Raw genomic sequence first — 72,089 nt, forward strand, 5'->3', positions numbered from 1 at the left:
AAATGGATCTTTCTAGCCAATAAATATTTTCTTTAACCATATATATAATATTGCTGTGTCATGACAAAGTCCATGATTGAACAAACTTAAATCTATTGTTAAGTCCTTATCAAGTCAATCTCTACATGTTCTTTTTTATGATTATGATTTATTGAAATCTCTTAGGCTTTGACCTATTCCAAGAGAGAATATAGCAATGAAACTTAGGCCAAATTCAAGTGTAAAATTAGTTTAAAATGTTTAAGTTATTGTTAATTTTCAAGAAGGAATCCATTCCATGTGAATCCAAGGTCCAACATACTGGTCAATCAAATGGAATCAGATTGAACTAGGTTAAAGCCCTGTATCTTCTCACCTAACATGGGTCCAAATCTCTTATCACATATAAGTGTGAAAAACAGAATCATCACCACTGATGTGCATAGTAAGAAAACCAGCTAATCATTATTATCTCTATAATCCAGGTATTTGGTTCTACTTTTGATTATCGTTTTCCAAAATGTATTATTTAAAAAACAAAATTTTCACAACTTTTCTTAACGTTTATTGTCACTTCACAACTACTTTCCTCAGAAAGAACGGTTTAAGATCAACCCTATTCACAATAGTTACAAAAAATAAATATCTTGGAATAAATTCAACCAAGGATGCCAAAGATCTCTATGATGAAAATTACAAAACATTAAAAATGTAATAGAAAAAGACATAAAAAATGGAAAAAAAATTCCATGTTCATAGATTGGAAGAACTAACGTTACAAAAATTCCATACTACAAAAAGCAATTTACGGATTCATTGAGATCCCAATCAAAATACCGATGACATTCTTCTCTGATCTAGAAAAAAAAATGGTGCTACTCTGGCCTCAGAATCAGCCTTTAAGACATTCAGATCTGGCCAAAAAGCCCATGAGAGTTTCTCAGACATGGAAAGCCAAGACACTCTGGCAAAAAATAAAATGACCTAAATGAAAGAGCTCTGTGAGTGAGATCCCAGCAGAAAGAATGGGCCATCAAAGAAGGAGGTACCTTTCTCTGAAGGGAGGAGAGAACTTCCACTTTGACTATGGGCTTGTCTAAATAAGATCGGAGTTTGTGAACTCAAGAGGGTTCCATAGCCTTGGCAGCTCATGACAAGAGCCTTGGGTGATTACTGATGTCATAAATAAGGGTGTCAATTGTTAAATCAACAACGGGAGTCAATGTGCACCTATTCCCCATGTAGGATCTCTGTCCTTAATGTGTTGTACTATGTGAATTAACGGTACAACTACTACTCAAATAGTACTTTATACTTTGTGTTTCTGTATGGGTGCAAACTGTTGAAATCTTTACATATTATATATTAAGTTAATCTTCTGTATATAAAGATAATTGAAAATGAATCTTGATGAAGAATGGGATGGGAGGGAGTGGGAGATGGAATGGTTGCTGGTGGGAGAGAGGTTATGGGGGGAAAAACTGCTATAATCCAAAAGTTGTACTTTGGAAATTTATATTTATTAAATAAAAGTTGAAAAAAAAGAAAAAAATGGTGCTAAAAATCATATGGAAACACAAGAGACCCTGGATAGCTAAAGCAAATTTATATAACAAAAACAAAGCCAGATGTATCACAATACCTGATTGCAAGACATACTACAGGGCAGTTATAACCAAAATAGCCTGGTACTGACACAAAAACACATGTTTAGACATAAGAACAGTATAGAAACTCCACTTATCTATAACCAATTTATTTTGACAAAGGAACTACCATCAGTTCAGGGAAAGAAGACAGTCTCTTCAACAAATGGTGCTGGGTGACTAACTAGATGACTAACTTACACATTACACAAAAAAACACTCAAAATGCATCAAAGTAAAAAATCTGTGATGCATTGCCATCAAATTATTAAGGAAAACTGGAGAAATTCTGCAAGACATTGGAATAGGTAAATCTCCTTGTGAAAGAGCCCATAACCACAGGCAAGCAAAATGAAAATTGACAAGTGGGATTATATCAAGCTGAGAAACTTCTGCACGACAAAAGAAACACTCATCAAAGTAAAGAGGCAACTGACAGAATGGGAAAAAATAGTTGCAAACTAAACAACAGATAAAGGGATAATACACAGAATCTAAAGAGCTCAAGAATTTCAACAACAACAAAACAAACAATACAGGTAAGAAATGGGTAAAGGATGTGAACATTTTTAAAGAAAGAAAATACAAATGGCAAACAGACACTTCAAAACTGTTTAGGATCACTAGTCATCAGGGAAATGCAAAAAAAAAAAAAAAACAAAAAAACAAAAACAAAAAAAAACAAACACTGGTTTCACCTCATCCCAGTTAGAATGACTTTCACACAGAAATCAACAAACAACAAATGCAAGTGAGGATGTGGAGGAAAGGATACCATAATACACTGTTGGTAGGCATGTAAAATCAATACAGCCACCGTTGAAGACAGTATGGAGATACTTCAGAAATCTGAATATAGACCTACCCTATGATCCAGTCATCCCACTTCTGGGAATTTTCTCAAACTAAAGCAAATAAGCATATTAAATAGTTATGTGTATCCCTATGTTTATTGCAGCTCACTTCACAATAGCTAAGATATGGAATCAACCCAGATGCCCATCAACTGATGACTGGATAAAGAAATTATGGTATATATACACTATTGGATACTACTCAGCCGTGAGAAAAATGAAATCCTGCCTTTTGCAACAAAATGGATGCAACTGGAAACCATTATCCTCCGTGAAATAAGCCATTCCCCAAAAGACTAATATCATATGTTTTACCTGATCTGGGTTAACAAATAGAGTACCTAAAATATAATGTATTGGAATGAAATGGACATTTTGAGATTCGATAATTAAATGTTTACAGTCCTTGCCTCTCTATTGAGGAACAGTTTTTTTCATATTATTTATTGAGCTCTTTACTTAGTGTAAGGTTAGCCTTATGATCATTAAATGAAAATAGATCTCTGTAAAAATTGAGAGTGGGAATAGGAGAGTGAGGAGGAAGAAGGGATGGAGCATATGTGGGAGGAAGGGTAGAGTGGGAGAAATCAGTATGCTCCTAAATCTGTATTTATGAAATACGTGAAATTTGTATAACTTAAATAAAATTTTAAAATAAAATATAAAACAGAACATTGGTATTATCGCCAGTGTTCCCTTATGCTCAATCCCTATCACTCTGTCAATGCCACTGACATCCCCTCATCAGCATTGTCACTCTAAATTATATCGGTCACTTGTAGAGTTTCATTTAGATGAAATTATTCTGTTTTCAGTGATTTATTTCTGGTTACTTATAGCCACTCTGTATGATATATAAAGATTCACCAACCCACAGTGTTGTCTGTATCTATACTGATTCCTTCTTGAATTAAGTACTTTTACATTGCATGATAAGTTTATGTTAAGTTTTCACCTGATGATGGAAAATTACAAGTTTTAATTGCAAAAGTACATTTCATGTTACAGAAAATTGCCAAATAATTTTTCTGGAAGGTTACATTTTTAATTCCTATCATCAATGAGCAATGTTCCAGTTGCTGCTTCATGCCTTTGCCAAAAGCATATTATTTTCTCTTTATTGATATGAGTCATCATGATGGCCGTGTAGTGCTTTTTTTTATAATTTTCATTTTCCCTGTTTATCAGTTTCACATCATCATTGGCCACTTTGTATGTGTTCTTTCATGAGATGCCTTTTTGGATCTTTACATATTTTGATTTAGTAGTGATGAATATTCTTTGCTTAATTCTGCTTTTACTAAGAATACTAATAACTCATCTTGAATTTAATATTAGGTACTAATATGAGATATTTATTTCATGATGTTGATGTAGTATCCTATTTGTCTAACATTTTATGAAATATGGCAGTTGATTTTTATTATATTTTAGTTTAACATCAATGAGGACACAATTGGGAACTTATTGTATTAGTGGATTATATTATTAGATTTCATGTCATTATGGCAACTGTAATAGAGCAAAAAAATAGTGGATCAGACAGTTTTGTGTATCCTGTTCTGGTAGTCTGACTTGTGTTGATATGTTGTCTCTCAATGCATCAAGACTGTACTTTTTAATCTTATTATTTTGCTGTAATCAAGTAGCTGATTATTTTATATTCTCTAGTGTGTGCTGTTGATCATGCTGTCAGGTCTGTATTTGTATCATTATCTTCGTTGATTTGTGAGTTTTTAAAAATCTGTGTGATTGTTATCCTGGTATCTTGTTGTAGTTTGTGTTTTGAACTGTCTCATTTTATCACTTTAGCATTTTGCATTGCTGGCAAATAGCTCCTTATACTCAGTGGTGGTAGTAATGCTTGTTTTGAAATTTGTAATGTGCTTTTTTTAGTACTACGGTTGTTTCATTATGTAAGTCAATACTACAAAAACAATTGGTTCTAAAGATAGACTGTTGGCTGCAAGACATTCTAGCCATGTAACCTTGGCAAGTTACTTCACTTGGCCTTAATTATCACAGTTTATTTTCTTTAAATAAGTGAGATGGAAAGCAATAGCTACATCACATAATTATTGTCGAGATTACATGAGTGTTTTTGTGTAGGATTTTAAAGAGTGTGTAGTATCAAGTATACACTTTAATTGTTTTTGCTATTTGACTCAAATTATTTAACAATTTTGTTTCCACCTACCTTATATTATTTTGACTATCATCTTTCTTTAATTTTTTTCTGATACACTATTCTTTTCTTCAATATATGAAACTATTACATTCTCTTGTAAAATATTCAGTTTTATACTTAAAATATAAATTTATCATTATAATTGCTTTTATCACTATGTTAGGTATATTTCTCTTAGTTTCTTCTTATTTTTACATTCTATTCTTCTTTTAACTGCTATAAAATTATTCCTTAATATACGATCTTTATTTTCCTTGTTATGTATTGCCATGTTAATTATAATATACCAGATTTGCTATTATCCTTTATTACTTTTTCTAGTAAGTATAATAATAATTTCAACTTTATGTCACAGACTGACTAGTCTTCTGAAGATCATTTCCATTTCCATTCTATTGGCTATGATGACTTTCCAAAATATCTAATTTCTTGTATTTCTTTTTTTTTGTTCTTCTTGACTAATTAAATTTGCTCTTCATATTATGTCCTTGGATATTATGACTATCTTCACATTTCTTTTTTTATACATCTTTGCCTTGAATTATCAGATTTAAGTAAAATATTTATCTAGCACTGTAAGAATATTGAAAACCAATAGATAATATTTAAATAATTTTACAATTTCTTACTTTCTCAGTTTGTAGCATCATGTCATTTCTTTGTTATCATAGTTTATAGTACATTTAATTGAACTCAATGAACATCATGGGACATTTTTGATAACTTCTTGTTTTGTTTTTCAGTTTAATAAAACAAGTTGTCCTGATATTTTCTCAACATGAGGACAAAATTTACTAGAAATGTCAATTCTGAAAATATTTATCCTTAGCTGTTATAATCAGTCTAAATTTTTTATCATTTTTATTTCCTTTAAGCAATTTTTTTTCATTTTATCTTCCCTTCTAGCTCTGAATTTATGAAATAATTACCCAAGGACAGCTTCTTTTTCTAAAATAAGGACATATTTGTTGCTCTTACCATCAACCAAGCACTCTTCTATTCCCCAAAGAATACACTTTATCTTATAAACCTAGCATTATTTGGTATATGTTATATGTGGGATACTACGTGATACATAATGCTGTAGATTGAACCTTTTATTTTGGAAAGCTTTCTTATAGTAAATTTTTAATATTTCTCCAGTCACTGTTTCTTCTCTTCAGGAATACCAGTTACGGACATATAGAAATACGGGATGGATGGAATTGATACATTAGTGGAAGTCCCTTTCTCAGTTTCTTAATTTTTGCTTATTTCCCATTAATTTTGCTCATTTTCATGTCTGTATTCTTTGCCACTGGATCCATTTTATGTAGAGATAATGCCTTTTTGATGTTTTAAAATATATCTTTATTTCGGGGGGGCGCCGTGGCTCACTAGGCTAATCCTCTGCCTTGCAGCGCTGGTACACCAGGTTCTAGTCCCAGTCGGGGCGTCGGATTCTGTCCTGGTTGCCCCTCTTTCAGACCAGCTCTCTGCTGTGGCCAGGGAGTGCAGTGGAGGATGGCCCAAGTGCTTGGGCCCTGCACCCCATGGGAGACCAGGAGAAGCACCTGGGTCCCGCCATCGGATCAGTGCGGTGCGCTGGCCGCAGCGCGCCGGCCGCAGTGGCCATTGGAGGGTGAACCAATGGCAAAGGAAGACCTTTCTCTCTGTCACTCTCTCTAACTGTCCACTCTGCCTGTCAAAAATAAAAAAAAAAAAATCTTTATTTCTATAATAGTTTTATAGTCTTTATGAAGTTTTAGAACTCTATCAAATTTCATTCTCAAAAAAGGATGAAATATTTGTAGGTATATTTTTCTCTGGTAAATTAATAATCATTTATTATTATTCATTTTAAATTAACAGAATTTTCAATATCTTATATGATAGATCTCTTTCTATTATTACTTACATTAGATGAGAATAATTCTTCCTGTACCAACCAGGAATTTACAAGATTGTAATCTGAAAGGAAACCCTCCATTTTTTTAGATTTATTTTGTTTATTTGAAAGGTAATTTGACAGACTGAAGGAGGGAGAAACAGAGAAAAATAGGTCTTGTACCTGCTGATTCAGTCTCCAAATGACAGCTATGGTTGGGGCTGTGCCAGGTCAAAGCCAGGAGCAAGAAGTCCACCTGGGTCTCCCATGTGGGTGGTGATGTCCAGGTGTGTAGGCCATCTTCTTATGCATTCCAGGGAACATCAGCAGGGAAATGGATCAGAAGACAGACAGCTGGGACTCAAACTAGTGCTTCGTTTTGGGGTCTGCCATCACAGGAGTTGGCTTAATCTCCTGTACCGCAATGCAAGTGCAAGGAAGCTCTCTTTACTCAAATAAATGAATGATAGAGAATGAGGGAAGAGTGAGAAAGAGTTAGAGGTGTGAGTAAGAGGGACATCTAGGCAGAGACAGATAATTAAAAAATAGGTCATTAGCAGTTGTGTGAATGTTTATATAGTTTCATTTATGGCTCTTTTTATAAAACAGAGGAAGATGTGTGTTTAGTCACTGTACTATCGCTCTGATGGGTGAAATCATTGCATCCAAGAGAGTTAAAGTTTTCTCTGAAAAATCAAATTGCAATTTCAACACAGAGGATATAATATATTTAATGTATCATATGAGGACAAAGCATTACTTTTAAAATTGTGGAGCTATACATCATAACAGAATGACTTCAGAATTCATATTCATTTAAATGTTTACTTGCTTTTCAAATTTTTCACATTTCTAAAAATATTATTTTTATGATGAATAATAATTGTACAGATTTATGGAGAAGATTGTAACATCTCAATATATACATGGAATGTATAACCATCAGAGTTGGACATTGTGGTGTGTCAGGTAAAGCTGCTGCCTGTGATGCTGGCATTCCACACGGGCTCCAGTCCCTGTCCCAGCAGCTCCAGTTCCAATCCAGCTTCCTGTTAATGTGCATGGAAAAGCAGCAGCATATGGCCAAGTGCTTGGGCCCACACTACCCTTGTAGGAGACCTGAAAGAAGCTCCTGGGATCTGGCTTCAGCCTGGCCCAGCACTGGCCGTTATTTCATCTGAGCAGTAAACCAATGGATGGAAGAGTCTCTCTCTCTCTCTCTCTCTCTCTCTCTCTTTCTCTCTCCCCCCTTTTCTCTCTCTCTGTTCTCGCCCTTCCTCCCCCCTCCTCCCCATGACTCTGATTTTTGAAAAATTAAATAAATATTTTAACAAAGAAATTTTGCTAAATTAGGGGAATTAATATTTTCTACTTTTTGTCATTGATTTATGATGGAAGCCTTAGAGTTCTTTTCTTCCATTTGTTCTGAAAAATGCAGGCATGTATTGTGAACTATAGTCATCCCACTGTGCTATGGAATCCTCGGAAACTCTTCCTTCTATAACTTGAGACCTGTCATCCAAGTTCCATCTATACCCTCTCACAATTCCTAGGCAGGCTCTAAATTCCCTTTATATGTTCAGAGATCTTTTTAACTTCCAAATATGCAGGAGAATGTGTTGAATTTGTCTTTTTGTGCCTGGATTATTTCACAAAATGACATATCTTCCAGTTCTATTCATTTTATTGCAAATAATATACTTTTGCTCTTTTTTATTACTGAATAATATTCCAGTGTGTACATATGCCACATTTCCTTCATGTATTGATCTGTCAGTAGCCATCTTGGTTGATTCCTTATCTTGGTTGGGTTAGATAGTGCTAAAAATACATGCTAACATAAGTATTTTTGATATAATACTTTCATTTATTTTGCATAAATATCAATTAGTGGAATTCTGGGTCATACAACAGTACTACTGCTAGGTGTTTAAGAAATCTCCATAATTTTTCAATAGTGACTCTACTAATTTACATTTGTACAATAATGTATAAAAGATACTGTTTCTCCACATCCTCACTCATATTTATTCCATTTTAACTTTTTGATAATGATCATTCTAACTGGGAAAGATGATATCTCATTATAGTTTCAATCTACATTTTCCTATGTAACTAGTGTTACTGAGCATTTAACAAATATAGTTTCAGTCCATTTGTATTCTTTTGAGAAATGTTATTCAAATAATTTGTCCTTTTCTTACCTAAAATTAACTTTGCATTGCTTAGTAGTTTGCCCATTTACTAACTGAAATTAATTTTACAACGGTTAATTTTTTGTTACCTAGATTTTATGGATATTAATCGTTTGGTGGGTTAAGATTTCCAAAATTTTTCTCTCATTCTGTCAGTTGTTTCCTTTGCTGTGCAGAAGCTACTTAGATATAATCACATTTGTCTGATGTATCTTCAGTTGTCTTGTGATTTTGTGGTATTATTCAAAATCTCTATGCCTACCCAATGTCTTGAAGTTTTTCAGTTGTGATTTCTACTAGCAATTTTATAGTTGCTGTTCTTACATTTATATTGGATTCGACTTGAGTTGATTTTTGTGCATAAGCATGATAGGCATCTAATATTTTTCTACAAAAATAGATCCAGTTTTGCTGGTAAAATGTGTTAAATATATTCTCCTTTCTCCAATGCATGCTCTTGGATCTCTTTCCAAATTCAACTAATTCTGTTGACCTGATTTCACTTCTTCATACACTATTCTATTCCATCATTCTTTGTTAGCTTTTCTGCCATACATTGATGAAATTTTAATTGCTATAGTTTTGTAGCGTGTTTTGTGACCCAAATAATACATAAAATTTGTTATATCTATAATTGTTTATTCATTCTCATTAATAATAGCTTTGCAAAGTAGTGAGTAAAAGTTTCAAAAAGTGAAAGTTTTCTGAGTAGGATTTATAAAAGCAAGTACCCTTTATTATGTAACCTAACAACACCAAGAAAAAAATTTAAATAGTACACTAGTTTTATCAAGAAACAATAGCATACCCACAGTTCAGTGATTGCTTTCATGGTAAAATTTTGTATTGCTGCTTTTTAACTTATTTTTCATCTTTATCCCACTTAAACAACAATTTTGAGAAAAAAAAATCACTAACCCTTACATAAATGTGGTAATTCTCAACTGTTGTTCAATCTAGAAAAATAATATAAGATGATGTTAATCTAATTATGAAACAAAACTTGAGAACTGATCCTTGAGAATTAATGTTTTGTTATTTAAATATCATCTGGTAATTTCATATTTGGGAAAGTTACAAAAACTCATTATGTTGGTGTTCCTCCACTCAGATACTTAATTAAAGACACAAAAGAATGTCTGTGTATTCATAGCTAACTAAGCATTTAAAACTCAACATAGTAGAAAATGGATAATCAGTTTTAAATATGCATATATACTTGTGTCTTTCTGTTGCATCCACTTGTCAGCTAAAATAGAGTATTACTAAAACCAGTGACAGTCACACATGAAATTTATTGTAAATGAGAAGCAAATGAGAGACAAATGAGAGGCAAGGCAACCGACTGGGACTGGCCACCGACTGGAACCAATACTCCTTACCAAAGTGTGGCCCTCAACAGTATTCTGTCCACTAGGGCTCACAACTTCAAACTGGACCTCTGGTATGCAGTGAACAATAAAAAGGAAAAACAAAATATGGTTGTAAGATAACAAGTAAAAATAACAAACCCAATAACAGATCCAAGATATGGTTGTAAGATAACAGTGAAGGACACATATCTTTCAAACTAGTTCCTATTAATTTGGGCCCACGTAGTTTCAAAGATACACCCTTAGGCTTTAGCAAGCAAAGCTAATATGTACAGAAGCAAGAGATCTGCTTTTAGCCACACTTGCTACATTTTGATTCTGATTCCACATTTCTTTCAAATGATTTAAACATTTTCAGAGATGAAATTTTTGGATTTTAAAATGTCAGGGTTCCCTACTCTAAATAATGACAAAGTTTCCAATGAACTGTGAGTATTTAATAATAAATTTTTTTCTTTCATGATCAATGTTTTACAGTATATGAAACATTTAGGTTCATATTTTTTGTTTTGATTTGTTTTTAATTTATTTGGCAGGTAGAGTTATAGACAGAGAGAGAGAGAGACAGAGAGAAAGGTCTTCCTTCCGTTGGTTCACTCCCCAAATGGCCGCTAAGGCCGGAGCTACGCCAATCCGAAGCCAGGAGCCAGGTGCTTCCTCCTGGTCTCCCACGCAGGTGCAGGCGCCCAAACACATGGGCCATCCTCCACTGCCTTTCCCAGGCCACAGCAGAGAGATGGACTGGAAGAGGAGCAACCAGGACTAGAACCCGGCACCCATATGGGATGCTGATGCCGCAGGTGGAGGATTAACCAAGTGAGCCACGGCACTGGCCCCTAGGTTTGCTTTTACTAGAAAATTGCCACAAAAGTATCAATAATATATTTTTGTCACTCTCAGCTACAAATTAATGCTTTAAACATTCAAAATTAATGTATTGTAGACAGATGAAAATATGATCCATTGTCCACAATCTGCAGCTTCTGTTTTTCCACTCAACAATGTTGGTAATATGATGGAAAAAAAAATCATATAGTGATATTCAAATAATACAGAATCAATGCCATACAGAAACATTTTTCATTCCACTTTATTAACAATGGTTAAACAGTTATAAAATGAATGTGAGTTAAAATGATGGTCTGGATTTTATAAATTATGTTTACAAACACATCTAGCCTTAACAAAATGTAACAAATTCAATGTTTAATATGTACATGTGCCTATTTAATTTTGACACCCGCACATTTTAGAATGTATTTCTCATTTTATATATCACAGATAAGTCAATTACTTTATTCTGAACATAACAACATTGCATATAAAAACGTAAAGAAGTAAAGAAGTAATTGAGGGGCCGGCGCTGTGGCGCAGTGGGTTAAAGCTCTGGCCTGATGCGCCAGCATCCCATATGGGCACCAGTTTAGTCCCGGCTGCTCCTCTATGGATCCAACTCTCTGCTATGGCCCAAGAAAGCAGTAGAATATGGCCCACGTCCTTGGGCCCCTGCACCCGTGTGGGAGACCCAGAAAAATCTCCTGGTTCCTGGCTTCCAATCAGTGCAGCTCTGGCCTTTGCGGCCATCTGGGGAGTGATCCAGCAGATGGAAGACCTCGGTTTCTGTCTCTACTTCTCTCTGTAACTCTGTCTTTCAAATAAATAAAATACATTTTTAAAAAATCTCCATGATAAAAAAGGAAGTAACTGAACTTTAAACTTTTGTTTGAATAATCATGTAATTTGAATGCTAAATATACCTGTGATATGTGTTCTAGATTTAAAAAGCTTAAAAATATATTAAATAAATACCAGACTACCTCACAGGGTAGTTTGAATTAAAGGAATTAAAGTTAAATGATAAACAATCTGCTCTTAGGCAAAAGTATTGAGATATAATTTATTAATATAAATCTAATTAAATTTAATATGTATAATGATGGATTTTTAATTTTGAAATAAATAACATTTGAATCACATACCAAGGATATCACAATATTGCACATAAAGTGATTAAATTAAATTCTGACAAAATTAGGGTAAGTTGTGTGTTGGTTAAATATGAAACATGAACAGGATCTAGAGGATACCTCTTCAATCAGGAAATTAACTTTCAGGGTTGATGAATAATGTTTACAATTTAAAATTTTTATGAAATGCTAAGGTGAAAATTAAGAATACTCATGGGAATCATTCCACATGAAGCAACCTTGAAATTACATTCATTGTCTACTGCTATCTTAATATAAAATCCTTAAAGACAGCTCTTAAAATTCTCATATTGGATAATAGTAGAGTAGGCTGTAGAAAAATGAGCATGAGGGCAAAGAGGCCGACTAGGCCAAGCTGACATGTTTGCTTCATTTGGATCAGCTGATTTAAACTAGCAAGTGTTGGCCTGTGATATTAATTAATTTAGTTTTCTAGTTGTTAAATGTTCAAAATAAAGTTATTGATCCTCCTGTGAAGGGACATTAGAGGTGAGATAGACACATATAGACAGCAGGCAAAACAAGATATTTATAAATGTTGAACTTTCACAAGAATTACTTCCAAGGGATTGAATTTGTCTCATCCCTATTTATAGTTGAGATGATTGAAAGTAATCATTCTGGGGGTTGGCGCTGTGGCTCACTTGGTTAATCCTCCACCAGCGGCACCAGCATTCTATATGGGTGCTGATTCTAGTCCAGGCTGCTCCTCTTCCAGTCCAGCTCTTTGCTGTGGCCCAGGAGGGCAGTGGAGGATGGCCCAAGTGCTTGGGTCCCTGCACCTGCATGGGAGACTGGGAGGAGACACCTGGATCCCGGCTTCCGAATGGCACAGCGCCAGCCATGGCGGCCATTTGGAAAGTGAACCCACAGAAGGAAGACCTTTCTCTCTGTCTCTCTCAAGGTCTATAACTCTACCTGTCAAATAAATAAATAAATAAATAAGCGTTCCTAATTATAATAAACACTTTTTATTGTGATACCGAAATGTACTCCTTTATAATCTAACAGATGTAGTAAAATGTAGTATGCAAAGATAATTTTCCTGAGGTGGGTGTTTTTTGCAGTGCTAGGGCTACCCATATCCCATGTTGGGATGACTGGGTTTATGCCCAGATTCTGTGCAGATTTAGTTTTTATCTAATGTGCACTCTGGAAGGCATTAGGTCAATTAGGTTATATTCCAAGAACTTGAGGCCCTGACACCTAGCAGAGAGTCAGCCTGGCCTAAGCCTGGCTTCTGTGGTCATTTGCAGAATGAACAAATAGGATCTCTCTCTCTCATTCTTTCTCTCATTCTCTCTCTCTCTACCTATCTTTTTCCCTCTCAAAAAATAAGGTAAATACCAATTATTATAAATAATTTTCCATCAGGGAACAGGGCAAACATTTCAGAATATTGGCAGAAACTGTAAATTATATCTTGGAAGAGAGAGGTCATTAATTTTCATGAATAGGCTCTGGAAATATTGTATTAATCAATGCAAAGGTAAAGATAAAAGGTAAAGACAGAATTATGAAATAGAAAATATTATAAACTCATTCCTATTGTTGAGTATTATAATACTGTATGGATATACCACAATATTTTAATGGCTTATTATTAAACATTCAGGTTATTTCCATATCTAGGCCATTTCAACGAAATTTCCTCAGAATATTGATGAAAAGTATGAACTTCAGATGAGTTAACCTATAGTTATATACTGTAGCATAGAATGACTAAAAATGTGTTAATAGGTACAATTAGTAATCTTTAATAAAACTGCTATTTTCCAATGTGGATGTATCAGTGCTTGACAGTTTCAGTTCCTTCACATGCTTACCAACTTTTGGTGCACATCTAATGTTTAATTTTAGCACTTCTATGAGATATGTTGTGGTACCCCATTTAATTCGCATTATTTTAGTGCACATCAATTTTGAGCATCTTTTCAAATTCTTATTCATCATCTTATTTATCTTTTCAAATCTCTGGCCCATCTTAAATTGGCAATTTACTTTTCTATTATTGATTTTGAGAGCTTTTTATATGTCCTGAATCTTATTATTTTGTAATATTTATTATTGTAAATTTTTTCAGTTAATGGCTTCTTTTTTCATTTTTCTAATAGTGAATTTTGAAGAATGGTCATTTTACATTTTGATGAGGTATATTTATCAATTTTGTTTTATGGGCTGTCACTTTAGTGGAATATCAAAAAAAAATCCTTGTCATGCAAAGTAACAAAGATTTTCTCTCATGTTTTCTTATAGGAGTTTTACAATTTTAGGGCTTACATTTAGAGCTCTGATCCATTTTAGTCAACTTATATGAGGTGAGATATGGGTACTTTTTTTTGTGTATGGGTTTATTGCTATTCTGGCACCGTTTCTAAAGTGTGTCATTTTCCATTGAATTACCTTTACAACTGTATCACCATTCTGTCTTGTTCAGTTGCTTAATTAGTCTGAATTTTTGTCAATATTAGACATCTTAATTATTGTCATTTTATACTGTCATATAAAAATAGTGTTGGTACTATAAATTTGTCCTTTTTTTGCCAAAGATGTTTGGTCTGTCATATGTTTTCACATTTCTCTGTGTGTGTATATATATATACATATATACTTTTTTTTCAGAGCCTATGATGATTCTCACACTCTCTCCATCTTTCCCTCCCTCTTACCCACTTTCCTTCTTCTTTCCTTTATTGTTTTCTTTCAATTTTTGTGATGAAATACTATCACTTTACTTCATAATCACAAGCTTAATCATCCACTGAGTAACAAATTCAACAAATACTAAGTAAAGGTCACTGTTCCTCAAGAGTATAGACAGAAAATATAAACAACAATCAAATCTTAAGATTTCAATTTCACTCATATGCATTACATTTCAAAAATTATATAGTAGTTTAAAATACATATATTAGTTATCACAAATATGAGAAAAACACGATAATTTTCTTGTGGATAGGCTTATTTTACTAATTATAATGGTCTCCAATTACATCCATTTTGTTGTGAAATACATGATTTCATTCTTTTTCGTGTCTGAGTAGTATTCCATTGTATATTTATAGCACATTTCTTTATACAGTTTTGTAAAGTCGGTGTTGAGAGTTTGAGTGGAATTTGTTCATAAGTACATACCAATTGAGAACTAGTTTTAACAAGATAAAGTTTTTGATTCATGAATATGTTGTATCTCTTTATTTATTTAGATCTATCTAATTTTTTCACATAAACAATTTATCACTTATAAAGCATAGAGTTTTTACATCTTTTGATGGGTTTATGTATAAGCAGATCATATGTTTTGATGCTGTTATACATGGTGTTGAGCCTAATTTTAATTTCAGATTAATCATTGACATAATTTGGAAATGCAGTTGATTGTTGTATGACCATATTATTTTTGTCACTCCCTTATAGTTTTAGCATTCAATGAACTTATTGTTTCACCAATAAGTTCCATGGAACCAGTGCTCATGCCTTGTGTACAAAAAAGACACGTAAAATTATCAGACAGAAAAAAAAAAACACTTTCTTTTATATTGAAGGCATTTTCTTTATTTTTTTACCTTATTGTATTGACTCAACTCTCTAGTAAACATGAATGGATTTGATAAGAACAGCTAAGCTTGTTTTCTTTAACATGTTACTGTTAGGTATGATATTGTGTTTAGATTTTTGAGCAGATACTCTTTATCAAGTTGTAAACACTATTTTATTTTAGTCTCATATTTGATATTTTGGGAATTTCTGTATGCATTGTATATATACTTGTGTTAAATGTTTTATAAGCACTTATTGAGATTATCATATGATCTTATTAAATTTTTTATATGGAATTAATTTATTTTACAATTAGTAAATAAATTTGAAAAAGCCCACACATGGTAATTATGTGCTATATTATTTGTAGTGGTGGATTTCATTAAGAAAAATTTTGTTTCAGGTTTTTACAGTATTGTTCATGAAAGATATTGTGATTGAATTGGTATTACTTGTGATATAATCTGGTTTGGATGTCATGATAATTCTGGTCTTCTCCAGTGACCTGAGGCACGGTCCACATGATTAACTTTATGGGAGAGTTTGCATAGCATTCACATTACTTCTTATACATGTTTGGTTGAATTCATGAGTGAGGCTACCTATGGCTAGAGTTTTCTTCGTGGATGTTTTGTAACCATTAGAGGCAATGTTGTCCCTTACTGGTTAGTTGGTGACACTTCACTTTTAAGCTTTAAAAGATTCTTTAGACCAGAGTGTCCTTTTTCAGCTCTGAAAATTCTGAAACATGGAACTCCTTGACCAGGTACCAAGTTTCACAGAATAAATCCAGCAGCAGGATGTCAGCACAATGTCACAGTGACACAGCTAAAACATATGAGGGGGCTGGTACCTAGAAATGATAGTACAGGAAGACCAGCAGGAGTCTGAAACTGTGGCAAATACAGAGCAAAATCTTCTTCTGCCGTACCACTAGTTTTGGAAACTTGACTGTTTCCAAAACAAATGTGGACTGAGTAAGACTATGGAGTTCATGCTGTCAGATACAATCACACTCAGTTCTCATTTTGAGGTGATGGATGTGTAACACAGGGCCAAGAGTAAGAGACTGAAGTAGATATACGGAAGATACTGAAGGGAAGAACAGTGAAGGGAAAATCATTGATAAAATTCGTTTACGAGCTGCTAGGACTGCAGAAAATTCTGACATGTGGTAGAACCCTAAAATGTTTCAAATTCTGTTAAGTTTAAAAGCAACAACTAACATGGCTATATTCCTCTGATGCTAGAAATATGATCAAGTAAACTCCTAATGAGCAATTTCTTTTAAATTGCTTATATTTATAGATTCTGAGTTCTGAAAAACTGGCAGATGCTATTGAAAAATTGGCAAAGTTGAAAACAATAATATTTCATTTTTGTCATGTCTAGCAATGGCCACTTTTCCTTGTGTAACATAAACTCTCTACTATTTTCCTTAGTTACCATTACCAATATCCGGTCTTCTCTACATGACTCTTTGATGTTAGAAACCTAAAAGAGAACGAAAATTTGTCTCTGCTTCTTAAATGTTTGTGTCTTGGAGTTAATGTACATAAAGTTTACTACATGAATGAAGAGAAATAGAAGGAAGAGTAGGTTTTTATTTTCTTGCATGCAAGCAGGTAGAGTGAGACGATTAAAAACAGACACATTAGATAAAGATGGACATCAGTCCACTCTAATATTTAAAGAAATGTATTCATTCAAAAGACAAAATTAATATCTACTCATTCTTTTATTTATATATTTATATGACAGGTAGAGTTATAGACAGAGAGAGAGAGACAGAGAGAAAGGTCTTCCCTCCGTTGGTTCACTCCCCAAATGGCTGCTACGGCCCTAACTGTGCCAAAGCAAGGCCAGGAGCCAGGTGCCTCCTTCTGGTCTCCCATGCAGGTGCAGGGGCCCAAGCACTTGGACCATCCTCCACTGCCTTCCCCGGGCCACAGCAGAGAGCTGGACTGGAAGAGGAGTAACCGGGACTAGAACCCAGTGCCCATATGGGATGCTGGTGCCGCAGGTGGAGGATTAACCAAGTGAACCATGGCGCTGGCCCCGATATCGGCTCATTATTTTCAAAAATTACATTTTGAGAATTCTATGTTTTTTTTTCTCAAATAATAAAAAGAATTGGAATTCTAATTTATCTAATATTGCTTTTGTAAAATCATATTTTTCAATAAAACAGGTTAATATGTAGAACAAGTTTAAGTACTGCTTATTTTAAAACAACAGAGTTGTACAGCAGAAAAAATATGGTAAAGGGACCAATATTGTGGCGCAGCATTTTAAGCCACTTGTTGAAATATCTCCATTCCATAGAGCAGTGTTTATTTAGAATCCCTTCTGGTCCAGTTCCAAACCAGCTCCCTGCTCATGCATCTGTGAAGACGGCAGAAGACGGCCCAAGTACTTGTGCTCCTGCTACCCGTATGGGAGAACTCCTGGCTTCAGCCTGGCCCAGATCTGGATTTGTGGCCATTTGGAATGATATCTCTGTCTCTCTGTCTCTGTCTCTCTCTCTCTCCCTTTCTTCCCTTTTCCCTACCCCTCCATAATTCTGCCCTACTAGTAGATAAATAAATATTTCAAAAATTTTTAAAAGAATAGTGCATGTCTTACTCATTTGATGCAGTACATCTGAGTGGAAAACATAAAGACAAGAATAGCAGACACTCGCTGATTCTTTAATTGCCAAACAGTCTTGCAGCATAAATTATTGGCTATTTCATTAAATAGCTCTTATAAATGTACAGTATTACAATAGTCCTGCTATTGACTGAGTGTTTATGTCATTACAAAATTTTATGTTGAAACCTAACTTCCAAGGTGATGATGTCATGAGGAAGGGGCTTTGGAAAGTGATTAGGTAATGAGGATGGAACCCTCCAATGGGATTAGTGCCCCTGTAAGAAGAAACATGAGAGGGTTGATTTTTCTCTTGACTGTGTGAGGGCATAAGACAGATAACCAATGGCAAACCAGGAAGAGTGTCCTCATTTCATGACTTGCTGGCAGAGCCTTGATCTTAGAATTTTGAGGCTCTAGAATTTTGAGAAATAGATTTATATTGTTTAAGACATTCAGTCTATGGAATTTTGCTATAAAATCCAAAAATGACCAAGAAAATCACTCGGATAAATTATCACAATATATTGAATATTTAATATGCATATTAAATATGTATTAATATGTGTATATAGATATTTAATATGTATTGCATTTAAATATAAATATATATTTATATTAAATATTTTTGAAAGGCAGTTACATAGAAAGTGAGGGAGAGATACATACAGAAAGGGCTTGGCTTCTGTTGCTTCATTCCCTGAATGGCCACAATGGCCAGGGCTGTGCCAGGCCAATGCCAGGAGCCAGAAGCTTCTCCTGTGTCTCCCACCTGGGTGCAGCTGCCCAAGGATGTGAGCCAGATCCTACTGCTTCTCAAGTCCATTATCAGGGAGCTGGATCACAACTGGAGCACCCAGGATTTCATGTGGCACCCACATGAAATGCTGGCATTGCAAGTGGTAGCTTAACCCATTACGCACAATTCCAACCCTACTGCTTTATTTTAAAAACCTGCTTCTTTTTTTGAGAGAGAGAGACAGCGAGCTAGAGATCTGCCAATGCACTGGTCCACTCCCAAGCGTTTGCTAAGTCCTCAGCCTTGGCCAAAATCAGAAGCTGGGTACTTAACCCAGGTTTCTCCTTCTGGTAGGCAGGGATCCCTCTACCTGTCATTATCACTGCCTCTCAGTGTCTACAATAGCAGGAAGTTGAAATCAGGAAATAGAGTAAGATATCAAAGTCAGATATTCTGAGTGGGGTACAAGTGTTTTAACCAACATCTTAACAACTAAACAGCCACCCTCTATTCGTAATAGCATAGAAAAATCAGAGTTTTGTGATGTTAAGTAAATTGTTGGGATCACAAGCTGGTCAGTTGTGGTTTGAATGTTCCATTTGCTCTGCATCTTGAAACTTCACATACACCATGAATCTATGTCATTCCACATAAAATTTGGAAGCTTATTTGCATAAATTCTATTGGTTCTAAAATAGTATAGGGGAAGTAAAATATGTATTCTCCTTCTGACAATAACTGGAAAATAAAGTTCAAACCTTTAAAAATAGCATTGAAGTCACAGTGTGATGCATCAGGGTTATTGAATCATTTATTATCCTTTATTACCTCTCACATGTGCTAAAATACTCCACTCAAGGCTTTGACATTCAAATCAGCTATGATAATATATACCTGAGCCTTCCTTACATGTTTTTATCATTTATCTTGTAAATATCAGAAAAAGCAGAGTTTGAAACTAAAATAATTCAAGGCACCAAGAGGGTAATTCTAAAATGATGAGAGATATAATTCAGCTTGTGGCTGTAATTGTCATAATTGTATTTACAAAATTCTTTACTAACAACATTGTACCAAACCAGTAGAAATCCATGAAAAACTTTGTTCAATTTTATGAAGAGATAGAGTATTCACTTAATGCAATCCAGTACATTTTAAATAGCTCATTCAGTAGGTATAAGATAATTTTTAAAAATTCTAAGTGATGTGAAAACACTTTGACAATTTAATTGTTTTTGGTAACATATAGAAAATAATCTTCAAGGAGAGGGCACTTAATCAATCCAGTAGTGTAAGAATGTCCCACGCTGCAGTGCCTGGCTTCCATGCCTGGATCTCCTCCTGACTCCAGCTCCTCACCTATGCGGAACCTGGGAAATAGCCATAATGGCTAAAGTCATTAGGCACCTGTCATACATGTGAAGACCTGAACTCCATTCCCAATTTCTCCAGCCTGGTTCTGGCTGTGGTGGACGTTTGGAAATTAACCAATGGGTAGGTATTCTCTTTGTGTCTATGTCTATCCTTCAAATAGATAAAAATTTCTTTAAGAAAAGGATGAGTTTATAAAAATGTCATATGCAGGGGTCAGCACCATGGCATAGTGGGCTAAACTTTTGCCTGCGATGCTGGCATACCATATGGGTGGCGATTGGAGAAGTGGCTGCTCCTCTTGTGATCCAGCTCCCTATTATGGCCTGGGAAAGCAATATAAGAGGGGTCAAGTGCTTGGACCCCTAAACCTTGTGGGAGACCCAGAAGAAGCTCCTGACACCTGGCTTTGGATTGGCCCAGCTCTGGCCCTTGCCGTCATTTGAGGAATGAACCAGCGGATGGAAGATGTTTCTTTCTGTCTCTCACTCTCTGTGTCTGTACTTTACCTCTCAAATAAATAAATAAAATATTTTAAAAATGTCATATGCAGTTTAACAATTTAAATCACCATTCTAATATGCTATACTACATAGGTAATAACTATAATATGTGGGTTTGGAAAAGAAAGGTAGGGATAAAATTGACTCCCTTACCATCATTCTAAATAACCCTTGTGTATGATTATATGCTACTCATTTCACTCCAAAAAACAGATAAAAAGTCCAAAGTCATAGGGGGTGGGGGGAAGTAGGTTCTCACAGAGGGAACATCCTGCTGAATGTGAGGTTGCCACATTCTGGTTTCGATAATCCTGGCTCCAAGCAGGCTAAGGAAAGACTAGGTAAAATGGCAGTGGTAACGAATCCCAAATATGATGACAGCTGTAATTGCTGTTATACAATTGAGGCAGAAGGGAAATATCTGGAACCTTGAAGACTGATTGAACATCTCTGAGAGCATCTATGTCCAATGATAGTAAGCAATGTAGCCACAGAAACTGGGGTCTAGTTTCTGCAAGCAAGGATTTCTGACTTGCTTTACAATATAAGCAATGCTGACTGACCAAAGTACTGCCCAGGGGTAATAGAAATATAGAACATGTAATGGAGAAGGGAGATACTGAACATAATTTTCAGACACAAGAGTTGTTGCAGCAGCAAGAATACAACTTGTTTTTTAAAGCCACTGTGTTGAAGAGGACTGTGTGACTGATTGCATCTGCTATCTCAAAGATGGAATAAGAACGTCTTGTACACATACAATGTGTCCCATCTTGTAGCATTAGAAAGGGTACTATGACAATACAATGATATATGGGCTGTGGAGTGGACTGTTTCAGACATTTCTGTTTTAGAAAGTTAACCCTGTTTTAGCTTTCTTTCATTGTATCCAATGACTCAACTGTGCTGTGTTATTATAGACCATGCTGATACTAGACCCTAATAATCATCAGATGAACAAAGTGATCTGACTTTTCCTTAATCATACATATTCATTTCTGAATTAGTGTTAGCATACATTTATTTGTAAGCAGGAATTATATCCATGTAAGCATTAATTTGAATCACATAAAATCATACAAAATCTAATGTATTTTAGCATTTAAATACAGGTGTATTTTAAGTTATTTACTTCAAAAAGAGAGAGCTAGAGTGAAAGTGAGAGTGAGAGGGGAGAGAGAGTTTCCATCTGCTGCTTCTCTTCCCAAATGCCTGCAACTGCCAGAGCTGGACCAGGCTGAAGCCAGAAACCAGGAACTCCACCCAGATCGCTCACATGGGTTGGGTGGCTGAGGCTCAAATACTCAGGACATCTTCTACTCCTTCCCAGGGACATTGGCAGGGAACTAGATTGGAAGCAAAGTAGCCAGGACTGGACATGACACTGATTTGGGATACCGGCAACACAAGTGATTGCTTAAGCAATGTGCTGCTGTGTACACCAGCCTAGAAATGGCAGTTGCCATGGAAATACCCTGGAATCAAGAGTGAAATAGAAAAAGAGAGGTCAGGAACTTAAAGTTGACATCCACTGCAGCAATAATTATAACCAATCATTTCATCCATTTTAAGAAATGTTTAAAACTATATACATAAGAAATGCTGTTTGCAATCCTGTATCCATTAACAAATAAATAGATTTACTGGATATGTATAGATGTATTGCAAATGTGTCCTATTTAACTCTGTCAAGGTTAGGGCAACAATAAAGCTAGACAGAGCAAGGCAAGACATGATATTTTACAAAGCTATATTTCCCCCGTATTTATATGTTAATGGACTGTTTTAAATTGAAGGTAAATTCGTATATCACATGTTGTATGTGACATGAACTTTATAAAAGTTATTTGTTTTATAATTCCTGTAAATAAGTAAAATAGTTTGAGAAATTTAAAATTGTACATTAGGTCAATTATTTTTTAAGTTGTTTCCAGAGTATGTGTTAAGTTCTTGAGTATTTACAAAATTTTCTTTCATACATATATGTAGTATAGGTGAAGCTTGATTATTTCGTATTCATCCACTACTTGTGTTCATATATAAAATGACTGAAACACATAAAACATTATTTTAAAAGATTTATTAATTTATTTTATTTGAAAGTTGGAGCTACAGAGATGGAGAGGCAGGGGCAGGAAGAGAGGTCTCCCATCTCCTGGTTCACTCCCCAAATGATTGCAATGGCCAAGGCTGGGCCAAGCTGATAGCCAGGAGCCAGAAGCCTCCTCCAGGTCACCCACATGGGTGCAGATACCCAAGCACTTGGACCATCTTCTCCTGCTTTCCCAGGTACATTAGTAGGGAACTGGATCAGAAGAAGAGCAGCCAGGACATGAACTTACACCCATACAGGGTGCCAGAGCTGCAGGCAGCGACTTTACCAGATATGCCACAATGCCTAACCCAATAAATTTTTATTACAATAGACAGACACATAATAATTTCATCATTTCAGTCAACAAAGTATAGTATAAGAAGAAACATTTTGGGGCTCACGCTGTGGCACAGTGAGTTAATCCTACTCCTGTGATGCCCACATCCCATATGGGCACCAGTTCTAGTTCTGGCTGCTCTTCTTCCGATCCGGCTCTCTGCTGTGACTTGGGAAAGCAGTAGATGATGGCCCAAGTAGTTGAGCCCCTGCACCCATGTGGGAGACCTATAAGAAGCTCCTGGCTCCTGGTTTCAGACCGGCCAGCTCCATCCGTTTTAGCCATTTGGAGAGTGAACCAGTGTATGGAAGACCTCTCTCTCCATCTCCCTCTCACTGTCTGTAACTCTGTCACATAAATAAATAAAATCTCAAAAAAAGAAACGTTTTTGTTCCTATAGGTAAAATGAGAAAGGAAATGATAGTTTTAAATTTTCTGGATTGTATACACAGTAAGAGACAATAAGATAGAACATCATTAATAAAAATAGGTTGGCTCAATTATTTTTAGATGTTAGTGCATCTTTATCTCACTTTCTACCCTTCCTTCCTTCCTTCCTTCCTTCCTTCCTTCCTTCCTTCCTTCCTTCCTTCCTTCCTTCCTTCCTTTCTTCCTTCCTCTTTCCTATCTTTCTCCTTCCTCGTATTCTTACCAGATCACTGATGAATATTGCTTTCCCAGGACTGATGCTAACTTTTAGCTATATAAAAACAATTAATAAGAAGCCTCCTTTTGCAAAGAGGTAATCACATCCTAAATGGGAAGCAGACCTTTGTTTTGGTGCTCAGGGAAAGAGCCAGGCTTCACTAAGCAGGCAGTGCATTTAGGTTTCACTTTTCTTCTTTTTTTTGTTACTTCAACTCATTAAGAAGAACATGGGTACTCTTTTCTCAAAGCACCTGCATTTAATTGTAGGTTATTGCTTGTCCCACAGGAAGACATGAACAGCTGGATTAAAATACACTGTACTAGTATGAGAAGGAAAAAGAGAGAAGGGAGGGAGTGGGGGAGAACATTCTGATTTAGAGAATGATGTATATTGTTCAGGGGAATAAAGCAACCAAATTAAATAGAAGCCTTGAAGTGAAATTACTTAGGTGTTTAGGTTTGCTGGGATTTTATTTTTACCTCCTTTTTCCTTTGACTCCATCATGTTAACAGTCTGAACTAAAAGCACTATAATCTGAAAGTCAATATCCTGAAAAGTATCTATTAAAACCTCACCTTAGAGGAAAAATACTGTAGTTGACTGAGCTTTCAGGCTCCTGTTTGTTTATTAGTAGAAAGATTTCCCACACAGCCTTGGCTGCTATTCAAAGTCTACATTGAAATTCATATAATTCAATAGGATCAAGGCACTGTCTTTTCTCAGGATGGCTTACTTAGAATATAAATTTTGACTTAAGTTATGGCAATAAAATGTATTTTTTGTCTTGCTATCAATATGAAGTTTTAATTGGTTATATATGAAAGGTTATATGAAAAGCAGGCACATTTTAAATTTCATAACACTTTCTTTCAATCTTCAAAAGGAGTGTTTTATGGAATAGAAACTGCAACCAGAAACTTGTAAACACAATTATAGAAATACCTTTCTCCCACATTTTATGTTGAATATTCTCATTGACTATGTACCTGGAGGGCAAGGAAAGATAATAAAACTGAAAACATAGTCTGGTCTGAGACATGTATATTGGGTGTATCTTTCTTAGGCACATTAATCACAGTTCAAAAATAATACAGTATATGTTTTCCCAACATAGGACAGGGAAATTTGGAGTTATGAATGGTCCTTTTCACTGCCTCACTCTTACTGTTAGAGCAATGCTTACTGACAATATGAAATTATCTAATTTTACAACTCATAATATTCATAATAGTACATGAAACATCCAAACTACATGATTTAAATATTAAATAGCAGCAGGATAAAAAGAACAGTGAATGTGAGCCTACCAGAGTCATGTAAACACTGGCATGTCAGAGAGCACTTTCCTTTTTTTCGTGTTCCTCTTGGAGGGCAGTCTCCCCCATGCCATCATGCAAGAAGTACTAGGATTTGGAACCCTCTCAGTGTTAGTGCTACGATAAGATTATCTCTGTTTTCCCGAATAAAAAGTAACTACAGCACCTAGTGATGATGTCTTATGGATATTAAGAAAACCTGGAATGAATTGAGAAGGGAATGGAATGAATACTTAAAAAAGATACAACAGAAAGCAAATTAATTTTTGAACATTAACAATTTTTTTAGCCATGGTTACTAATTCTTTACTATTTTCAAAATATATATCATATTCTACATAATTGACTATTTTTTTAAGTTAGCTTTACATGACAGTTAATAAATAATTACTTCTCAATGCTACCCACAACATCATTTCCTAAAATTCATCTATAAAATTATATGAGTTCTCTATATTTTTGATTTGATTTTGTTCCTTTGTTATTATAGTTTTGTTCCTCTGTTGTTACAGTTATGATATTTAAAATTTTATTTTATTTGCATTTATTTTTTGTAGAATATGTATTTTACTTCCCCATTATTGTATGACAGTATTCGTATTATGTATACAATTTTAGAAAATCCATTTACTTTAGGTATAATCTTATTTATGTGATTATTACTGGCATTTGCTCAGATTTATTTGTTATTAAATATATTCCATAATTTAATATTTTTAATATTTTTATTTTATTTTATTTATCTTTTTTTTTGACAGGCAGAGTGGACAGTGAGAGAGAGAGAGAGACAGAGAGAAAGGTCTTCTTTTTGCCGTTGGTTCACCCTCCAATGGCCACTGCAGCTGGTGCACTGCAGCCGGCGCATCGTGCTGATCCAAGGCCAGGAGCCAGGTACTTACCCTGGTCTCCCATGGGGTGCAGGGCCCAAGGACTTGGGCCATCCCCCGCTGCACTCCCAGGCCACAGCAGAGAGCTGGCCTGGAAGAGGGGCAACCAGGACAGAATCCAGCGCCCCGACCGGGACTACAACCTGGTGTACTGGCGCCGCAGGCAGAGGATTTTCTATTGAGCCACGGCACCAGACAATATATTCCATAATTAAAATTTTGTGTCCCACAATTAATTCAACACTACTGTTAAAAACTATTTAGTCAATATATGAATTCAGAAAATAATTTAGAAAATTTAAATTATCTAAATTCTTATATATATTAATCAGATTTCTTAAGAGGTTTATATTTGCCAAAAAAAAACAGAAATTCAAAAAATGGAAAATATACATTAAATATTTGGCTAAGACAAAAATTAAAATTAGTTTTATTAACTTAGAACTGACCTTATTTGCCTTAAGTTTTTTGATATAGGAAATTAAATAAAACTTGGGTTGAAACACAGTGAAAGGATATTCTTCATTGAAGTTTTTATGGATTGGAATACTTTGGTTTTTAATAAAATATTAGTGAATTTTGGGGTAGAATTGCTTGGGTTGGAATCATACCTTTACTATTTAGTAGCTGTGAGGCCTCAGAGCAAGTAAAAACACATACCAATAGACAGGATGTGAGAAGCACCTGCATTCTTATACGTGATTTGCCTAGAATACTGATTATCACATGTATTTAGCCAAAATATGTGGTTGCTTTCATGATTGCTCTTATTCTTTGCCCAGGTGCTAGGCTAATTGAGAAATTAAGTGAAGCTAAAAGGCATAGCAGAAATTCAACAGTACCTTGGTTGGAGAATATGCTGATGTAGAATGTGGCTCATACTATAAGCAATTAAGTATAAAAAACTGAATCCTGGAATGAGACAGACTTCCTATTATCTCATAACTAATGATGCATTAGAACAACAACAGCGTTGGTAGCCAAAAATATAAGACCTGATGGGGTGACAAGGCAAATGAGAGTAGCAGTCTGCTCAAGGAACTTCATTCTTGATTCTGTTTTATCTCCCTAATTCCCAAATCAGCAAACTCATTCCGTAAGAGCAATATTTGGGCAAGTACAGCAGCAGAAAAAAAGGAGCTTTATACAAAAGATGCTCCTGTCACAAAGAGGTACAATTTGGGGGAAGGAAATACACCACTTTTCCCTTTATCACTAAAACAATGGATCATTAAATTCATCATATGATAAATCGTTGAAAAATACATTGAGGAACAGGTTTCAAATGAAACTTAATTCCAGGAGGGTCTGATTTTTTGTTATATGATGTTGTGGAACACTGAAGAATTTTGACTAGGAAGTAAATTATTTACTACATATAAGGAGCCAAGTAGTTTTTTCTCCATTAATTTATTTGACATTTAACAGACACTCATTGCATTAAAGATATGAAAATATCAGAACAGATTGCATGCTATTGAAGACTCTCAAAAGATATGAGAATAGGGATGCATATATTTAATAGGTATAGATAAGACAAAATAGGTATATATGTAGATACAGGAAAAAGATATAGACACATGAATGTCCGGTTTTATGAAAATTTGTTCACCAAGTTTTGAAGTGAAAGAATTTAACCAGCAGAACAAAACAGTGTTTAATACAGTTAGAGATTGTATTCCTTCCTTCATTTTATTTATTTATTTGAATTTTAAAATACTTATTTTAATTAATTGAAAGGCAGACTTACAGAGAGAGGAGGGAAGCAGCGAGGGAAAGAGAGAGAGAGAGAGAGAGATCTTAATATTTGCTGTTTTACTCCTCAACTTCTCAAATGTATATAACAGCCAAGGCTGGGCCAAATCGAAGCCAGGAGCTAGGAACTCCATTTGGTTCTCCCAGGTGTGTGGCAGGGGCCCAAGCACTTGGGCTGTCTTCTGCTGCTTCCTCAGGCATATTAGCAGGGAGCTGGATCAGAAACACAAGAGGTGTGACTTGAACTCGAGCTCATATAGAATGTAGGCACAATCCCTACCCTTATTTATCTATATATTTATGTATATGTATTTATTTAATTTATTAATATATTATATTCTCAGGAGCAAAGAAAATGCATGAATTACAACAGGATTTTCATGAACTATTATGTCATTGTCATATTAATACAAAGAGAACAGATTCAACGTAGTTCATAGACACAAATTTTTTTTTTAATTTTTTTTTTTTTTAATTTTTTTAAACTTTTATTTAATGAATATAAATTTCCAAAGTACGACTTATGGATTACAATGGCTTCCCCCCATACCGTCCTTCCCACCCACAACCCTCCCACAAATTTAATGTTACTTCCTTTATCCCTCACTCCATCTTTCCCTCCCTCTTCCCTTGCTTCTCTCTCCCTCCCTTCCTTCTTCCATCCCTCCCTTCCTTCTTGTCCATTTTACAAATATACAGTAAGTGCCGGCGCCGCGGCTCAGTAGGCTAATCCTCCGCCTTGCGGCGCCAGCACACCGGGTTCTAGTCCCGGTTGGGGCACCGGATTCTGTCCCAGTTGCCCCTCTTCCAGGCCAGCTCTCTGCTGTGGCCAGGGAGTGCAGTGGAGGATGGCCCAAGTGCTTGGGCCCTGCACCCCATGGGAGACCAGGAGAAGCACCTGGCTCCTGGCTCCTGCCATCGGATCAGCGTGGTGCGCCGGCCGCAGCGCGCTGGCCGCGGCGGCCATTGGAGGGTGAACCAATGCTAAAAGGAAGACCTTTCTCTCTGTCTCTCTCTCTCACTGTCCACTCTGCCTGTCAAAAAAATAAAAATAAAAATAAAAAAATAAAAACAAATATACAGTAAGTTTTCAATTAACCTCAGATAAATAAAACTATAGTAGTGTATCACTCTTAACCATAGGATTGACAAAGACATAAAACAAAATTTGACAAAATTATGTTTGAAACAATATGGATACACACAGGCAATTTTTTTGGTTTTATTTTTTGATTTTTTTAGAACTTTATTGCCTATGGGGACACTACAAAGATAAAAAGCAAATTCCTATGTTCATCAACCCCTGCATACACATGGGTATATCTATATCAAATCTAGCATCAACATAATGTACCTAATTATTCTAAGTGCTACTTGTAAAGGTTAATTGCTAATGAATATTTTGCTTAGATTTTGAAATGTATAATGTCACTTAATTAACTAAATGTTTTTTAAGGGATAGAATTCTGAAAAATAGTTAATTATTAATGAAAACTTTTTTAGCTTTCTAAGAAATTATAATCTCAGTATCATTTTTGTAAATTAAAAATAAGCCAATTTTGCATGATTATCTTTATATCCTTAAATTTCAAAAAAAGAACACACAATTGTAAAAATTATTTAATATTTGTTTATTTTCTGTTTTTATTTGCATATAATCATTTAAATTACTATTCTCAGAGTTTTGAATTTGTTGTCCTGATTGTTTTTATAAATGTTAAAATAATTATGGAAATTTGAGATCAAAATTTGTATTCTAAAATCAGTCTGAAATAAGGTAGGAACTGGAAAATCTGACAGAGCTCCAAGTTTTGCTTAGTGGTTGAAACATTTGCATATATGGGGCAATAAAATATCTTTTGGTAAAATATCATTTACTTAAAGTAAAAATATCAGACTAGTCTGAATTCTTTCTTATTTTTTTTCTTTAACAGGCAGACTTAGAGAGAGAGATAGACAGAAAGGTCTTCCTTCCGTTGGTTCACCCCCAAAATGGTCACTACGGCCAGTGCTGTGCCTGTCCGAAGCCAGGAGCCGGGTGCTTCCTCCTGGTCTCCCATGGGGTGCAGGGCCCAAGCACTTGGGCCATCCTCCACTGCCTTTCCGGGCCACAGCAGAGAGCTGGACTGGATAAGGGGCAACCGGGACAGAATCCGGCGCCCCAACAGGGACTAGAACCCAGAGTGCCTGCGCCACAGGTGGAGGATTAGCCTAGTGAGCCATGGCACCAGCCATAGTCTGAATTCTTTATTCCTTCTTGAAGAAGACAAGACATTACTTGTCAAGTCTTAAATATTTAAAAATATTTAAAATATTTCATAGCTTTATTCAAAGGTCAAGAAATGTCTGAAATCATATAAATTATTGAAGGCAATTGCAATAAAATTAAAGTGCATTATTTATGATCCTTAGTCAATCATTTTGAATTTCCAGCTCCTGCTGGAAAGAATTTAAAGTATAATATCTAAACATTTGTACATACAAAATGAAATGCATTTTGAAATCTATAAAAATATGAATTGTCGGAAATAATAATCCCATTATTTTGATATTATAACACTTATGTGTATATGTTTGAGAATATTTAAATACTTGTACATCATTTAAAGTTTATAGTATAAGGATTCATAAAATTAGAAAATGTCAGCCGGTGCCATGGCTCACTAGTCTAATCCTCTGCCTGCAGCAACGGTACCTCAGGTTCTAGTCCCTTTTGGAGCGCCAGATTCTGTCCTGGTTGCTCCTCTTCCAGTCCAGCTCTCTGCTGTAGCCCAGGAGTGCAGTGGAGGATGGCCCAAGTACTTGGGCCCTGCATCCCATGGGAGACCAGGAGGAAGCACCTGGCTCCTGGCTTTGGATCGGCACAGCACGCCAGCTGTAGCGGCCATTTGGGGATGAATCAATGGAAGGAAGGAAGACCTTTCTGTCTCTCTCTCACTGCCTAACTCTGACTATTCAAAAAAAAAAAAAAAAAAAAGAAAAGAAAATGTCTAGATTTTCTAGTTTTTTTCAACCATTAACCACTATTTTTGAGTTCAATAGTTATAAAGTATATTTAGATCTCATTGTTTCTCAATTTTTTTAAAAATTGTGTGCATTTACTTTTATTTATTCGAGAGAGACAAGAAGCAAGGAACAGAGACACCACAGACACAGACAGGTACTGAGACTGGCAGAGATCTCCTATCAAACTGGTCCTCTCCTCAAATGCCCGCAAAGCCAGCACCTTTGCAGACAACACCTGGGTGCCCACATGAGTGTCAGGGATTGAACTATTTGACTCATCATCTCCTATCTCTCAGACAACAAGGGAGCAGGAAGCTAGAATCAGAAGTGGGGCCAGAACTTGAACCCAGGTACTCAAATATTGGGTCTAAATGTTCCAAGGAGTTTCTCAAGTGCAATGCTCTATGTCCAACTGCCTCAATTTTTTAATCTGTGAAATGGTAGAGTTGACATGAGTTGCTATTCACTCAATAGATGAAAATCTTCAGTGTCTGACGTAGTTAAGGACTCTAGTTATTAAGACTACTATTATTAACAATGCTATTGTAAACTAATTTGAAGATATGAGAAAAATTTAAGGAAACTACTCCAGAGCCTTTCATTGCACAGGCAGAAAAAGGAATGCTTAAAGAGGCTTAGCAAATTACACAGTCACTAAGAAATTTCTAAGTAAAATTAACCCTGAAGTAAGATAAGGTTTCTAGACTAAAACTTGTTCTCTCCATCACGTTTTATTGTTTTCCTAGCTCACTGCTTTTTTAAAGATTTATTTTATTAATTTGAAAAGCAGAGTGATATATATATATATATATATAGAGAGAGAGAGAGAGAGAGAGAGAGAGATCTTCCAAATGACTTGACTCCAAATGACAGCAACAGACTGGGGTTGGCCAGGCTGAAAACAGGAGCCTAGAACTCCCTCTATATCACCCATGTAGGTGGCAAGGTGGCAGGGTTTTAAGTGCTTGGGTAATCTCTTGCTGCTTTCCCAGCACATTAGCAGGGAGCTGGATCAGAAGCAGAGCAGCCGGGACTCAAATCTATGTACCCATATGGGATGCAGATATTGCAAGTGGCAGCCTAACCCTCTGTACCACAATACTGTCACCTCCACCACATTTTGTTTTGTTTTGTTTTGTTTTAATATTTATTCATTTATTTGAAAATCAGTTATAGAGGGAGAGGGAAAGACAGACAGACAGACACACACACACACACACACACACGGTGGGGGGGGCAGAGAGAGAGAGAGAGAGATCTCACGTGGGTACTTGGGCAATTTTCTGGGGCTTTCCAAGGCCATTAGCAGGGAGCTGGGTCAGAAGAAGGACAACGAGGACATGAACCAGTGCTATAATATTGGATGATGGCATTGCAGGCAATGGCTTTACCCACTGTACTACAACACTGTCCTCCTCTACATGTTTTTAATCAAAGCATACCTGAAAGACATAATTTTTACTAACAGTGATCTTCAAAAAGGCATAAAATGTGTATTGTGGATTTTTCTTTATTGTTTACTACCATTTGAGCAAACCAATTGCAAACAAATCAATAACAGAATTCTATTTAGTATATATAATTCTAGCTACAATGTAGTAATATTAACTTTACTTGGAATTATTTTGACATCATAAATCAGTAAATATATTTATATGCTTAAAACTACAATTTGGGTCTGTGTGTTTGTATGTGTGGTTTATGTAGGTACAACAGCGTTTATAGTGACAAAATACCCCCAAAATGTTTAAAATTGTATTCAGTTCACCCCACAAATATTTACTAGGTGATAATTTCAATGTTAATTTAAGCATAATATATTATTATATTCCTACAATAGCACATAATGATAGCTTTGCTATGTCATTTAAACTTTAGTATGATAAAGTCAAATCAGGAAACAATAAACTGAACTTTTTTCTATTATATATCTAGAAATACTCAGATCTCTCTTAATAACTTTATGTGTATCATAAAATTTTCTATCAGAATTTTAAATTAACGTAGTAGAAAATTGATATGCTGGCAGATAAGAAACAGTTACAAATTTTTAAAAATATCTCATTATGTAAAAGATCAAAACCAAATTTAATTTCTCCTTGTCATTTCTGCATCATCCTATTCATATAAGGAATTGGGAAGTTTAGAGAGTGATAATACATTTTGTGATGAATGCTATAAGTAAAACAAAATTATTCAAAAAGACCCCACAATATAGGTTAGTTATCCACATTCAGAAAAGCCCTGATGAATCTCTTTATTTTTGGAAACAGTATGTATTGCAGGATTCTGGGCAGAGGTGTAGTTCACATGAATGCCTGTACAATGTGTAGACTAGAATGGGGAAATTAAGATTATCATTGGTCAGACCACTAGGGGCATGGCTTTACTGTTATTGTTATCAAAGCTAACACAAAACAAAAATCATATAGTTAAGGGTAGAGATTACTATCAGCCTTGGTTAGAAAAATATTTGTTGGCAATATTTATATCATCATTTTAATTCAACTTAGTTGACATTCCCACAATACTCTAAGTCTGCCTAATCTATTCCCCATAAAAATGAAGAAAGTCATCATGAAACTAAAGTATAATTTTATTAATTGGTTTATTTTCAGTGGAACTTTTCACAAAAGTATGAGTTCAATTTTCCGTTCAAAGGAAATGTTAATCAGATTTTTGCCATTCTCCAAACACTCATGAAATTTCATTCCAACTTTCTGCAAAAGGAATTTAATTATAGGTAAGTCCGAAATTAATAAAATCCAATCCTAATTTAGAAATCATTGAGCATAGCTGCATCTGAGAAAAGGAAGCATGCTACATGCCCCACAGAAAAGAGGCAGCTGTCTAAACACAGACACTGCTGTTCATCACATAAAGAACACCTGTTACTTCATGGCTTCCCATCGATAGTGGCTGCAGTAAGGAACCCTACAACATACTGTTCTGTACGTTAGTTTTGCCAATACAGGAATAATTCAAACACAGAAGGCCTACTTCCTAAGGACTTAGTAGAAAAATGCTACTTATAAACTTAGCGTTCTCATTCTTTTTTTTTTTTTTTTCAAGATGAAAGGTGTATTTTTCTTTCTTTTTTTTTTCTTTAAGATTTTTTATTAATTTATTTCACAGGTAGAGTTACACACAATGAGATACAGAGAGAAAGGTCTTCCTTCCGTTCGTTCACTCCCTACATTGCCGCCACAGCCAGCACTGCGCCAATCAGAAGCCAGGAGTCAGGTGCCTTTTCCTGGTCTCCCACATGGGTGCAGGGCCCAAGCACTTGGGCCATCCTCCACTGCCCTCCCGGGCCACAACAGAGAGCTGGACTGGAAGAGGAGCAGCCGGGACCAGCTTGTCGCCGGCCCTTCTCATTCTTTTTAAACTGGAAAAATTACACAAACAGTGTAAGTGAAAAAAAAAAGTTTTTAAATACACCAGTCTTTCAGTCTTTTTTTTTTTCTTCTCATTTTCTTTCCTCAGATCATCCTTCAAAAACCTGAGCTTTTTTCCCCTAAAGCCTGTTTAATTTTACTTGGCAAATAAATGATGTTTGGTACAAAAGGAAAAAAAAATAAGAAAGTTAAAGCAGAAGAAAGTTAATCGCACAGCTATACCATCTGCTTTAGTTTTTGTTGTCCACATTCCGACTGAGCAATTGAAGCGGGTATTGACATATTCCCTTACATTGAGAGCTGCAGTGTAGAGAATAGTTTGCTTAGATTAAATCCTCTTTCAACAACGTAAGAATTTGGAATTTACATATAATGAGTTAGCTAGGAGATATATCTAAAATTAGATTAAAATATGTTTACATTGAGGCTCTGCTACATTGTAGAGGTAACATTTGGCAAATTGCTTAATGTGAATCTTCAACTCAAAAAATAGGCTAGTAATATCTACCTTTTTTTATAAAATTTTGTAAAATTATGGAAGAAAAACATTGAGCACTGCAAGAGTGGTTTTGATGGGGCCGATTTTTTTGCTGTTAAGGCTGTCAGCATCCTTCATGTGTGCTGGTTTGTGTCCCACTGGCTCCACTTAAAATGCAGCTCCCTGCCTGGGAAAGAAGCAGAGGATGGCCCAAGTGCTTGTGACCCTGTCACCTGCGTGAGAGGCCTGGATGAAGGTTCCAACATGACCCAGTACTGGCCTTTGCGGCCATCTGGGAGGGAATCAGTGGATAGCAATCAATCTCTCTCTCTCTCTCTGTCTCTCGCACTCTCTCTCCAATTCTGATTTTTAATAAATAAATAAATTTTTAAATTTTGTCAAAATATTTATGTATGTTCAATTCTTTGGCAGCTTTTATTCAGAAAAGAGAGTTTTAAATATCCCAAACTTTTGAGTACCTGAGTGAATATCAGAGATAACACATGTGTAGATTATGGTCATTCATGAAATAGTTAAAACTTGGATTCTTATCTTTTACTTTAGCTTAGTCTTCTTATGAACTTTGTGTTCAAACACCCGATAACTGCTGATTCTCCAGCTGAAATTCAGAACTGTCCTTTTGGACAATTTTATATAATCTTTGACTTAGAACCACAGAGGCTTAAAATATGTTGAGAGGAGACTAGGCAATAAATAGTGGAAATAGAGAAGAAATTTCATTAATACAAGCAATTAGGGATGGTATGCATTCCCCTTGCTTCAGTGCAACAACACCATTGCTTCTCAGATTCACACAGGATTTTTTTTAAATTTATTTTATTTATTTGAAAGGCAGAGATACAGAGAGAGAAGGAGAGAAGGGGGAGAAATCTTCCATTTGCTATTTAACTTCCCAAATGATCACAATGGCCAGGTCGAATCTAGGAGCCAGGAGCTTCTTCTAGGTCTCCAGGTGGGTGCAGGGGCCAAAGTATTTGGGCCATTCTCTGCTGTTTTTCCAGGCTCATCAGCAGGGAGCTGTATCAGAAGGGGAGCAGCTAGAATTCAATCCAGCACCCATATGGGATGCTGGCATTGCAATCAGTGACTTTACCTGCTATGATACAACAGCAGCCCCTAAAGTATTTTTGATGTTATTTTATTAAAAATTGTGCATGCGTTTGCTTTCCACCCACCGTTATATTTTATACATCTTATTTATTAAGCTATCTGTGAATTTTTTCTTTAGTTTTCAGAACTAATTGAAATTTCATGACATTTGCCAACTGTTAATTTGAGGAAATTATATAGCTTACATTGTTTTTTACAGTTACTTTAATCTTTAAAAAGATTTATTTAATCAAAAGACAGAGTACCAGAGAAAAAAGGATAGTCAGTGATTCAGAAAGGGAAACAAAGATTTCCATCACTAGTTCACTCCCCTAATGACCGCAAACAGCTAGAAAGTGACCTGGCTAGAGTCAGCACCTCCATTTGAGTCTCCCATATGGGTAACAGGGGCCCAGGTATTTGGGTCACCATATGCTGCCTCTCATGTACATTAGCAAGTTATTGGATCGGAAGCTGAGTAACTGGGAATGAACAGCTGTTCAGATGTAGGATGCCAGTGTCACAAGAGGTGGCTTAACCCACTGCACCACAATACTGAACCCTAACTTTAATTTTTGAATCATGGCATTTAATTATTTGTAACACAATTGGGAATAACAAACATTTGGTAACTCCCATCAAGTGAGAACACAGGTATAAGCAGTATACAAGTTTAACTATCCCCTAAATATATATATCAATCATGTTCATAACATTTTAGAATGCCTTTTCTCAAATTCTCTTTTCTCAGTGATGTAACACTACCTGAAAAGTTGGTAGATTTTCATGAATAAACAATTAATTTGCTTTTTTTCTTTCTGCTTATCTATATTACTTCAAGTAAATTAATCTGTAAGCATTGTTTCTGTTTTTTACTCTTTTATTTTCACATGGTTAGTGATTTTTAAATTAGTAGATAAATATAAATCATCCTTTTCATTAATGTAAGCTGCTGGCATATGATTTCCTTTCACTTTTGAAAATCTGTTTCCATGTCTATCTTGGCACTTGTGTCTGATCCGGCTCTCGGGAGCTGAGTAAGTGGGCAGGGGATAGTTAAAGCTTCTCATTAGATAGTTGTAAAGAAAGTAGCTAGAGGCCGGCGCCGTGGCTCAATAGGCTAATCCTCCACCTTGCGGCGCCGGCACACCGGGTTCTAGTCCCGGTCGGGGCGCCGGATTCTGTCCCGGTTGCCCCTCTTCCAGGCCAGCTCTCTGCTATGGCCAGGGAGTGCAGTGGAGGATGGCCCAGGTGCTTGGGCCCTGCACCCCATGGGAGACCAGGAGAAGCACCTGGCTCCTGGCTCCTGCCATCGGATCAGCGCGGTGCGCCGGCTGCAGCGGCGGCCATTGGAGGGTGAACCAACGGCAAGGGAAGACCTTTCTCTCTCTGTCTCTCTCTCTCACTGTCCACTCTGCCTGTCAAAAAAAAAAAAAATAAATAAAAATAAAAATAAATAAAATAAAAATAGAAAGTAGCTAGAAACCCATGTATCCATGTGAACAAAAACAGAAAAGATTTTACCTGGTGATGTGCACTATAAATTTAATTTTATAATTTTCTCTCTTCTGTTGCATGCTTTGTACACATTTCCTGGCAAGTTTCATAGCAACCGTGACCTGTTTTTCTTCTACGACCACACATGGAAAATGCAGAGTAATATCCCTACTTAATTTATTTAGCTATTAGTGACATAAAGAGGAATGGGCTGAGCACTAAGTGCAAACCAAGTCGAGGTTTCCATATTTGTTCAGTTAACTCGTCTAAGTTCTTCCCATGCCTGTCTCTGCTTTCCAGCTCTGGCCAACTTCTGAGAATCCTTAGAGAAGCAGTGTCCTCCCTATTGCTCTCATCAGCCCCCGTGGTACTAGGGCTTGCAGTGTCACCTGGGTGAATACTCCTCTAGTCTTTGGTGGAGATTTGCGCTCTTAAAGACAGGGTATTGGCGATGTGCTTTCCTACTTCCAGGGAGCTTATGGTTCATCAGTCGTTTCTTTTGTTCTTTCCATTTAAGTGTGTTTTAGGACAGATGGAAGTGAAAGTTTTGGGTCAGTACAGTTTGAGCCAGAAATTTGAGTTGAGCTTTTGAAGGGGGTTGAGTTTCTAGCAAATTCCTATGATGCTGTTAAATGGCAAGGCTTTTGGATTATATATCCTGTTGAAAAGAAACTTGTATGTAACTTAAACAGCAGGAGAATTGGCTATACATACATATATATATATATATATATACATATATATATATCACCAAAATAACATTTGATTATTTTAATTATTCTACAAAACAATTTAATAAAAAATAACTCAGTGTTCATTGGAATTTAACTGGACTTTAGTCCTTCATATCTTCAATATCTTAATTTGCTGAAATCAACTTTCTTGTAAAATCACCACCTAGACTCACCTGGAAGTCTGAATTTTTTTTTTTAAACTTTTATTTAATGCATATAAATTTCCAAAGTATGACTTATGGATTACAATGGCTTCCCCCCCATACCGTCCCTCCCACCCACAACCCTCCCCTTTCCCACTCCCTCTCCCCTTCCATTCACATCAAGATTCATTTTTGATTATCTTAATATACAGAAGATCAGCTTAGTATACATCAAGTATGGATTTCAACAGTTTGCTCCCACACAGAAACATAAAGTGAAAAATAATAGATGATTTTTTTTAAAATGATGATGAAATCAGAGCAGACCTATTGTCATGTTTAATCCCAGTGAGAGTCAAGTTGGGAATTGATAATTTCTTTTTTTTTTTTTTTTTTTAACAGAGGATCAGTTTAGTATGCATTAAGTAAGGATTTCAACAGTTTGCACCCCCATAGAAACACAAAGTGAAATATATTGTTTGAGTACTCGTTATAGCATGAAATCTCAATGTACAGCACATTAAGGTTAGAGATCCTACATGAGGAGTAAGTGCACAGTGACTCCTGTTGTTGACTTTACCAATTGACACTCCTGTCTATGGCATCAGTAATCTCCCTATGCTCCAGTCATGAGTTTCCAAGGCTATGGAAGCCCTCTGAGTTCTCCAACTCTTATCTTGTTTAGACAAGGTCATAGTCAAAGTGGAGGTTCTCTCCTCCCTTCAGAGAAAGGTACCTCCTTCTTTGATGACCTGTTCTTTCCACTGGGATCTCACTCGCAGAGTTCTTTTGCCAGAGTGTCTTGGCTTTCCATGCCTGAAATACTCTCATGAGCTTTTCAGCCAGCTCCGAATGCCTTTAGGGCTGATTCTGAGGCCAGAGTGCTATTTAGGACATCTGCCATTCTATGAGTCTGCTGAGTATCTCACTTCCCATGTTGGATCACTATCCCCTTTATTTACTCCATCGGTTAGCGTTAGCAGGTACTAGACTTGTTTATGTGCTCCCTTTGACTCTTAGTCCTTTCATTATGACCAACTGTGAACTGAAACTGATCACCTGGAACAGTGAGATGGCATTGGTACATGCCACCTCGATGGGATTGAATTGGAATCCCCTGGTATGCTTCCAACTCCACCACTTGGGGCAAGTCAGCCTGAGCATGTCCCAAATTATACATCTCTTCCCTCTCCCATTCCCACCACCATGTTCAACAGGGATCACATTTCAGTTAATTTTCAACACTTAAGAATAACTGTGCATCAATTACAGATCTAAACCAGTCATATTAAGTAGAACAGATAAAAAAACTACTAAGAGGGATAATGTATTAAGTTGTTCAAGAAGTATCAGTGACTAAGATCTGTCTACTTTAGGAAGTGGGTGTTTTTCAGAAATGTCTTCCAGGCATTCTATTTTCTTTGTCATTTCTTTTACTTGTCTTATTTTCTTTGTTGGAGCCCATTACTTTGTTAACTTAAATAGCAAGATGCTAGTTAATGCTTATTAAGGAATCTTGTTATTTTCTTTAAACTACTTTTCTTTTCATGTTTGATTTCTCTTCTCTGTGTATTGCAGAGGAGAAAATAAACTGATTGGCTAGGAACGCCATGTAAGAGTAGCAGCATCCTTAGCTACTAACTAGGAATGAATTATTTCTACTTAATTTTTTTTTAGGTGATAGAACTGAATGTCTGCACACCTGCATGATTCTCTGTGAATACAAAATGAATCACAGGTTATTTTGGTTAGAGGGAAATTTACCACTACCTTCCTGATTGCTGGAATCAAATGCTTGCTATTGGGGAGCCAGTGCCTCATCCAGTCATACAGTGCATCACTGAATACATGTTGTTCTGAAATGTCAAAGTCTCTGGGCCTTTAACAAGAAAACCTATGTACTTTTAGTTGTTTGCATAATTTCATTTAGACCTGAATGATAACAGCATCTATCCTTTATCCACTGATCAAAATTACCATTATTATACAGAAAATTGGACATGAAAGTATCTCTAAATAGAAGTATTTCATCATAACTTTGCTTCTTTCCCTTATATTTTAATTTTCCATACTTGTTATACAGAACTTATGGAACACAACATGACTTTCCATGAAAGACAGATGGGGGGGCGGGAATTACAGGAGTTGGGGAAAGATGGAGGAAGGGAAAGAAAGGAGAGGAAGGAGGAATGGAGGAAAGAAAAAAAGGAAGGGGAGAAGAAAGAAAATACATGGTTTCTTTGTTCGTTTCATCATGTGTTCCCAAATACTTTTAATTCTCAAACATGGCATATTTACATTAAAATGCTGAAATCCAAGCACGTGTCTCATGCAAATCCATGCAAGGCACAAAAACAACGTGCACATGGTAATGTGAAAATTGCAGCCCAAGATGAACACAAATACTGGAAAAAAACCTTTTAACATCAAAGCCATGTTAGTTTTGTCCCCACCACTTATTTTAAGCAATTTTGTTACAGGATATAAGTATCATACACATTCACTTCTGGATGTCGGTGAGTCAAGTAGATTCTGAGTTTATCTCTTTTCTTATTTGGTTAAAGAAACATAACAATAAAGACAAAATTACTTTTGTTCCCATCTGGCTTTTCGTTAGCAATTAAATATAAACTTTTCAAATACTACGAGTACATTGATGGATGGCTACTTGCTTTATGGGTTGCATTTAAGACACTGGGGTGCAATCTGTTTCAAAATATAAATCAAGCATGAGGGCAGATATGAATATTGAATCTGTAGTGAAAATTCTCAGGAGATGGCTTTTAGAAACACACAGGTAAGACTATTTCTATAGTGAAGTATCACTGAGCATTTATTGATCTGTGGCTAAATAGAGATATAAATAGTGGGACGTACTTTTCACTAATGCCAATGTAACTAAATTACACCTTTCAGGTATAAAATTTTAGAAATTAATAATAATACAAATAGCTATGTGTGTTTATAGTTGAGCTCAATAGAAGTCATTGTTGCTGTATATAAAATCACTAATATCTTTTTAAAATGCCAGTGACCCAAGAAGAATGCCTGAAAAAATAATTGCATTGTAAACAAAGAGATGATAGTGAAGAGAAAACAACACAATGATATTGTTTTAGTACTTCACAATGGGTGAAATTGGAGCTATGAGTTGATGTGATATCTTTTTATCTAGTTCACAGTCCCTAAGAAATAAGAAATCCACAGTAACAATGACAGTAAAATATGAATAATTACACAGAAATATTGCTACCTCTTCTGTAAATTTTGGCTGCTTTTCTTATAGCTTCTGTTAAAGCTAAGAATTTCATGACAAGAAAAATATGAGCACACAGGGGAGATTTGCTAAATTAACAAACATTAATTTCACTTTATTAAAAGACTTCTAATTCTGTAACATTTAACTTTATCTACTTCAAATACATGCATTTGTAAAACTAATTATTTTTTAATTTTTTATTTGAGAGGCAGAGAGAGAAAGAAAAAGAGATTCTATTGGAACTGCAACAGAAGGAGTCGAAATGTAATCAACCTAGACATTCAGATATGGCATGTGTGGGCATCTTAACAGCTAAAGCAAACACCTGACATGAGTCTATAGTTTGTTAGTTTTTTAATGGTGATGACGACATAATAACAATAGCCAATGCTAAAATAATGTTTATTCCCGTTTTCTCTTCAGCTTATATTTAGGAGAACTTCCAGAATCATCCTTTTAAAAGGTTTATCACATAATGCCTTTCCTTGACTTTTTAAGAGTTTCTAATGACTAATCATAGCTTTCTTCATGAAACTGCTCCAGAGAATGGCCCACAAGGCTGGACGAAGCCCTAACAGCAATGTGATTTAATATCTTACTCTCTCTCTTTGCTCATCTATATCCCAGGCACTTTTTTTTTCTGGACACGGAGCAAGTATTTTATTTTCCTCTCTCAGGGGCCTGATTCCTCCTTAATAAAGGATTTCCTGACCACCACCTAGAAAATAGAATCTAGCACATACTAATTACAAACACACACACACAAAATTCTGCAGTCAGCTTTACCTATTCCCCTTATACAGCCTTCTTTTTGCCCACCATGTTTCTGATCATTGAGCTTATTACATATTTAGTTGTTTATTTTAAATTTATTCCATTCCACCCAATGCAATGCAACCCCACCAAAAGAATTTGTCTATTTCGTTTACTCTGTAAAACTAAGTCCTAGAACACTGATGTTTCAATAAATACTGTTACAAGTATAAGCACAAGTACTATATACAAAACACTAACATTTTCTAGACTTATTTAATTTAAGCTTTATAGCAACTTCATTTGGGAGGCATTTTTATGAGAGGCAAGCATTTGACATAGTAGGCGAGATACCATTTGGGATGCCCATAAACCATATCGAAGTGCCTCATTCTAACTGTGGCTCCTCTACTTCCAGTCCAGCTTCCTGCTGATGTTCACCTTGGGAGTTACGAGGTAAGCATGCAGATCCCTGCTACCCACATGGGTACCAGGATTGAATTCTCAGATTCTGAGTGCAGCCTAGTTCAAGCCCTAAGTGTTACAGGAATTTGGTGAGTAAACCAGTCATCAGAAGATCTCTGTCTCTGAACCACTGCTTTCCAATAAAATGAAAACAAATAAAAAAGTAAGTGTCATAAAACATATTCCACAAACAAGAAATCTGAATGTTAGTTAAATTATGTGAATACCCAGATGTCGCTCATGTTTTAATTATTAAGCAGTGTTTCTACACACTGAGGATTGCTATATTAGTTGATGCATTTGTTTCTTTATCCTCTGTGTTGAATTTTTGAGCTTGCTAGTGATTTAGTAATTCAAAATATATTCTAATGGTCAGTATAATAATTCAAAACAAAAATAACATTGGCCATTACCTTCTTAATCCCGATCCATGGCCAGAAAAAGTGAGGTAGCTAATGCAATGAAGTTTATTTAAATTCAAAGCTGAAGTAGTGCCATTTAGTTTTGTTTTCTCTATTTCACGGAAAGAAAAAGTCGTCCTACTCTTACAGATTCAAGGAATTCCTTACAGGATTGCTATAGGGCAAATTCAAAAAACAGTGTGTTTACTTCAGTACCATCATCTTCAAAGTCCTGTGCTCACTGCTGTTAGTAAACAATGTTTCAATAGTACAGAAAAGTGTGAGGTTCTGCCCACCACACATCTGTGACTGCATACAGCTGTAACAGGATGGCCTCCTTTTTTATTGAGTCTCTTTCTTTCCTAGCCAGCAGGGGAGGTAATCTTTTGTCTGTTGAAGATATTCTGTGTAAACCATGCTCCAGTGATACAAGCTGCTCTGTCTTGCATCAAAACCCATGCTCTCTTTATAATTACTAAATGTGATCACTATTTTTCATAGTCCTTTGTATCTTTACGGTTTATTTATTTGAAAGAGAAGTAGAGACAGAGAAAAAAAGAGATGGAGATGGAGAGGGGGAGAGAGAGAGAGAGAGAGAGAAAGAGGCAGCCCTAAATATCTGTCATGGCTAGAGATTGGTCAGGACAAAGAAAGGAGCAAAAACTCTATCCAAGTCTTGCATGTGGATTCCAGAGGCCCAAACACTTAGGGGCACTTACATTGCTTTCCAGGTGCATTAGCAGACGGTTGGATTGGAAGTGGAGCAGCAAGGACTTTAACCGGTGCTTACATGGAATGCCTGTGTCACAGGCAATGGCTTAACACTGTGAAACAATGTCAGTTACATTCTTTTCCACTTTGAAAGCAATAATTGCAGTTGACTATTTTAAAAATTATTATTCAGGTGATAGACATATGGAGGCATCTAATAATCAGGAGAAAGAACATGCTTACAGAAAGTTAGATATCCACAGCACCACAAAAGTATATTCAAATAAACTTCTCAATTTTACTTTCCGATTATCTGTAACAGGGTAACATGATTAGAAACAGGATGGAATTACCTACATCTTAGACTGTACAAATTTATCCAAATTATTTCTCTTCTTGTCAAAGTATTATTTGAGGAATAGTTCACCAACTTCTACCATAATCAAAATGAGTTAAAAGTGAATGGCAACACACAGTTTATCTAGGAAGAGAAATAAGAGTTGGCTGGAGTTTGTGTGATAAAGCAACTTACATAAGCATAAGAAGTTGCACTAAAAACTAGGCAATAATGACTATTACCTAAGTGTACTTTATCTAATCTTTTTTTTTGCACTTCGTAAGTTTTAAAAAGAACTTACATATGCCATCTCGCATGAAATGAGAGATAAGCTACATCTACATTATGTTGTATGGAAAAATAGGAACAATTATAGCAGTTTATTATTTCTAATCTACCTCACATTTCTTACAACTAATGAATACATTGGTTGCTACAGTCATTTTCCTTTAGTACAAATAAAATATACAAATGTATTTGTAAAAGTAATCTCTTGTGTATATGTCAACATGGCTAGGACACAGAGTCCAGATATTTGATCAAATATCATTCTTGATTTTCTGTAAGGGTGTCTTTTTCTGCAGGTTCACCCCACACATTTCAGACTTGTCAACGTGCTTAATCTTGTGTACCACTTCTTTAATAAACATATCTATATATATCTCTCTATATATGTATATATGTATGTATAAACACACACACACACACATGATTGAATCTTTCTGTGGAGAACACTAACACAGTGCTTTCCAGGAAAGAGGTGAAGGAAGCTGATCATAGATATGAGAAAATTTCTAGACTACTTTAAATTAAGTATGCTAAAACATTATAGTTAATTTATACAACAATAATGTATTTCAAAGAATATCGTTCAGAAATTTAGGGTATTTTGAAGTGAAGTTTTTGGAACAAAATGCAGAAGCAATGACTGTTAGTGGAATTTTGCCAGATAGACTACTTCAGTTCCTCTCACACATAGCTGTTAATACAGTGTGTAGCATGACACAATGCAATATGACACTAATTCAGACTTCAAATGAATTTGTTTTATTGTCTCAGATGATTAAATGTGTTTTTTCTAGAAACCAACACTTTATGAAACTAAGTATTTTCTAAGAATTTCCTTAGTACTGACTACCAACATAGAAACAAGTATTTGTTGTAATGGAAAATGTAAGCTATGTGTATAAAGATAAAAAGTATACATGTGATGAGTCAAAAGCAGCATTAATTAATTAAAAAGATCTCTAAACTTTGTGATGTTTCTACCTTGGTTAACACAATGATGCTCAATTCCTTCTCAACCAAGTATGTCGTATTAATTCACATCATATCTGACATGCTTATTTAATCCATGTAATTGATCTATAGGAGCTGAGAATTTGAAAATAGTTATATTTTTATGACAAAATGTCCTCTTAGATTACTTTCTGCATATTTTTATTTATCTTACCTATAAGCGAACAACTGGATGTGCATGTTTGTTTTTCTTTGCATTATTAATGTACAACATTATTTGAACAACAGCATTCTATGTGTGTCTAGTGCAATATGCTATTAACCTTATCCACTGTTATTTCTTGCTGACTGTATTTTCTTATTTGGCTATCATGCACAAATAGAAATCCTTGCAGTAAATAGAAATCCTTTCATAAAAGCTTTCTACTTTTCTGGAGTCAGACTGTCTGGATCTTACTATCCAATTCATGACCCATGGAGACATTCAACCACAAAAAAGAATATTAAGGGTGACAATGCACCACAATCTATCATGAAAAACAATGACTGAACTCAATGATATCATAGTCAAAGACATTTAACGAAAAGCAGAGATCTCTAGCTATGGTGTATCATCCAACTCTTCCACTGTATCTCAGAGAGTTTTCCTGAACATTAGTAAGAATGCTTGGCAAAAAACTGAGCGCAGATGTCCACATTACAGGGACATTTATGCTTTAAAGTAGAGAATTGTCTTTTCAAAGTTCCTGAAAAAAATAGTCACATGGGACAAGAAGGAATAGCAATAAATTTAAACTTGGAACAAACTATATTTTATATGATAAATGGGGTGGGTCTTTAATTTAATGCTGCTTGAGTGAAAAGATCAAACCATTTCAAATGTAATACTTTATTTTAATTGAAAGCATTATTTTTCAAGTAAGGAAACCAAGCCATTCTTTTTAATGGTCATACTTTAAGTTTCCAGGAGAAAAGGGAATCAGTTGCCAAATTTGAAATTCCAAATTTCAAGAAGATAAACCACAGACACCTGAACACATCAAAGAATAAAATGTTTACTGGCTACAGTGTTCATATTTAGAAACGCAGAAAATAGTTTCTGGAACTTCTTGCCGAGAAGAGTTGCAGCAGATGTAGAAAACTATCACTTTCATTTCTACAAAATTCTTTGTAACAGAAAGTACTCTTAGAAAATATGTCCCAGAGATCTAATAATTAATCTTTTGTGTAAGTATTATTTCATTCCCTGAATATTTTAAACCACATGTAATAAAAGCCATTCTTTCACAGCATCAGAAAAGCAATGTTTAACTAGCTCAAGAGTAAAAATTGATTGCTATAATTATATTTGAATATTTAGTGATAATAAATAACGAACATATAAAAGACTCAAACATGCTAAGTTATAAATTTTCTGTAGAAGGAAGCTAACAATATCCCACATTGAAGTGACTTTTATGTTATTTAACGCAATAGTCTTACCTTGTGTTTTGATTTATTTCTAATTTGGTTTTGATGCCTTCCAGAGTGGCTATGAACTTTAGCCTTCTCCTGAGAGAGCTACAGGGAAGGCGGTTATGGATGGCAAGCATGTGCCTTTCCTGGTGTACTTCATTTCGCTCTTGAACAGCATGATGTTAAGTACTTGGTCCATAGCCAGGTGTCCCCTTTCACTGAGAACATATTTCTACTAATAGATGTTCTTTGGACTCTTGCTTGATTGTTGTTCTGATTATTCTTACAAAGATAGCTACCATCCTGAAGGGTGTTGACTTGGAGATTAGGTTCAGATGTGTCAGTCAAGTGAGATACAGAGCAGCCAACATCACAAAGCACAGAAATCATGGAAATAAATTGTATAACTCATAAATTCAGGAGAGAACAGGGCAGCCTGCCTCACAGGGTCATCAGGAAATATGGGTGCGTGGGGTGGGGAGGACGCTGTCCAACAAATGCATAATCAATCAGAGAAATTAAAGAACCTAAAAACCAGTCTTCACTGAGGTCCAGAGTGTTACTTAAGCAACTTCTCTGGGGTGTTCCGATTGATGAGTGTAAAATAGCTCTGAGCTACATGTAGGCACAATGCAACAGAGATGGATCACTGCAGTGCAGGGTGATGGGTTCAGTGGGGCAAGTCAGATAGGTTATAGCTAGCTGTAAAGGCCTGGACTAGTCACCAGTGGCGGTGTAAGACAAGTACCTGATGCATTACAAGGAGCAACCAGGAATAGGCATGTAAGTAGAAACAGCCAGAGGTGACTAAGTCCTGCTTTTATAATGACCAAGTCATAAAATGATAACATTGCCCTACACCAAGTTATTGAAGTTAAGTCTTTCCAAAGTTAAAGTTCACATTCATACATAATGGTACAACTCATACTTCAAAAAACATATGATGAAAACTAAAGTATTCTCCATTCATCCACAGCAATATCTCAGTCAACCTGTCACAAGTTGTGATATTTCTGGGAGGAGGTCTTACTTACAAACAGATAAAGCTGAGCCTCTGCACAAATTGCACGCTTCCCCACAAATCAAAAGAGAAAGGCAAATGAAAATGTTCACAACTAAGATCTACTTCCTTAGAGCAAATGCTACTGATCCATAAATTGGTATTAAAATTAATATGATAGTTTTGGCAAATTGTCAGAAGATAAATGTAGAATAACTTGAGAATGAAAAATACCTTGGTGCTACAGCTTTACGGGTGGGAACACATTCCTGTGTAACCACAGAATACCATTAAATCCTCACAATGAAGAGTCAGGAAAGATCCGTGTCCGGTAGAGATAGGTGTGGAAGAACCTTGACCACAACAAAAAATATTCAGAATGTTTCAAAGTAAGAGTCTACTCCACAAGGTGGAAGACTTTCACAGAGTATTAGACTTCTTAGGGAAAGGGAATTTCTTAAACTACAATCCCTTCAATACTTACCGTTTCATTTCAAAGGAAAGGAGCTAACAAAATTCTTGTGAAATCATAGCCAAAGGATATGGGTCCACAAAAAGACTGATTTTTAATTATAAGGTTAGCTAAAGTTTCCCTTTCTCCACAACTTACCTCCACAGAAAGGAACTCCAATATGATAGGATTAAGACTGAAAGACTTGGGGCCCGCGCTGTGACATAGCAGGTAAAGCTGTCGCTGGCAGTGTTGACATCCCATATGGGCCCTGGTTAGAGTCCCAGCTGCCCCACTTCCCATTGAGCTCTCTGCTATGGCCTGGGAAAGCAGTAGAAGATGGCCCACGTTCTTGGGCTCCCGCACCCATGTGGGAGACCCAGAAGAAGCTCCTGGCTCCTGGCTTCAGATCAGCGCAGCTCCGGCCATTGCAGCCTTCTGGGGAGTGAACCAGCAGATGGAAGACTTTCTCTCTCTCTCTCTCTCTCTCTCTCTCTCTCTCTCTCTTTCTTCCTTTCTTTCTCTCTCTCTCGCTCTGTGTGTGTGTGTGTGTGTGCGTGTAACTCCGACTTTCAAATAAATAAATAAATCTTAACAAAAAAGACTGAAAGAGTTGAAAGGATAAACACTATTTAAGACACCGTTTGATAGATCTAGACAACAAGGGAGATATTAGAGAAATTTAATTTTCTCAGCTAAAACTGCAGTATTAAACAGAGCCACCTGTTAGCCTGATCATTATAAAACTGACACTAAAGTTATATTTAACACATTTTCTATTTCTTAATGAATTTGCCTAGCTTTTAGCAAAAATTACACGTATGTTATCGAGGTAAGAAAAATATAACTGAAAGAAAACAAGCATTAAATCATACCAGTAGGGGTCAGCGCTGTGGCATAGTGGGTAAAGCCGCCGCCTGCAGTGCTGGCATCCCATATGGGCGCTGGTTCAAGTCCCAGCTGCTCCACTTCTGATCCAGCTCTCTGCTATGGTCAGTAGAAGCTCCTGGCTTCAGATCAGTGCAGCTCTGGCCATTGCAGCCAGTTGGAGAGTGAACCAGTGGATAAAAAACCTCTTTCCCTCTCTCTCCCTCTGCCTCTCCTCTCTCTGTGTAACTCTGACTTTCAAATAAATAAATAAATCTTAAAAAAAAAGAATCACACCAATAAATGAGATATTTTGGAATCATCAGATTAGGATTTAAAATATGATGAATGCATTAACAGCTAAAGAAACAAAGTTTAGAAGTACGTATTGTGCAAGACTAGATGGGCAGTTTAAAGAGAGAGCTGGTAGTTATAAAAGAAAATCAAAGCACACGTTTTAAATGGAAAACGTTGTAACAAAAATGAATAATGTGTTTGATGGCATCCTCAAAAGAATAACTGCTACTGAGGTAAAAAAAAAATGAACTTGAAGTTAAGCTGATGGAAACTTTGGAATTTTTAAAGGGGGGAGTATTTTAATTAGCAGAATTACCATAGACTGAGATGCAATTTTAAAGGGTGCTACTTATAACATATTTATGTTTTGAAACACTTGCATACTTGGAGAAAACAAAAAGACAAAAGAGAACATAAGAAATATCTAAACTAATGATAGCCAATGTTTTCCCAAAATTAATAAAAATTGTCTGTTAGAAATAATATGTGGTGCTGACAGACTCAGAAGAGGAGAGAAACAACTCAAGAGCTGGGACAGGTTTATCAGAGAGGAATCCTCAGACACGGAGGCGACAGACCTCTCTCACAGGCTGACAGTGTGTAGGGCAAGTTTGGGAAGGACTTTCCAGTTCTGTTAGCTCTGCAGCTGCTGCAAGCTGCAGATCAGAGGATGACTGAGTATTGCAGGTGGGTCAGGCGGGACGTAGTGCAGATTTATCAGCTCATACTTGTGGCAGAATGCACTCTGTGCTTTTGCCTTTCCCCATTACTGCCATATCACAGAACTCAGACCTACCACAAAAAGGGAGAATTCCTAAAATGTATGGAACTAAGAATATCACATTCAGATTACAGAAAGCCAAAGAAAGCTAGAAATCTAGGAAAGAAGCTAGAGAAAGCCAGCACCATACCTATGCAAGATTAAGGATAAGAATTCCAGCAATCTTTTGTCAGAAACTACAGAAGGCAGAAGAAACTGGAGTGAAATATTTGAAGTACTAACAGAAAAAAAAAATAGGCTAAACTAGAATTCTATATGCAACCAGATTATTTTTCAAAAGTAGAGAAATTCTCTCTGTTACACATGCAAAGCAATAAGATCACCTAGTGCTGTCATACCTGTCTAACAAGAAATGACAAAGAATGTAGAAAGAAGGAAAATAGCATAGATCAGAAAACCACATTTACATGAAGAGAATTCGCTTTGGAATAAAGACAAAATAAATTTTTATTTTCATTCTCTTAATACTATGTACATAAAGTCATAATAGTAACAATGTACTAGGGATTTATGATATATAAAATTAATTACAGCAAAATAATAACAGGCCAAAACATTCTGAGAATACTCTATTATAAACTACTTTTATTAATTATGAAGCAGCATAGTGTTATTTGAAGCTTGATCTATATTACTTTAATTTTTTAAGATTTATTTTTATTTTTCTGAAAGACAGAGTTACAGAGAGAGGTAGAGACAGAGATAGAGCGGTCTTTTACCCACTGTTTCACTCCCCAAATGGCTGCAACAGCTGGAGCTGTGCTGATCCGAAATCAGAAGCCAGGAGCTTCTTCTAGTCTCCCATGTGGGTGCAGAGACCCAAGGACTTGGGCCATCTTCTACTGCTTTCTCAGGCCATAGCAGAGAACTGGAGCAGAAGTAGAGCAGCCAGGACTAGAACCGGTACCCACCTGGGATGCCGACACTTCAGGCCAGGGCTTTAACCCCTTGTGCCACAGTGCTGGCCTCAGTTTAAAATATTTTTGTAAATGAGAGCACCCACTAAAAGGTTAAAAGTACACTAATACTAACAGAAAAGATGAAATGCAATAATTTTAACTGCACAATTTAAATGTTAGAAATAAACATACATTTAAAAATCAACATGGTAGATATTATTCAACTGTATCAATAACATTTAAATGGAATTGTCTGAATTCACTAATTGAGATTAGATACTGTCAGAGTGAATTTTTTAAAGATTTATTGATTTTGTTTGAAAGGCAGAATGAGAGAGAGAGAGAGAGAGAGAGAGAGAGAGAAATCTTCCATCTGCTGGTTCACTCACCAAATGATTTCAATAGCCAGAGCTGGGCCGGGTGGAAGCCAGGAGACAAGAGCTTCATCCTGGTCTCCCATATGGGTGCAGTGACCCAAGCACTTGGGCCATTTTCTCCTACTCTCCCATGCACATTAGCAGGGACTGGATCAGAAGTGGAGCATGCAGGGGTTGAAACTACACCTACATCAGATGCTAGTGCCACAGGCAGCGGTTTAACCCACTGTGCTGGCCCAGAGTGAATATTTATAGAAGGTCCAATTACATGTGGTTTGATATTGAATGAAATATTTGAATGTAACTGATTTTGAATGTAAATATTAGATTGGTTAAATGAAAAAAGATGGAAAGATTTGTATCATGCTAAGCTCAACCAAATGAAAGTTGGAATGCATATTAATTTCAGAGAAAGAAAATCAAGAACAAGAAAAATTATGAGATTAAAAGAGATATTACATAAGGATAAATAGGCCTATTTTCCAAAAAGATATAAAGTTACATATGTATATGCATCTAACAATGGGAGTCAAAATACGTGAGATGAACTGAGAAAATTTCAAGAAATTATAAAAAAACATGTTATTACCTGAGCACCAAAAAGGAAACCTGTTAAAGTGAAATGAACACTAGGAGAAACGGTGACTTGATCAGCCCTCACCCTGACTGTTGATGAAAAACTTAATATGTTATCCCGCTTAGTATTTTTGTTTGTTTGTTCAACTTAATACTTTTGGTTGAATACTGTAATCAATACACAATTATTCTCAAGTGCTGAAACTTAACTGAAAAGTGATCGCTGTTAAATACAAGAGTGGGGATAAGAGAAGGAAGAGATGTGCTATTCAGGACATGCTCAAGCTGACTTACCTCAAACGGTAGAGTTAGAAACATACCAGGGGATTTCAATTCAATCCCATCAAGGTGGCATGTACCAATGCCATCTCACTAGTTCCAGTGATCAATTTCTGTTCGCAATTGATCATAATGACAGGACTAAGAACCAAAGGGATCACATAAACAAGAATAGTGTCTCCAAATACTAGCTGATAGAATCAAAAAGGGAGAGAATGATCCAACATGGGAAGTGAGATACACAGCAGACCCATAGAATGGCAGATGTCCTAAACAGCACTCTGGCCTCATAATCAGCCCTTAAGGCATGCAGATCTGGCTGAAAAGCCCATGAGAGTATTACAGGCATAGAAAGCCAAAACACTCTGGCAAAAAAAAAAAAAACAAAAAAATAAACACACCTAAATGAAAGATCTCCGTGAGTAAGATCCCAGTGAAAAGAACAGGTCATCAAATAAGGAGGTACCTTTTCTGAAGGGAGGAGAGAACTTCCACTTTGCCTACGACCTTGTCTAAATATGATCAGAGTTGGTGAACTCAAAAGGCTCCCATAGCCTTGGCAACTCATGACAAGAGCCTAGGGTGGTTGCTGATGCCATAAACAAGAGTGTCAAATTGTTAAGTCAACAACAGGAGTCACTGTGCATTTACTCCTTATGTAGGATCTTTGTCCTTAGTGTGCTGTACATTGAGATTTAATGCTATAACTAGTACTCAAACAGTATTTTTCACTTTATGTTTCTGTGTGGGAGCAAACTGTTGAAATACTTACTTAATGTATGCTAAACTGATCTTCTGTATATAAAGAGAATTGAAAATGAATCTTGATGTGAATGGAAGGTGGAAGGGAGAGAGAAATGGGAGGGTTGTATTTCATTAAATAAAAGTTAAAAAAAATGTTATTATCATTGAATAGTTCAGAGCTCTCCCCAAAATTGATGGAACAAGCATATGTATATGTCAAGAAATACCTAGTCTACCTAAACAACACTAACAAACTTATACAGTAAACTTCTGTAGAAAATTACAGCTAAGAACAACAATATGACTTCTCATGTTCACATGCAATATTTTTAAAGAAAACACATCCTGAGCCAGGAAATACATTTAAAATATCATGAGAAAAAGAAGTACATAAAATATGATCTAAGACTACAAAGATGGGGCCTGCACTGTGGTATAGTGGGTTAAGCCACAGCCTGCAGCACTAGCATCACATATGGGTGCAGGGTCTAGTCTAGTCTAGCCTACTCCAATCTACTTCCAATCCACTTCTTGATGGTATGCCTGAGAAAGCAGTGGATGCTGGCCCAAGTCCTTGGGACCCTATACTCACGTGTGTGACCCAGAGGAAGCTCCTGGACCTGGCTTCTGATCGGCTTAGATCTGGCCATTTGAAGCCATTTGGGAAGTGAACCAGAGTATGGAAGATTCTCTCTCTCTCTCTCTCTCTCTCTCTCTATCTCTCCCCTCTATCCCCTCCTCCCTCTCCCTCTCTCTCCCCCTCTTTGTAATTCAGCATTTCAAGTAAAATAAATAAAAATAAATATTCAAAAAAGATCATAAAAATATTAAATTAGAAATTAAAAACAGAAAGATTAATTGAAATTCCAACTGTTTAGAGTTCAAATAACAGCCTTCTAAATATTACATGAGTTAAGGAAGAGTTTTTAAAAATAAATATCTTCTTCTTTGAACAAAGTAAGAAATCAAAAGTTATGGGAAATCAGTCTTGAGACATCTTATTAGAACTTAATGTGCATATAGGAATGCAGAAAGATATAAAATCAACAGTCAAAGCTCCTTGCTCAAAAAATTACGGAAGAGAAATTCAGACCTAAAGCAAATAGAATAGAAGAAGTAAGAAAAATTAGAAATGAATGAATTTGTGCTGGTTCTAATTCAGCCCCTTGCTGTCATGCTCAGGATAGCAACAGAAGATGTCCCAAGCCTCTGGGCCCCTGCACCCACATTGGAGACCCAGAAGAGACACCAGGCTCTTGGCTTTGGATCAGACCAAATGGGGACATTGCAGCCATTTGGGGAGTGAACCAGCGGATGGAAGATCTTTCTTTCTCTGTCTCTCTTTCATTCTCCCTCTCCATAACTCTGCCTTTCAAATAAATAAATAAATCTTTTTTAAAAAATAAATAATAATAGCACAGAAAAAAACGAAACATCTGCAATTCAATAAAATATGCACAGCAACAGTATACACGAAACTACAAAATTCTCTTGGTTGCAAACAAAAAGTAAAAAGAGCTAAAGACATATTCTATGTCCATGAATTTCGAGATGTGATACTAATAAGTATTGTATTTTTTATAAATTCTTACAAGAAAATAGGAAACAGTGTAGATGGCCTTCGTTTTGACAATGCATTTTTGAAACTAAAACATCAAAAACAATCCATGTGGAGGAAAATAGTTGATAAGTAGGACTTAATTAAAACTACAAACTTCTGTTCTGTGAAAGACACTGATATTAATATCAAAAGGTGAGCCTCACTCTAAAAGAAAATATTCTCAAAAGTCATATTTGACAAATGTTCTGGATTCTCAATATTCAAAGAATTGTTAATACAAGAAGAAATCAAGGAATCAATTAAAAACAGGTGAAACAGCATTTCAGACAACTCATCGAAAACATTTTACAGATGGCTATGAAATACCTAAAAAATGCTAAACATAATGTGTAATTAGAGAATTGTGAATCGAAGCAATAATGAGATTTTAGTACTTAAAGATCTAAAGATTTACTACCTGTGTATGAAGAGAATGTAGAGCAACAGCAACTATCAATTATTTGCACAGGGAATACGCAATGATAGACTTTTATAATATAGTCTGGCAATTATTTATAAACTAAAACTAATGTACAATATGATCCCACAATTGAGACTCTGGGTATTTACCCAACAGATTTAAAAAACTATACTGTAAATAAAAGAAAATCTGTAAGTGAATACTTACAGGAATTTTCAATCTCTAAGCCACCAAGACATCTATCAACAGTGGTAAATGCATTTCATGTTGCAATATCAGCACTGAAAATGTGTTAAAAGCCATAAGAGGCATATATATCATCTATGAATGCATATTGGTAAGCAAAATAAATGAAACTCATAAAGCTAAATATTAAATGCTTCTATTTACATATCATAAGGAAGGCAGGAAGGCAATGCTGTAGAGACAATAAAAATAGTTTTTTTTTTTTTTTTTTTTTTTTGAGGGGGGTGGCTGATTAGGGATCAGAACACTATGCAGGACTAGGAAGAAGAAGTGTGGAGAATAAGGTAGGAGGTACCTGCTTGGTGGAGAAGAGGAGGAAACCGCCTGGGGAGCCTCACAGGAATCCCAATTCTACTCTTTTGAATTTGTTTTGTTTTCTGATATTAAAAAAAAAGTCTATTTAAAAGACATTCACTTTTTTTTTTCAGTCAGTGTAAAAAGGCCTCATTGACATGATTGAATTCCTGGGGTCTTCAGTTCTGTAGTGATTAATTAAGTGGCTAGTGTGTTGAAGTTGATGGAGTTTCTGGTGATAGGTGAAGTTTATATGCTTTATTTTTATATCTGCATTCCATTTTTCCACACTGAGTTTGAAATTCCAATGTATATCTTACATTTTAATGACCTAACATCCAATCATTTTGAGAAATTCATGAGATTTTTCAGTTTTAAAAACTTTTGGGGCTGGCGCTATGGCATATCTGGTAAAGCCGCGCCTGCAGTGTCGGCATCCCATATGGGCGCTGGTTCCAGTCCCGGCTGCTCCACTTCCAATCCAGCTTTCTGTTGTGGCCTGAGAAAGCAACGGAAGATGACCCAAGTCCTCGGGCCCCTGCACCTGAGTGGGAGATTCAGAGGAATTCCTGACACCTGGCTTCGGATCAGCGCAGCTCTGGCCGTTGTGGCCTTCTGGGGAGTGAACCACCAGATAGAAGACCTCTCTCTCTCTGCCTCTTCTCTCTCTGTGTAACTCTGACTTTCAAATGAATAAATAAATCTTTTTAAAAACTTGTATATAAAGAAAAAAGATTTCATTGATACAATTATAAGATTGCCATACTTCCATCCCTCTCTCCCTCCCTTCCATTAATTTGTACAGTAGCGTATTTGAGGAATATGTCCTGAGAGAATAGTTTATAATGTTTACTCATTATTTATCCCAAGTATATTTTTGAAGCCTACTACCAGTCTCATTTTATTATCAGAATTATTGAAACTGATAAACTGATGATTATGCTTGTCTTCCAACATTATCTAATTCTTGAATCTAGTTAAATTTCTCATGATATAGTTCAAGATTCAAACTGCATTTTTGTGATTTATATTGAAATATTTGAAAGACTTGTGATTGACTATTGTTATAATAAATATTATTATTTATTATTGTTATTTAGCAATGCCAGTAATTTATTTTTATTTATTTAACATTTATTCATTTACTAAATAAAAATTTGTTGTTCCTAAAATGGTGATAAATCATTTTTGGTAAGAAATATGTGTATTGTTTTATATGAGACAGTGTCTGTGCTACTTATATACTGTGGCAACATATGCCTTTGTTAAGTTCTGCATTTAAGTCTATTTTTCTCTAAGTTGATAAAATTGAATTATCTGTCACAATGAGAACTCCAAACACAAGATTTGATTCTTTCTTATTTAAGCAATAGTGGGAATGCTCTTTTGATAATTCAGTGTTTCTGTTTTAAGTACAAATAGAATTTTACTCCCCTTTGTGAAGGTGTTAAATTAGTTTGTTTGAGGAATGACTAATTGGGAGGTACTGTGTTCATTGCTATTGAGAAAACAAAGCAAATTCATGATATCAAAACCCACTATATTTTACATGTAAATATTAGCCAATTCATGTTCTAGTCATTTGAAGTTGACATTTTGATGGTGTTATTTGCTAATTTAGTTATATAAAACTGTATCCTTGCTGCTCTGTATGCCTAGAAAGCAATCCTAGCACTAAGCAAACACAGAGCTCATGACAAAGGGAAGACAGAGAGCACACAATGCTTGGTGCAGCTAAGTGTGAATGCCAAGAGCAGGAAATCAAACCATAGAAGACATTTAAAGGGTGACAGAGGGGGAATAATTGCTTGGGTTTGAAATGATGGATGGTATATAAACTCAGTATGTAATCCATGAAAATTCAATGAAACATTATTAAATTACACAAACATAACTGAATGAGAATACAAAGAAATAGGATGCCGGCATTCTGAGTAGGACTACAAAAATCAATCAACAGAACATTCTTGGAATGAATGTTGTGAGACAATGTCTCTTTTCAAAGGCAGAAGAGAAATTTCCCCTACTTGGAAGTTCATGGAAACAGAGCCTGCATGGACCATGATGCAACCATATTTGAAGAAGATACTGGAATTATTAATTTTCCAATAGATTCTGTGAAGTGAAGTAGTCAACAAAATTCTCTTAATTTTTGGTGCACAGCCAGGTCTAATTCCTAGATGAATCTGGGGCTTGAGAATAGAATTTACCAGAGAAATACAACTTTAGTTCCACCTGTGCTGTTGTCCTTGCCAGTACTGAGAATAGAAAATTAAATAGTTAGAGTTTTCAAAGACTGTAAACTTCAAAAGAGAAATAAAAGTATGGCTTTCACTATAAGAGCAAGTAGTTTCAAAGTAGATTAAAAAATTTTAAATGAAAGACTAAGTTAGCTAAAAATTAATCTATATATTTCAATGAAAAAAAAAGCCTATAGAGCTTCCTCTGGAACCCAAATGATTTCATAATTTTTCTGACATAATCAAAATCTACTGACTGTACCTAACTCCCACCACAAGCACTAGAAACCTTATCCTGTTAATTTACACTAATACCCATCCCTCATATGTGCAGTACTACCTTGCTCTATGCTTCAGTCTTGGGAATGACTTATGGAGATGCTCAGTTGCAGTTATCTTAACAATTAATTTTAACTGGAAATCCTACTCTTGTGTCAATCATTTTGCTTTGGAATTTTTCATTCTTTATACAGCCTGGTTAAACTAATTTCACATCAGTATTACTTGGATCAATCTTTAAATGGTTTTCCCTGAATTTTAACCTACATTATTAAATTGACGTGTTAATTGACTTATTAAATCTCTTAATGTCCAGTGGGTTTCACTTCTATCCATTACATTGATGCCTAAAGATGTTAACATAGTTAACAAACATAATACATACATATCTGTTCACATGGGCCATAATATTATAAAGTTTTCAGCAGATATGCTTAAACAGCCTTATTAAATCAACAAGTCCTATCCTACATGAGTAAATTGCTTTCCAATACATGAAATGCAGTTTGACATGTAGTAAACTAAGCATGCTACACAGAAGATCCAAGACTACTGAATAGAAATGCTGTACAATCCTCTCTATCAAACAGAAGACACAGAACAACAAAGGAAAGACCACATTTTCAAAAGATTGACTGAGGGAAAACTTCAGGAATGAAGGGACAATTCTGTATACATCACAGCCATTTTGAAATCCAGCAGTGATAGAGTAACAAAGCATTCCACAACTCCTACCCTGGCTGAGTGCCCAGGGCGAGGCCATCTTGCTAGAGAAATGTAAGCAAAAAGCTCTACAATGCCCACCATTGTCACAGCCTGAAAGCTCTATGGAAAGGAAAAATCTACAGTCCTCACGTGCTTGCAATCAGTCTGGAAAGCTGAGTGGGATCAGAGTGACCACTTTGCTTCAAAAGGAGTTAAATAGCCTGTCTTGGTCCCCACTCCCAGAACCCATTAACAGCTGCTGCTGAACTCCATTCTTTCGTAGAGGGCAACAGGCAGCCCTGCTGTTACTAGAAGCACCCAAAACCGGAGCAAGGGCTCGCTGTCTCTCTCTCTCTCTCTCTCTCTCTTTCTCTTTCAATCTTTCTCTGTCACTCTGCCTTTTGAATGGATAAAGAAATACATCCTTAAAAAGGTTTTCAACAAACAAAAACGAAAATGCAAGATATAAAAATCTGTGGGATACAGTAAAGGCAGTATTAAGAGGGAAGTTTATAGCAGTGACTATCTGCACTAAAAATATAAAGATCTCAGATAAATAATTTAACGATACATTTCCTGGACTTGGAAAAGCAAAAGCAAATCAAACTCTATCTTGGCAGGTGTCAATAAATAATAAGGATCAGAATAGAAATAAATTACATTGAAACAAAAAGACCAAAAATGCAAAAAATGCTTTTGAAAAGGTAAACTAATACACAAACTTATTGACTAACAAAAAAATAGAAAGCTCAAAAAATACAGTTAGAAATGTAAATGAAGACATTATTACAATTACTACAGAAATGTAAAGGCACATAAGAAACTTGATGAACAACTATCTATGCTAGCAAATTGTAAGACCTAGAAGAAATGAATAAATTTTTCATAAATCTAGAAGATATAAAAAATATAAACATATCCATAAAAGGTAATGAAATTGAAACAATAATTAAAATTCTCTTCAAAGAAAAGTCCAGGCAGGATCTGGTGGTTTTACAATACATTTAGAAAAGAACCAACTCCAAAGGGTTTCAAGCTTTCTAAAACATTAAAAAGCATGATAAACATTTTTATGAGGCAAATATTACTCTACTATCAAAATGAAACAGACACAATAACTAAAAAAATTACACACCTTGGTTAACATAGATACAAACATTCTCAAGAAGATATTAGGGGCCCAGCACTGTGGCATAGCGGGTAAAACCGCTGCCTGCAGTGCGGGCATCCCATATTGGGGCTGGTTCAAGGTCCAGCTGCTCCACTTCTGATCCAGTTCTCTGCTTTGTCCTGGGAAACAGTAGAAGATGGCCCAAGTCCTTGGGCCCCTGCACCCACATGGGAGACTCGGAAGAAGCTCCTGGCTCCTGGCTTCAGATCAGTGCAGCTCTCACCATTGTGGCCATTTGGGGAGTGAACCAATGGATGGAAGACTTTTCTCTCTCTCTTTCTCTCGGCTTCTCCTTCTATCTGTGTAACTGTGACTTTCAAATAAATAAATAAATAAATATTTTAAAAAATATTAGCAAATTGATTCAACATTATATCAAACTAGTCATACATCATGGTTAAATGGGATTTTCCCCAGGGATGTAAGATAGTTTAACATCTGTAAATCAATAAATATAAATCGCATCAACAGAATGAGGAATAAAAGCCATAGACCATTTCAGTAGACACAGTAAAAACATTTGATAAAGTCAATATCCATGCGTGTTTAAAAACCTCCAAAAAATTACAGATAGAAGGAACACATCTCAAAATTATAAAGGATGTCTACAACAAATGGATACCTAATGTCATACTTAATGGGAAAAACATGAAGGTATTTCCCCTCTGATCTGGAGCAAGATATTCAATTCTACTTCTACCATTCTTATTAAATATAGTACTGGAAGTATAAGCAAGAGCAATTGGGGAAGAGAAATACATAAAGAACAAAAAAACTGGAAAGTAGGATGTCAAAATAACCATTTTGTGTATAGGAAAACCTAACCACTCTACAAAAAAAAAAAAAAAAAAAACTTTTAAAAATGAAAACCAATTCAATACTGTCACAGAACACAAAATCAACATTAAAAAGCAGCATTTTTATACAGCAGTAGTGATCTCACTGAAAGAAATATCAAGAAACAGATATCAATCACAATAGCTTCAAAAATTTAGATATTTAAATATAAATGTAACCGAAGATGTGAAAACATCCCTACAATAAAAATTGTAAGAACCTGGGGAAAGAAATCATTAAGGACACAAAAGATCAAGATTGTTTATAGATTGAAAGACTTAATGTCACCAAAACATCTGTAACACTTGAAGCAATCTACATAGTCAATGTAATCTCTATCAAAATAGCAATAACATTTTTCACAGATTTAGAAAAAAATTCTAAAGTTCATATGAAATCACAAAAAACATAGAATAGGAAAAGTGATTCTGGGGGGTGGGAATCAAGCTAGAAGTATTGTAATATGTGCTATCAAAGCATATTATAAATCTACAATAATTGAAACAGAATGGTGCTGGTAGAAAACTGAAACATAGGTTCAAGGAACAGAATAGAGAGCCCAGAAGGTAATCTACATGTCAACAAACAACTGAGTTTGACAATGTTGCCAAGAACATAAACTGAAGAAAGATATTCTTTTCAATATATCATCTTAATAACACTGGACATACACATGTAGAAAAATTAAATTAGTTGTCTGTTTCTAACCATATACAAAAATCAACTTGAGACTGATCAAAGGCCTAAATGTGAGACAAGATACGATGAAATTATTAATTGAAAATGCAAAGGAAAAACAAAAATATGTTGGTTTAGGTAATCATTTACTAAAATAAGACCCCAAGAGTACAAGCAACAAACGCATAAACAGACTAATGAGATTCTATCTAACAGCTTCTAGGGCACCTGTCAACTACATGGAAGAAGTAGTGGATAGAGTTTCCTGGCTCCTGGATTCAGCTTGGCCCAGCCCCAGGTGTTGTGGCCATTGGGGAGTGAACAGCAGATGGAAGATTCTCTCTCCCTCTCTCTCTCTCTCTTTTTCTCTTTGTCTCTCCTGCATCCTCATCATTTTTGCCTCTCAAAGAAACAAATGAACAGACAATAAAAAAATAAATAAAATGTATCTGTGGGCCTTGACATTTTGGCACAGTGGTTAAGCTGCTGCCTATGATGCTGGCTTCCCAAACTGGAGTACTAGTTTGAATTGTGGCTGTTCCACTTTCCGAATATCTCCACGCTAATGCCCTTGAAAAGGCAACAGAAAATGGCTCCAGTACTTGGACTCCTGGACCCATGTGGGAGACCAGGCTGGAATTCCTGACTCCTCCCATCAGCCTGACAGTTCCAAGTGTCGCAGTCATATGTGAGAGTGAACCAGTGGAAGAGAGATCTCTTTCTCTCTCTCTCCCTTTCTGCCACTCTTTCAAATAAGCAAAATATTTAGAAAATAATAATAAATAAAAATTCCTTTGTGAAGCACACAGCATTCTGCTTTTTATATAAGAAGGCTTTAAAAGTACTGCTACTGTAACTAAAAAAATATGTTCATTCTTCTGAGCATTTAGTTTTGGTGATGTGAAAACACATCTACAGGGACAGATGTTAGGTGCAGTAGTTAAAATGCTGTTGTTTGGGATGCCTAAATGTCACATTGGAGTACCTTGATTTGAGTTCCTATTCAGCTTCGGATCCCAGCTTCCTGCCAATGCACTCCGTGGGAGGCAGCAGATGATGGCTCAAGTACCTGCCAGCCACTTAAATACCCAGATGGTTTTGGACTCCTTGATTTGGTCTAGATCAGCCCTGGCTGTTGTAGGCAGTAGAGGAGTGAGCCTGCAGATGAAAATCTCTCTTCTCTATCTCTGTCTTTATCTCCAGCTCTGTCATCTCTAATATCTCTCCCTTTAAAATAAATTTAAAAATAAATACATAAAAATAGTAAAATTCTAAAAAATAAAGGAGAGAACATCCCCTAATGAAGTCAGTTACCACAAGAGAATATCCAAAAGTAGCTACATTACTAAAACCAAATTATTTTATTAATGTCATTTAGAAACACTGGATTCTCATTTCAAAATTGGCAACAGGGGTAAAAAAGCTTTGAATTACTTACAAAATATAGATAAAATTGATCTGAAATGTGAAAATAGGACCAGAGAGTTTTTTATTCTCCCTTATTTAGTTTTTCAGTTGCATCAAACATTCATTCTAGAAGGGAGAAAGGGAAGGTTACAGTCAAAATTCAAATTATTAGTAAAGTACATGCCTGGAGCTCTAGATATATTAAAGCACATTAGCTAATCATATTTTTAAAAGGATAGAAAGAGATGAATAATGTAAAATCAGCTTCCCTATGTAAGATTGGATAAAATAGATATATTGTACCCATTTAAAGATGATATTTATGGCCTTCATGCTCTGCTGTCACTCTCATTTGAAAGATCACAGCTGGCAGATCTGGCAGACTTTAAGCTGCCAATCATTTAGAGAGCTGCATTTGTCTCGATTAAATAAGCACCAGTTATTAAAGTTTGGCCTTGACATCCAAGAAAGCCTGTGGCTGTAAGCAGACTGCAAGCATGATCTGTCTGCAGGAGAGTGGTGCATCATTCCTGTAGATACCGTGTTAAAAGTTAAGAGGTCAGTGACAGAATTCAGTTCAATGTTAAATACCTTTTCTTCACTAGAAATACTTTGGATGATATTTCCACCTGAAAGTAAAGCATAAAATATCCCTTATGCATTAAAAATGTTGACCTATTTTGTTAGTGAATTCACTTTATTCAAAAAAGAACTTAATGTCAAATTTAGCTAGAAACAATGTATTGGGGTCATTTTTATTTTTTGCAAAATAAATTATACTGTTGTTCCGAGTTTGCATATCTCTCTCGGGCAAGGTATGTACCATAGGTTAACATATAAAAAAAAAAGAATATTTCATTTAAAATACTTTGATGAGAATGCTGTGATTGTACAAATAGTGTAGCTACAATATAAATGTATCCAATTCTACAAGAAAGGACACTAATCTCCGCATGAAACATGATATCATTTCTTTGCAATTTTTATCTAGTTAAAACAACATGTGCCATTACTATCAGTAATCTATACTAATGTTAAAATTTCTATTTTTCTAAGCTAATTTATATATTTGTCACCTGGACATCACATCTTATAGAATACTTTCATCTTATAGAAACACTATTTCAAAATGTAAGTCTTCTTAATTTCTGGTTATTGCTCAGAATGTGCTGCTTTGAATCAGAATATTCTGGAAATAAATCATATATTGTGATAGGACAGCGGTTACTCATGAAATTTCTAAAGGTCATTTTAAGAAGCACAGCTCTATGGATCTCTCTTTTCAAAGTACAATAAGGAAGACAATTTATAAAGGAAAAATATAGTTGAGCTTGTTTTTGTGTGGCTCCTTCTTATTTCTTAGTAACATACAGCCTATGTCAATGTATGTATATTTTCTAAATTATTATTCAAAGTATCTTCAGTGGTAAAGAAATAAGGAGGCAATAAGATATGCCAAAGTAGTTTTGATGAACAATATTTGGTGAATTGAGCAGTTAATATCCCTATGCGGTATTCACTGTTTGAAACTATATAATTAAATATTTTATAGGAACTAATCAGACCTTTAAAATGCACTACTTCTATGCAGATTTCTATTCCTATATAGAGCTTTTTTATTCCATCATGCAGATACCAGTAATATATAATGTGAAAGTTGTTATCAATGTTTCAATAGGTATATTTTGCTAAATGTTTTTACTCTTTTAAGTCATTAGTGCATGAATGAAAATTAATTCATTTACACAGATAACAAAATTCAAAGAAAGATTTTCACCTGAACTTATTTAAGTTAAAATGTGTGTTTCCCAAAATAACTCAATAATTGTACTTTTAAAAAGGTGTAATACTAATAATTTTATATTTTACACTTCTAACTTCATTATGAACTTTGATCTAAAAAATATCAAGGTTTAATGAAAATTCCACACAAAATAGTTACATCTAAATATTAAAACATTATTTTAGGCCGGTGCCATGGCTCACTAGGCTAATCCTCCGCCTTGCGGCGCCGGCACACTGGGTTCTAGTCCCGGTCAGGGCGCCGGATTCTGTCCCGGTTGCCCCTCTTCCAGGCCAGCTCTCTGCTATGGCCAGGGAGTGCAGTGGAGGATGGCCCAGGTGCTTGGGCCCTGCACCCCATGGGAGACCAGGAAAAGCACCTGGATCCTGGCTCCTGCCAGGATCAGCGCGGTGCGCCGGCTGCAGCGGCGGCCATTGGAGGGTGAACCAGCGGCAAAGGAAGACCTTTCTCTCTCTGTCTCTCTCTCTCACTGTCCACTCTGCCTGTCAAAAAAAAAAAAAAAAAAAAGTACAAATCAGGCTTTAAAGATTAGTTTAAATTACATATTCAACTATTTCCACTTAGTATTTATCGGAATGAACTAAATATGAGATGATTTTTAAGTATTTTATATTCTAAACAAAATATTTTAATATGTATTTAGTAATACAATTGGAAAATGTTATAATTGTGGCCTCATAAAGTCTAATACTTCAAATTATAAAGAGACATTTATATGCAATGCCTGAATACTTTATTTTTTTAATTATACAATCTTGATATGCTTTGCATTTAAAATAATCATCTAAGTATATTCACATTTCCAATACCCTTATAAAGGAAAATAAATTTGTAGAGCAGAATCAAGGCAAACTTCATAGACAACAAATAGTATCACATATATTATTGAGGCCCAATGTAATTCATATTGTAAATTTCTGGAAATAATAGTTAAATTTCAATTATCCATGAAACATATAAACTACTGATACAGACAATGTCATGCATGAATTTCAGAAATATTATGTTGTGGAAAATAAGTGATACTGCATGAGTTCATTTATCTGAATTTCTAATTCAGGTAAACCATATAGAGTGAAATAACCTCAAACGGTGGGTGCATCAGTGTCCCAGGGAAAGGTGGGAGGCAATGAACTGGCATGGAGTCATTAACTCAACTTCTGAGGTGAGAGAGGTGATCTGAATCTTATTCTGCATGATGGTTTCATGGTTGTACACATGAGTTAATATTAATCATGTTGGCATATTTAACAAATTGCCTTTCACTATGTGTATTTTATACTGTAATTTCAAAAATGCTAACTACAAAATGCTCTTTTAAAGCACAGTGTATCACAAATAATTGTGCATTCACAATAGGCATATCTATGCTTTATTTATATATTTATTTGTACTTCACAAAATTGTTTTACCATTCCTTTCGCCAATTTTTTGCAAATAATTAAGTGTATTAATGGTGCCACATACTACAGAGGAAAATCATTTTCCAAACATGTCTTCCAGTCATCTATTCCAATTGCCACAGCATAAAATCATTATGATTTCTCCTCACCCATACAACTGAAATATTTTGAAATTCATTCTTTCATATTAATATTTTTATTGATTCTATGTATGATATTTTTGTGCAAGTGAATCCATTTGCATTCTTTTATTTTATAACAGTAATTGGTACAATCCCTTAAATGTTCTAGATGCATACATCTACAGAATAGAAAATTTAAAAAGCATTATTCCTACTCACATGTTGTATTTCCAAAATCCCTATTCTAAATAAAATAGATAGCAATATCAATATAATGTTATTTATTTGGTGATAATGTCCATTTTTGTCTTGCTATGACTGTTGGAAATGATGCTATGTTCACTCACTTGATTTTTGTATAACAATATTTATTTTTAAAGTTCTGGAAGAATTCATACATTCCTACTTTAATGAAGGTTTCTGCCTGTGTGTGAGTGTGTGTGTGTGTGTGTGTGTTAAAGTCACTATTACTCTTTCTAGTAGACAAAGAATTTTTATAATTGTATGTTCTAAATAGTAGATTGTGGACACTATATTAGTGTCAAGCTTAATAATCGGGTAATTAATTAGCCTTCTCCACAATTCTTGATTGATTAAAATTCTTAAATTATCAATCTGTCACTACGTCTCATATTAGTCTCCTTTTATTTATTTATTTATTTATTTTTTAACAGGCAGAGTGGACAGTGAGAGAAAGAGACAGAGAGAAAGGTCTTCCTTTGCCGTTGGGTCACCCTCCAATGGCCGCGGCGGCCAGCGTGCTGTGGCTGGCACACCACGCTGATCCGAAGCCAGGAGCCAGGTGCTTCTCTTGGTCTCCCATGGGATGCAGGGCCCAAGCACTTGGGCCATCCTCCACTGCACTCCCTGGCCATAGCAGAGAGCTGGCCTGGAAGAGGGGCAACCGGGACAGAATCCGGCGCCCTGACCGGGACTAGAACCCAGTGTGCCAGCGTCGCTAGGTGGAGGATTAGCCTACTGAGCCGCGGCGCCGGCCTTAGTCTCCTTTTTTATTACTTAACTAAAATACCTAAGCCAAGCATCTTGGAAAAGAAAACATCTATTTATAGTTTGGAGATTATAGTTCAATGTTCTTCATACCCATAATCTGGTGTCATAGAGTGTGGAGGGAGGATCAAATGCTAAGCCAGGAATTAGAGAGAGAGAAAGATACAGCAACACAGAATTTGAACTCAAATTATAACAACCACTCTAAAGAACCATGCTGTGAAAGTACATGCTCCAGTGACATAAAGAATTCCCACAGGCCACAGGTCCTAGTTGCCTCAATTAGATAAAGTCTCCATCCTTAATCCAACAACCAGTATCTGCATGAGTTTGGGGGTGATAAGTCATACTCAACCCACAACATCTGGTTATTATAATTCTATGCTCCAATTATTCTGAAGGTCATGTTAACAATTGATTTCTACTGCTCAAAAGCTCAATTCCATTTCCATTTATCTCATAATCATCTCTTAGAAAGAACAAAAATCAGAGATTTCCAAATGTGTGAATACACATTCCTCTTTTCATTCTTCAATGCATTTCTTAAGTATTTCTTCATGTTGAAGGGAGTGTATTCTAGTCCCTGTTGTGGAGACTTGTTGAATGGAGAATGGCTAAATACAAATTGGTCCCATATTGTAACTATTACTTTAGGACCATGCTGATTCTTACCACTGTGCCCACCCTCCCACCCATACTCCTAAACCCTCTTCCTCCTCCCTCTCTTATTCTCACTCTTATTTTTTACTGATATATTTTCAATTGAATTCATACTCATATGTTTGTCTATGTGAATTAATGAATTTAACAAACGACATATTAAAAAACTGTTCCTCAACAGTTAATACAAGGGCTGTTAAAGTCATTGCTTCTCAAAGTGTCAATTACTCTTCTAAAGATTGCCTCTTAGGTGCTCTGTTAGTTATCACAGGTCAGGGAAGAACAGATGGTACTTGTCCCATTGAGACTAGCTCCTTTCACTAAATATGTTTTCCAGATTCAACCATTAGGTTGTAAATAACCAGATTTAAATTTTTTTTACTGTATGTGGTATTCCATAGTGTACATATCTCATAATTTCTTTTTTAAAATATTTTTATTTATTTATTTGACTGGTAGAGTTACAGACAGTGAGAGAGAGAGACAGAGAGTTTTTCCATCCGCTGGTTCACTCCCCAGATGGGCAAGAGCTACGCCGATCCAAAGCCAGGAGCCAGGTGCCTCCTCCTGGTCTCCCATGTGTGTGCAGGGGCCCAAGCACTTGGGCCATCCTCCACTGCCTTCCCAGGCCACAGCAGAAAGCTGGACTGGAAAAGGAGCAACAGGGACCAGAACCCGGTGCCTACTCACAATTTCTTTGTCTAGTCTTCAGTTGACAGGCATTTGGGTTAATTCCATGTCTTAGCCTATGTGAACTGGGCTGCAATAAACATTGGGGTGCAGATAATGCTTTCATATGCTGATTTCATTTTCCTTGAGTAAATTCCCAGAAGGAGGATGACTGGATCATATGGGTAGGTCAATATTCAGATTTTTGAGGAATCTCCACATGGTCTTCCTTACTGACTTTACCAATGTACTTTTCCATCAGCAGTGGATTAGGGTACCTTTTTCCACACATACTCACAATCATTTGTGGTTAGTTGATTTCTGTAGGAAAGCTATTCTAACTGGGGTGAGGTGAAACCACATTGTGGTTTTGATTTGCATTTCCCTCACAGTGATCCTGAACATATTTTCCTGTGTCTGTTGCCCATTTGGATTTCCTCTTTTGAAATATGTATGTTTAAGTCTTTTGCCCACTTCTTAATTGGGTTGTTTGTTTTGTTGTTGTTGAGTTTCTTGATCTTTATATATATTCTGGTTATTAATCCTTTATCAGTTGAATAGTTTGCAAATAATTTATCCCATTCTGTCAGTTCCCTATTCATTTTCTTGAGTGTTTCTTTTGCACTACAGAAGCTTCTCAATTTGATGTAATCCCATTTGTGAATTTTGGCTTTGATAGCTGGTGCCTCTGGGGTCTTTTCCAAGAAGTCTTTGCCTATGCCAATATCTTGCAGTGTTTCCCTAACATTCTCTAAAAATGTCATGGTGTTGGGTCATAGATTTAGGTCTTTAATCCATTTTGAGTGGATTTTTGTGTAAGGTGTAAGGTAAGGGTCTTACTTCATATTACTGCATGTGGAAATTCATTTTTCCCAGCACCGTTTGTTGAACAGAATGTCCTTGCTCCAGGGATAATTTTAGCTCCTTTTTCAAATATAAGTTGGTTATAGATGCTTGGATTGATTTCTGGCATTTCTATTCTGTTCCATTGGCCTATCCATTTGTTTTTGTACCAGTACCAGGCTGTTTGATTATAACTTCCCTGTAGTATGATTTGAAATCTGATATTTTGATGCCTCAACCTTTATTATTTTGTATATGATTGCTTTAGCTATCCGAAGTCTGCTGTGATTCCATATGAATTTCAAAATCATTTTTTCTATATCTGAGAAGAATATCCTTAGTATTTTGATTGGTATTACATTGAATCTATAAATTGATTTTCGAAGTATTGAAATTTTTATGATATTGATTCTTTCAATCAATTAACTTAGAAGATTTTTCCATTTTTTGATATTTTATTCCATTTCTTTCTTTAATGTTTTGTAATTCTTATCATAGAAATTTTTGACTGTCTTGGTCAAATTTATTCCAAGGTATTTGATTTTTTGGTAGCTATTGTGAATGGGATTGATCTTAAAGTTCTTTCTCAGTTGTGGCATTGTCTGCATATACAAAGGCTGTTGATTTTAGTGTACTGATTTTATATCAAGCTACTTTACCAAACTCTTCTATGAGTTTCAGTAGTCTCTTAGTGGAGTTTTTTGGATCCCCTACATATAGACACATGTCATCTGCAAATAGTAGTAGTTTGACTTTCTCCTTCCAAATTTGTATCCCTTTGATTTCTTTTTCTTGGCTAATGGCTCTTTCCAGGACTTCACTGAATATCAATGGTGAGAGTGGGCATCTTTCTGTGGTTCTATATCTCAGTGTGAATGCTTCCAAATTTACCCTATTCTATAGGATACTGGCTGTGGATTTGTCATAAATTACCTTGATTGTGTTGAGCAATGTTCCTTCTAAACCCAATTTGCTTGGTTTTCAACATGAAAGGGTATTGTATTTTGTCAAATGCTTTTTCTGCATCTGTTGAGATAATCATATGGCTTTTTGTTCTTCAGCTTGTTGCTGTGATGTGTCACATTGATTGATTTGCAAATGTTGAACCATCCTTGCATATCAGGGATAAATCTCACTTGGTCCAGGTGAATGATCTTTCTGATGTGTTGTTAAATTTGATTGGCTAGAATTTTGTTGAGGATTTTTGCATCTATGTACATCAAGGAAATTGGTCCTGAGTTCTCTTTCTCAGGTGCATATTTTTCAGGTTTAGGAATTAAATCGATGCTAGTTTCATGGAAAGATTTTGGGAGGATTCCCTCCCTTTCAAGGTTCTTTAAATGCATGGTAGAATTCAGTGGAGAAGCCTTCTGGTCCTGGGCTTTTCTTTGTTGAGAGGGTCATTATTACTGACTCAGTTTCCATTGTGGTTATGCCACTGTTTAGGTTTTCTCATCTTCATGTCTCAATTTAGGTAGCTTTTATGTGTTCAGGTGTCTATCCATTTCTCCTAGGTTTCCCAGTTTGTTGGCATGCAGCTCATTGTAGTATTTTCTGATGATTTCTTTTTATGTCTGTGGTGTCTATTGTTTCATTTCCCTTTTCATCTCTGATTTTATCAATTTGATTCTTCTCTCTGCTTTTTTTTTTTTTTTTTTTGGATAATTGGGCCAATAGTGTGTCACTTTTGTTTATTTAAAAAAAAGGTCTTTTTTTGCTGATCTTTTGTATTTTCTTTTCGGTTTCCATTTTGTTGATTTCTTTTATAATTTTAATTATTTCTTTTTTCCTAGTAGTTTTGGATTTGTTTTGCTGTTTTTATGCATCTTTGAGATTCAGTGATTGCTCATTTATTTAGTACCTTTCCAATTTCTTTATTTAGGCAATAATTTCTATAAACTTTCCTCATAACACTGGTTCTGCTGTAATTCATACATTTTGATTGTTGTATTGTATCTTCATTTCCAAATAATTTTTGATTTATCTTTTGATTTCTTCAATGACCCACTGTTCATTCAGAAGCATGTTATTCATTCTCCATATGTTTGCATATGTTCTAGAGATTCTCGAGTTGTTCATTTCCAGATTCATTCCATTGTGCTCTGAGGAATTGCATCACATGTTTTCAATTATTTTGTATTTGCTGAGACTGCTTTATGGGCTACCATGTGATCAATCCTAGAGAAATTTCCATGTACTGATGAGAAAAATGTGTATTCTGCTATTGTAGGATGGCAATTTCTGTAGATATCTGTTAGGTCCACCTGCTCCATAGTGCCAATTAATTCCATTATTTTCTTGCTAATTTTCTGTCTGGTTGATTGGTCCATTGCTGAAAGTGGGGTATTGAAGTCCCCCATTACTATTGAATTGGAGGTTATGTCTCCTTTTAGATCCCTTAACGTTTCTTTTATATAGTCAGGTGCCTGTAATTAGGTGTATATATGTTTATAATAGTTAAATTGTCCTGTTGAATTGATACCTTAATCATTACATAATACCTTTCTTTGTCTCGTTTAACAGTTTTTATGC

The 72,089-nt window shown here is 35.6% G+C and overlaps 2 long non-coding RNA genes across 3 annotated transcripts; both read right to left on the minus strand.

Moving 5' to 3' along the window:
• Window positions 1-21,877: 21,877 nt before the first annotated feature.
• Window positions 21,878-25,470, minus strand: LOC149125030 (uncharacterized). The gene is made up of 2 exons (XR_016211940.1): window positions 25,263-25,470; window positions 21,878-22,349 (listed from the first exon to the last, which is right to left on the minus strand). It is a non-coding gene; the product is annotated as an uncharacterized LOC149125030 (long non-coding RNA).
• A 2,361-nt stretch (window positions 25,471-27,831) lies between these two features.
• On the minus strand, window positions 27,832-47,072 carry LOC138843379 (uncharacterized). 2 transcript variants are annotated; one of them, XR_016211939.1, is made up of 3 exons: window positions 46,927-47,065; window positions 44,226-44,349; window positions 27,832-28,126 (listed from the first exon to the last, which is right to left on the minus strand). It is a non-coding gene; the product is annotated as an uncharacterized LOC138843379 (long non-coding RNA). The 2 variants fall into 2 exon arrangements; XR_011378038.2 differs by lacking the exon at window positions 44,226-44,349 and having other exon boundaries at window positions 46,927-47,072.
• Between the last annotated feature and the right edge of the window lie 25,017 nt (window positions 47,073-72,089).

The sequence above is a fragment of the Oryctolagus cuniculus genome, chromosome 8, assembly GCF_051225735.1.
Source record: "Oryctolagus cuniculus isolate XC-2025 breed Fujian yellow rabbit chromosome 8, ASM5122573v1, whole genome shotgun sequence".
NCBI lineage: Eukaryota > Metazoa > Chordata > Mammalia > Lagomorpha > Leporidae > Oryctolagus > Oryctolagus cuniculus.